The sequence below is a fragment of the Dromaius novaehollandiae genome, chromosome Z (genome assembly GCF_036370855.1).
Source record: "Dromaius novaehollandiae isolate bDroNov1 chromosome Z, bDroNov1.hap1, whole genome shotgun sequence".
NCBI classification, from domain to species: Eukaryota; Metazoa; Chordata; class Aves; order Casuariiformes; family Dromaiidae; genus Dromaius; species Dromaius novaehollandiae.
The window spans coordinates 79,453,628-79,525,716 of NC_088132.1; positions in this window are offsets into that span (position 1 = coordinate 79,453,628).

Below are 72,089 nucleotides of genomic sequence, written 5' to 3' on the forward strand. Positions count from 1 at the left end.
TCTGAGTTGTTTTTGCTAATCATAGGAGTCAATCAGCATGTTTCAAGTGTTCCTTAGTAGTTACTAGAGGGAAACTGTGAAAATACACAGTTGGCCTTGAAAACAATATTTCAGGGGCCAGAAGGCATTTAATTCACATCATATTGCAAGGGCACCACATGTTTTGACAGGCCCTGAGAGAGGTAATTCAATGAGCATCACTTTAATGATATATGATTTAGACAGCTATTTTTTTTCCTTTTGTCCTCTCTGTGACCCTGCTCCTTCCCCCTTTCTTTTCAGTGCTGCCACAGACTCACTGTCACAAAGATGTCAAGTCTGGAGCCAATTGTGTCCTTGCTCAGGAAATAATATGCAAAGGATAGAATTAAATGTGCAGATGAGTGTGCAGTTTGCAAATGAAGGCAAAGACAATTAATTCAGTTCCCTCATTCCATTTGCTTGTCCAAGGTACAGGTTAGACATGCAGGGCCAAGTTCATTCCTGGTTGCCCGTTGGTACCAATGGATTTTAACAAGGAGAAGTTTAACTCAAGACAAGCAACTGCTTATAAGGGCTTGGCTAACACATACGAGGTAGCGTAACATGGCCCATAACTTTAACATTGTTTAGAGCAGTGGAAGCAGGTGGACAGGTAAATTATGTATTAAAATACAAGAATAAATTCTATTGCCATTTGTTATTCCTGCCTGAACTCAGAGCTGTTGCTGAAGACCTGAATGGCACTGTGAGAGGCGCTGTGCAATACAGAGCAAAAGGGGCACCATCCCAGCCTAGAAAGCTTAAAATCTGACTAACCGTATAAATGGGAGTGATTCACTTTGGCACGCCAAAATGGGGTCCTCTCTCTCCACACATGATATCATTTAAGTCATACAAAATTCAAAAGGGGGAAGTTCGGTGGCAAAAAGAGAAGGAGATTTTGAGTCCCTTACACAGATCCGTAAACTCTGCAGTTAAAGGAACTGCATTTCCTGTGCAACTCAGTCACGATCTCAAAGGCACTGCTCAACTTGAGCAAAAAGGCTGAATCAGGCCTCAGAGCTGGTCAGGATCCAATGCCTTCACAGAAGTCTGCAGAGAATCAGCTCTGCTATGAAAGAAAATCAATAGGCTTGGGAATACCACGCTAAATAATACCGATATTATTTACTGCTTCAATGGAGGGAAGGTGAAGAGCTTCTGGGAGGGACAGGCCACAACCACTTCTACTAGATCTATTGAAAAGCTAAACCAAAGAAATTTATGGATTTAATATCCTCAAAACTCTGACTGCTATTTTCCCTCTTCTCTCAAATACATATATTGAAATGAAGGATGAAGTGCTTGTGCAAACTTGCACTTTTCAGCATCAAGATTAAGGAAAGGGTCTGGGTAATTTAATGCTGTTTTCATCTTTGCAACGTATGTCTCCAAATGACTTAACTCATACTTCTCATTTGGTCCTGGATGAAGACTGTTGGGAGTCTGGTTTTTTTGGTTGCAATTTCTCTCTCTGCATCTCTCACTTATCTTAGCTGGTTATCTACATAGACAATTGGAAAGCATCTAAGTGCTTCTTGAATATCTACAACCTGAAAATATTTTTGTTTTGTTTTTGCTTAACCTTATCACCAGTTGGATAAATAGATTTGCTAGTTATTATGGCGTTGGCTGATTCATGTAGGTGTTAGTAAAACAGTGGGAGGTCAGTATAGGAATCTGTGTAAAGAGCTTGCTGAAGGACAGTCAAAAAATGAGTTCTGCAATGAGATATGCTCCATAGCTCTGCTTCTAGCTCTTGTAATGTTTTCTTCTCTGTATGTCCAGTGCTGCCCCTGCTAATCAAGGGTGGTAAATAGCTGCAGTAGAGCAGGGCTATGACAGGCAGGAGACAGAATGTTTGGGAAAGCAGACATATCATGGAAAATTTGGAGATCACACAGAAAAACCTCAGCTGAACTTAATCGTCAACAACAGCCCTGACTTCTAAGACAGATGTTTCAGTGCCTGGTAGGACCTGTTGAAAAATTTGCCTTTTGTATCAGGAGGTCATATGTTGATTTCTCTCTCTTCACTTCTGGGTATAGCAATGACAATGCTGTAGCTGGGAGTTATCTCACCTCTCCCTACCCAATTGCAAGTCAGATATCTAAAATCCATTGACCGTACCAACTAGATGTTCTTTAACAACAAACAGCTTGAACTGACCTGCACAAACCAAAGACGCCTGCATCAGAGACACACATATTTATTTAGATGAATCTAATTTCTAATCAAATGGTTTCTAAGTACTAGTTATTGGATAGAGATATCTTCAGAGAGCAATTCTTCTGATGTCTTTGTATCTATATAACCTTAGCTAAGGATGGCATGAATTGCCACCTGGCATGTTGCCAGCTAATTGGCACTGGAGTAGTAGCTAAGTACTCTGGAGGTGCCTACTTCTCTCCCTTCAGTATAAAGAGGCCTAAACTCTAAAAGACCACTAACCACTCAGCTGTATAATCTCTAACATTAGGTGACATGAATGTCATTCTTACATTTTCAGAAATAATTGCACCGAGAGCTACTCCTACACTTGTGTCCAGCAGTATGAAGAACAAGTTTCCAGCTATGAAGGGATAGAAGTAAAGATTGCTGTTACATATTCTTTTTGGGCAGGGATCACTTCCTCCTCTTTCTATCGAAGTTCATGGTCTACAAAATCAGAAATAGGTATCTGAAAGACACAATCTCACTGCAGACTGCAAGAGGCCAGTCAAGCAATGATTTAAAAATCTGTAGATTGGTTTGTCTGGTCACAGAGAGTGAGAATCTGAGGAGTTGAGACCTTCTTCTTCATTTCAATTCTTTCTTCTCCAGCCAAAGCAATAGAGGCTATATCTGTGCTCTGTTAGATACCCTGCTACAACTGTGCTGTTTTCAGAATTATTTATCATTTTCACAGGAAAAAAAAATAGAAGAGAATTAAGGCCAGTTAATATCACTATAAAATTTTAAGTATTATCCTTGTTATTTACTGTGCTTTGTATGTAACCTTCTCAGCCTTGATTACAATTTTAAATCTTTTCTCTCTGATACTCATATCTTCACTGACCTCTAAAAATATGATATGCTAATCCACACTTAAAATAAGCTTCCAGGTATCTGGGGACCACTGGGACATTATACTCAAGCACTTCTGCTGGGCTAGATTATGATTTTGATGGCATCAAGGCAATTAATAGTTTCAATATCTAGATACAAAATGCTCTTGCCTTGTATATCAGTCCACAAGATAATCACTGTAGGGACCCATAAAACCTTATTGTTTGTAGAAGTCAAATTAATGATGCAAAAGCTACTGGAACACATGATAGCATCACTGTTGGTACAGTTCAGTACAGCTGGACTAAGATCAAACAAAAAGCACCTCATATATGCCAATTTTCACAAGGTTGGATTTTTATTAACATCTGTGTTTGTTTATATGAAGAATAAATATTTAAACTGTGGGGGCAGGATCTCAAAATTTGCTTCTTTTCCCCTTATTGCTTAAAACAAATTCACAGAACTTTCCTTTTTGTATAAATGACAGTTTTGTGCTAATTGCCTGGACAGGGTAGTAGTAGCTACTTTTGAGCTTCAAATTTAATCAAAGATATAACATTGCCAATTATAATATACTTTTTTGATACACAAAACTAGGCAGAAAACATTAAGAATCATAAGATTTTGATGTGATTAAGAATCATAAGACATTTGATTAGGAAAAAGACTGAAAAGATAATTATTTATTGTTGCTATTATCAGTATTATTATATTACTACAGTGGACAGAGGCACAACCAACCTCAGGATGCTGGTGTGTACTAAGCCTTGCCCAGGTCTAGAAAGAGGCATAGCCCCTCAGAGAGGCTCAAAGGGATTTCTGTCTAAAGGAAGAATACAGGTAATGGAGACAGGAAGGTGCTTTTAACATTATTTTACATATATGTGGGGGAGGAACAAACTGCAAGAGAAAACCAAGGCCACAATAGTAACACATCCCTGGTTTTATAATGTCTTGAAAAGATCTCATGGTATTAATTTAAAATTAATTTTTAACTGTCATGAGATTTTGATAATTTGATTTTGCTCTTTCTATGCTCGTTGTATCTGTGTGCATGGGAATAAAGGAAAAATCTGACACGCGTTTGCAGTTCCTTGGATATATCCAGATCAACCAGTGGTATACTTCTACTGTACATAAGCACTTGCAAGAATATGAAATGTCTATCAGATACTATGGTCAAAGTTTGGCTTTAAATGGCTAACTTTTAAAAACTTAATTTCTTCAGGAAATAAAGCTATATGAAATTCTGATACCACAATTTTTGCTACCTTTGTCCTTTTGCCATATATTTTTCAACATAACGCAGCCCTCCTTATGAGCTCTTCCTAACTGTATTTGTAGTATTTACATGTTGCAAAAGTTTGCAAATGTCGTTTTGGTACCTGCCAGGACTTCAGTGCAGCACAATTAATTAATAGCAACCTAAGCAAATTTAAGAGTACAATCATTCAGCAATCTTAAGACATACAAGCTTCCTACAGTGAAGAAAATTATACCAGCAGAGACTCTTGTTGTTCTCATGATATAAATTATGTAAAAGTCAAGAGTGCATTTGAGGCTAGGCAGGATGGGATTTTGAATGCTCCTAAATCAAAACAATAATGATTCACATGTTTATGAAGGGGATAATAAAAGTGATTCACTTGCCTGCAATAACAGGGAGCTAGACTTGGTGACCCATGTCCCCTCCAGTCCTATGCTGATATGAATTGGAAAGCAAGACAAAGGAGTGAATTGACCCTGGGTCTCCAGCGTCAGTGGAGAGCAGACTAACCCTTGAGCTGCTGGGTAAAAGGTAGGACCAAGCTTCCACCTCATCCTCTTCTGTGATTTTTCCCTGACAAGGAGTATTATTCAGGTGGCTCTGGTCATTCGGGGTGCGGTGGGTAAAGGAGCAAGAGGAATAAATATATGGCCAAAGCCCAAAACTGTTCGAGTAGATGCCACATCTATCAAACCCACATGAAAGGATACTGAACTGAGCTAGCCAGTAGCTAAGATGTGGAGTTAGTGAAGAGCACAAGTCCAAACCTAGTATTGGTCAGGATCAGAAAGAAGCAAAGAGAGGTGCTAATCCTGGGTTGAAAACAATACTTCAGAAAACAAGAAGGATAGTCTGGGCTAGTGTGGAAGTCATGGGAAATGGGAGGACCCACACTGCAGGAAAAGCTACTATCTTGTACTCTTATGGCACTCATACCACGTAGTTTCATTTTGGGGTCTTTTCTTCTGAATTTAAACCTGCTACTGCTAGAGGTTCCACTCCCAGACAGAATAAAATATTACTGACAGGGAAAGAGTGAAATCTGCATTCTCCATTATTTTATTCCTACTCTCTTTGTTTACACCTGTGTAGAGTGGAATTAAAAGCTCAAACACTAAACTTTATATGACTTTAAAATGATGGAAATGAGAATACAACGTGAGCAACATAAAATCAAGAATTGAACATTTCTAACCTGATCAGAGGATGCTTTTCAAATCAGGGAACAGCCATATGTGCATGCTGGTTATTTCCTTAGCTATGAATCTGCTGTTGCATGTTGTTTAAAATCTCTGTAAACTTCCTTTTCTCACTATATGTTCTAATTCCCAAATGATAAAATAGCAGGACTGCTTCCAAACTAAAAATAAACCTTATTCATGCAGTATTACAGCTTACGATAATGAAATGTATCAGTTTAGTTGGTCCTTTGTCCCATTCTTATATGGAAGAGAGACAGATGAATTCTAAAGGTGGCTGATGAGATGCAAAACTGTGGGGCTGTGACCACAGTGAGTGATGGAGAAACAGGCACAAATGAGGGTCAGAATCTACACTGACACCCATTTCCCATGCTACTGCAACGTAGCAATACACCAAAATGGATATTTCTGTCCCTATATTTCTTATCATCTAGACTGATGACCTACTGGTTTGCCTGCTGGCACTCTTCCTACATGCACATCCAAGTTTCCTTCCAAAAGAGACAAGGGCACATGGAAGAAAGTTTACACTCAAAATCACATCCTGACATGTATCACTGATGGTGTGCCAGGTGAGCTACCTGGAATTAGTATTGAAATGGGAAACAGGGAGCAAACCTAACCTGAGTGTAGAAACAATTATAAAGTACTCAGCTGTGGATTCATTTTATGCTGACAATACTTCTCTCCTCTCCTCTCCTCTCCTCTCCTCTCCTCTCCTCTCCTCTCCTCTCCTCTCCTCTCCTCTCCTCTCCTCTCCTCTCCTCTCCTCTCCTCTCCTCTCCTCTCCTCTCCTCTCCTTTCTTCTTCCTGTAAAGATATATCTTGCAACAGTTAAAGGGGGGGGGGGGAACAAGTAATTTTTCTGACTCTTCATAAACATGGCAAACCTTAATGAAACATTCTTCATTTGCACTTCATCATAGCATGGATGGAAAATATCATATGCAGTAAAATAACAGTGACCAATATGATGCAGCTTCAGAAGCCTGGCAACATATTTGTTCAAACTGTTTTCCCCTCTCTTAAAGGAATGATACTTGCTGGTACTTCAAATCAATGAATCTGAGCTGAATTTAGGAAACATTATAGATTTGGGGGAAAAAATGTAAGCCCATTCTTTATTGGCTTGCTGTGTTTAAACATTTTAAATAAACAACTTTAGTTAAAACCTCAGCCAGGAAAATCTAAACGTTTCTGAGACTAATTATAGTTCAGCCCAAACCTTGAGTTCTAGAGCAGGACATAGTCATCTACTGAAACCATAACTGTCCTCAAATGAAAGAAAACTTTGCTCTATTTTGAATATCATTGACTTTTAAAGTAAATTCCTAGGGCATAAGTTCCTTCTATAGGTTTGCTTCTTACAAAAAAAGAGAAAAAAAGTGGCAGGTGGAAACAGGCTGGCTGAGGAAGATGCTCTAATAATAAACCCCAAGTTTTATTACTTCATGGCCTGGTTCCTCAGCTAGTACCAATTGCTGTTACACCATCAAAATAAATGGAGCTATGCCAATTTCCTCCATCAGAAGAGCTGGTCCAGTATGCCTTAGCATCCTCATTCTGTTCTCCTGGACTGTGAAATTTTCTTCTTTTAATAGCTACAGCTATTAAAAGTCAAGAAATTAAAAATTAAATTAAAAATCAAGCATTAATGCTTGAACTACTGCAAGACTCTGTTGTGTTAGAAGGTGTCAGAGCTACGATTTCCACAGTAATATGGTCCATGAAGGGGAATACAGACTTGCCTACAAGAGAGAATGTGAAAAAATGTGGGGTTTTTTGTTTTTTTGTTTTTGTTTTTATTTTACCTTCAGTGGATCTGCTGAAGTCACTGTGGACTCACTGCAAGCTTTCCAAAGTGAACACTGGTCCAGGAGCTTGTAGGACTATAAGTTCTAGGGTGCATAAACCATCACAAAGCTGTTGTAGTTTAATTTGCTGTACATCTACCTGGTGAATAACCACTTTGTATTTAAAAATAGTAAATGGTATATTTAGCATTATTTTTAATAAAGGTGCCATAGGGAGGATGTTGACCTAATCATCTTTATCACTACCATTACTCTGGATAGAATACTTTCTATCTAACTCTAGCTGTTTGCAAGTTAAGTCACCTGGTTAAGTTTTCTAGTATCTGACTTCTAATATCTAGTATCTAGTATCAAATAGTTCGTGGACGGTGAAAAAGATCTTTACAGGAGCAAGGGGGAAGACGTATCCTATTCCTAAAATAAGTACCTAAAGATGGGGTTAATTGTTCCTAAATGTTCTCTCCACTGGCCAGAAGAATGAGATTTGTCTGAATACTTTCAGGAATCACTAGTTACTGAACTTTCAGACAAAGTCCACTTTTCTCATCAATAATGACAAAAACAATAATAGATATTTGGATGGTGACATAAAAACACCAAAAACAAAAATTTGGGTGGCTTGGCACAATGAAACTTAAATATCTTGGGGCTCCATAAAACCAATTTCTCTGAATGAGAGCAGAAATGATTAGTCCTATGCTAGTTTTAAAGATAATGGTCCCATGGTTTCCCTTCTACCTCAGGAGCTATAAGGAATAAATACAAATGTTGGAGTATAAAATGTGCCAAGGAGCTTCCATCCATGCCACTGAGTGTCACCTGTACCATGCTTTTGCCAAATGGGGTGTCCTAAGTGCACTTCATACAAGACTGAGCAGTCTGGTGGCTTGGGCAACAAGGCTGACTCCTTGGCTTAGAAAGAAACTACAGTGGGGATCATGCAGAGCACAGGTAGCACATCTTATTCACAGCTTATGCATTTGTAACTCCAGAAGACTAACATCAAAATTTCTGTCTGAAAATACTGAAGTGTTTCAGCAGGAGGACAAGAAATGAATTTCTGAATCTTCACTGTCTTTCAGGAAAATTTTGTAAAGTTGATTATTCATCTTGATTAGAGAAGGAAATGAGAAAGAACATGCTGGGATCTTCTGTGAGCTGAAAAGCCCAGAAACTACTCAGATCTACAATAAGTCCTACATGATCTTGCACATAAAACTGTGTGAAAATCTCTGAGAGCTTCAAGACTCTAGATTAAGTTCCATGTTTCTTTTGGTGTAAAATAGCCTCAATTTTAGTGGTAGTTACCACTAAAAGAGACTTCTGCATGAAATTTTTTGGGAAAAGACAGTCCTCCTGTAGCAATAAGTCAGCTGAAATGACTTTCTGTTCTTTATAGCCAGGTTCTTGTTGAAATGATTCTTTCAATGTCATCAGTGTTTCATTGTGTTATACAGTTAGTGAAGATGCTGAGTTATCTAAACCTTTGGTTAGGAAACATTTTTAGTATGCTATATTCCAGGAATCCTTACTATACCATTTTGAATTAAGAAAACAGAAAGCTGTCATTTGCTGACAGCTACCTCCTATTATTAGTTCTTATTCTCCAGAAAATTTTAATGTCCCATTCCACCCATTACATCAGGTTACTCGGTCCAAATTCTGCTCACTGTGATACTCGAGCAAATTCAGGAGAACTCTGTTGGTGTCAGGGGAAAATTTTTGGATCTTCTAGGAAAGGATTTGGCAGTTTAAGCACGGTTGCTTTGTTCTGAAGCAGAAAGTCATGCAAGTAAGCAGAGAGACAGAAGGGTAGTTAAATTGTAAAGTCACTCTTTTTCGATCTGGGACAAGCATAAAGGCTATAGTACAAGATGAAGATGGTCTTTCCTATCAAACCATTGCGTTACTAGAATCATATTTGTATCTGTAAGACTTAGCTGATTTTAGTCAGATGTGCTTTACTGTATTTTAAGTTGCCCACTGCATATTGCAAATTTTATCTAATTACCACTGAGACATTCTTTCCATAGAACTGGAGAAGTTAGGGATTGTAATTAGAGAAGAAGACCTAGTTCAGTCCTCTGTAAGTATACCATTGCTCCCTGGAGGACAGTTCCTAGTGATGTATATTGGCTGCTATTAAAAGCCTTGAGTGAGGGTCTTTAGTTGCTTCTTCAGATAATTATTCACATCTAATAGAGCTTACCAAAAGCAAGATTTCCTCTCTGATATTCAGCATAATGTAGCTTTTCTTAACTACAGATCCTCTGAGAATTAGAAGTTCTGTTATAATCTTATATATAAGAAAGTTCGCTTTTTTCCTTAAAGCTCAATAAATGAAAGATGAATGAAAAAGGGGGGGAAAGAGCATATGCCAAACACATATGTTTAATTATTACGTTGTTATTTTGTGCTGGGACAATGAAAGCCCCAATATTCTACCTCATTAACAGAAAGATACTTTAGCCATTTGATTGCAGAATAAAGTCAGTGAAATGTTGTGAAGGAGTGTTTAGTTAGAGTGACCCAATGCAGTTGCAGAGTAGCTAGAGTGCATCTGTCAAACGGTATCACATATCATGAAATTTTAACTTATGTCATTTATTTATCTATATTGTTGTTCATGAGCAGAAGATGAGTTAGTGTTATTTGTGCTGCAAAACTCCATGGTGGAATATCCAAGGTAATAATTTGGACAGTCAGTGTTCTCTGGGGAGTTATTTCTGGGAACCACAGTGCAGTTCATGTAAGGTAAAATGTCGCTCTTCACTTTGCGCTGAGTTAGAAAGTTGTTACTTTGGAAGGCAGTGTGATAAAATTTAAATATCATGGGCTTCCTTGACTTTGTGATTCATGAGGCAAATAACAGTACCATTAAAAGAGAGTGGAGTAGTTAGCCCATTCGAATGCAAAGTCAAAGATTAGGGATACTTGAAATATTACCAAGAGACATCAGTGAAAATGCCTCTGACTCCAGCAGAATGAGAATGGAGGGCAGAGGAGACGGGACCCTGTTAGCACTGTTACGGCGCTGCAGTTATTGGGAGTTATTGGGAGGTTAACGCAACGAGAGGTGATGTGATGCCTAACATGGCAGGATCAAGCAAGCTAATGTGATACTTCCAAATTCTGAGTATATCATGAAAAATCACAGAGACCTATTCTGCTGTTGCCTGCGGCAATATGTGCAGCAGACATTTCATCAGGCTAAAACCTTTCTGCTGGGGTCACCATGTAAACAGTTAATGAAGCAGAAACGCTCTGGGGATTCATTGACTGAGCACATTTAGATGTGTTCTATATACATGTTCAATTGGCAGTAGTGAAATTACCTCACTGATGCTTTAAAGAAACTGTGGACGTTGTATCCTTCCAGCATTAAATGAGGTGTTCATAATTAATTTCTTATTTTCTAAGCCAATGTAACAGTTTGACTATAACTTTTATTAAGCGTTGCAAAGTTAAAAGGGGAGGGAAGAATCTAGAGGTCATAAACTACTTCATACAATTTATAGTGCAGCAAGGAGTTATTGCAGCACTAGAGCCTGTTAATGTAACTCCAATTTTCTAAGGAGTTAACTTTTTTGTCACAGGAATTGCTTCGTAACTGGTTACCACCAAATGCTATATCACTGTGATACAACTTAATACAAAGACAGTTTCAGATGTAATTCATGAGCACAGGCATGGATGTTGTCTTGCACTATTCTGCAAAGCCCCAAATAGTACTGAAGCTAATGCAGTATTTCATGAGCCGCAGGAACATCTTACAGTGCCTTAACAATGTCATGTCCTTAACACTTCTTTGAGCATGTTAGTATTTCCTGGGACGTCGAAGGGTGAGACATCCTCTACCACATTTCCTCCTATTCTTAGAAAAGCCCTAATAAATGGAGCACTGCTATGAACAGCTAGAGAGTGAATCTGTTAAAGCCTCCACGGTACTGATTTGTATTATACAAATTACTCTGTGAACCCTCAGATTGGCAATGAACCATTTTCTTTCACCATCTTCTCTCCATTACATCAATAGAAACATACATCCCACAAGAACAGTTATCTGGGAATAAATCCCAGATGCAGAGATTTTAAGACCAGGAGGAACTATTACGACTTCTGCATAACAGGCCATCGAATTTTTACAAAGTGTCAAGCCCTTAACTTGACTGTGCTAAAATCACACATTAAATATGTAATCCATCTTACAGTACAGAACATATGAACTGTTTCAGTGCTTTTATCAGTTCTATTGCTCTTCCTAAGAATGTACCAAGGGATAAATCCTCACTTAGCTTTATCTATCACATTCGTCTTAGAGATTGGCAGTATTATGTGGATATCCTCTTCTACCCAAGATCTTGATGATGGCATTGCTTCTGGATTGTGTATTATTGGCATCAACAGCTTCTCTGAGCTTCTCCCATTTCAGTTAGAGCAAAATTCTTAATGCGCTTTTTCGTGAATAACTAACAGTTCCTCATACATGCCAGATATATTTTATGTGCAAAAAGTGCAAAAATTTAAACACATTCTTTAGCTTTAGGCCCTACAAACAGTGTCTTTGAAATTAGTGAGACATATTCAAACTGATAATGTTTCCTACACTCACGGACAATAGTGAAGAGTGTCACTCCCATGACCATGTAAAGATATCTATTAGGTGAAGTACTGCATAACTCTTAGTAGGACAGAGACTGCAATGACTCATATGCAATTTGTTTAAAGAAATTCTACTATTCCAGCTCTAGTCTATGTGAGTGCACTTCTCCATATATTTTACAAAAGCTACTGTACCATAATAGGTGTTTCAAGAACCGACAAATTCTGTTTTGGAAAGACGACACCAGCAGCTTGGTTATTAAGTCTCTAAGTCTTTAATGGTTAGCACTTTATATTCATTTAGAAAATATAATTTATTCATAGATATATTGACTGTGTATACTTTAATACAGATTAAAGGCAACTTTAACATAGATTATGAATTATTTCTATTGCGGACATTAAAGTATAAAGTGAGCTACAATGATAGTCTACTGCATATGCTTATATATATGTAATGTATATGTATATACATATATATATATACACACACACACAATCTCTCCCACACACCATATCCATATTGCTAAGATGTAAAATATGATATGGAAAAATAATCTGATACATAAGTCTCTTATGAACATTCAGAGCCAAGGGGCAGAAGATTCAGTTAGGTCTAGTTAATCAGCATCTTGCAATCCAGCTAGTGCTATAAGAGAAGTGTGTCTCATCTGTTGGTTTTCAAGAACTGGAAGGTTTTGATCCATCTGTCACGCAATTCCTCCCATTTCTATTTGGAGAAATATGCAATCTGTTCCATTAATAAAATGTCGCAAGCAGTTTCCTCCTTCCATGCAGTTCTAAACCCACTTGACAGGTGGATATTTTGACCTGTACATGGTGGAAAGCAATGAGTCATTTTAGTAAGTGTATGTCTCCACAAAGAAAAGAAAGATAGACACTAATTAAAACCTGGGTAAGTCATCTGGAAGACTGGTAGCACACTCTGGCATTTGTTAACACAATACAAAAGTCACTAATTATAGTAGTATTGTTAGTGCCATTGAAGTTATAACAGCCTGTCAGAGGTGCCATTATAAACCACTATATTCAGGTGTTCATAACGACAACCATAAAAATTAAAATAAAGCTAAAACTTGGCATACATGATCTCGGTTTGGAGCAATTTTTTCCTTAACAAACTGGGTGGCGGATGCTTGCGGCTGCACTCATTTACATCTAACTTCAGTGATTTAGAAATCTTACTTGGAAAACCACTTATAAAATACATAGTTTGGGATTAAAAAGATGCCAGTTCAAATTCTGGTTCATCTGTTTACTGTGGACCAAGTCTTGTATCTTCTTTTTCAGTCAGGTACTTAAATATACACGTATCTCTAAACAGCTGAGGAATTTAACAGTTGTAATCAACCGCAGAAGGTAGCAGTTTAAATACTTTAGTGCATCAGGTTCTTAATTTCTCAGTGCTCCTGTTCTCTTCTTCAGGATACAACATATAAGAACGAGGAAGAAAATAATGTTCCCTTTTCTTTGCCCTTTTACACTGTCAGCTCCTTGGGGTGGGCGTTGTTCTTTGCCACTGTTTATACAGCTCATGGCCCAGTGGGATTTCAAGCCTCAGTCAGATAAAGCGCAATGGGAATGCAAATACCATATAATGGAATGTTTGCAAATATTCCTTGCAGTGGTGGCTGCTTTTAGGGTTTTACAGGAAATCAATTACTCCTGTATCTTTGCTAAAATGGGCCAATTCAACAACAGCTGGCGAAATTAAAGATCCCAGCCCTTAATTTCTCACGGCATGTTAGTTCATAGACTTAATGAAAGAAAACTGTTTACATGTTATACTTATACCTACATTAGAATGATTAGATCCCATAAATTATGCAGGACACCATTAATAAGTTTCATTATGCATCAGATTACAATGTCCTCATTCCAGCAGCAGTCTCCGATTAATTACATAGCAATCACTGCAGAGCTGACATTGCGAGAGATGGGGGATTACCCTGAGTGCCCCTTGGTGCAAGCAGTCATTAATATGATGGCACAAGGATTTGGGATAACAAATCGCCCTTGGTTAGAACAGACCTGAACTCATTAAAGTTTAAACATTGTACGGATTTAATCTTTTATTTAAAAAAAAGTAAACACAGGAGGGATTTGCCTGAAAATAGTACCTTGGGTTTTCCTTTATGCAAATAAATCTGCTTGTGGCGACAATGTGGGAAAATAACAAGGTGACTTAATAAGATGCATCAGGTATGTATTAAATAATTGACTTCAGGACGTTTTGTTCTTCCAGTGCTTTCTTCACTGATTGCTTTTTTCCCTTCCTCCCTTCATACAAATAGAGAGAAGAGCAACTCTTCCTCATGCATGACCCCCAAAACGGAGAATCGATAAGGAGTCATGGGCCAGGTTGGTTATGCCTATGCCATCTTTGTTATCCATGCCATATAGAGCATCCTGGTTGTCCCCACTGTATTATAACAGTTAGCTCTCACGGGGAAGCAAGTGATCACCTTACCTATATGTATATGAACTATGCATATGGATTCAGCTATAAATATATTCAGTCTTATGATTCCTGGGACCCAGGTTTGTGATATTTCAAACCATTGAGCCTGTAGACAGCAAACTCAGCTAGTGATCCTGCATTAGAAAAACATATTGATTTAGGTTTGATCCTGTGCAAAGTCTCACCACCTCCAGAGAGAGGAACTGAAAGTCTGCAGGACCAGCTTCCAGGCCAGAACCCCTACTTCCCACCTAAATGCTTTAGAAAGGAAAAATGCCACATCAAACTAAAACTAGACACTGAGGTTGAAATTGCCAGGGAAACAGACATATTTCAGGACATTGAAATGCTGCCAGGACATTTACTCCAACACATTTATTGCTCAGAGTATGTTTAAATAACCCCTTAGTGGCCAGAAGCTTTGTCTCCATACATCTCAAGCACATCATTGCCTTCCCACATCAAGCAGGAGCCATGAGTTAATACAAACTGAGAAGGATCAGAGGAACATGTGGACTCTAACCCTTATTCCTTCAGAGCCCTTCTATTCTTCAGGATGTGGTTTATTTAATGAAACTCAACTGCTATCTTAAACTTCACTGTCTTTAAATGTGTTGCTATGATGACCCCACAAGGTATGTCTGAGGTGTTAGTGTCTGTTGCTTTATTTTGCCAGAATTCAAGAGGTCTATTTTAAACATTCATCAGACATTGATCTTTACAAATTTATCTCTTTTTTTAACAAAAAGCTTCTTAAAACTCAGGGTGTCCCTGGTGTTGCTCTTGTTGTTGGCCTGAGATTTTTTTCTTTTTCTAGATGCACATATTTGTGAGCTTTAAACATCCCTTAGCTGTTTTAAAAAGCATGGCTATCTCAATATGCTTGGGGTGGGAACGAATAAGGAAGAGAACCCAAACAAGAAGTTATTGGAAGCTTTATATAGCTCCATCTCAAAAAAGAAAAAAAAAACAACGTAATTTTTACAGCATTTGTGTGGACACAGAGACAATCTGAGGTACAGCCTGGTTCGCATTCCCCCAGGATGCCTGTGGCAAAGACAGAAATTGAAGCCTGGCCCACCACACAGGTTTGAGCAATACCCATTTTCAAGCTGTCTCCTCCATAAAACACAAATAATTGCATGAAGCAGCCTTCATAAGCCCTGCCTGATGTTCCAGAGAAGTAGCCGGCAGCATGGACTTTCTTTCCTCCAAAGCCTTAATTGAAAACAAAGTCGCATACAAACAAACCAGACAACAAAAAAAACTGAAAAGCCTCAGGACTAAAACCTCCTAGGTTATCAGTAACATTTGACAAGGATACCGGCGCTGTTGACAAGCAAGGATCAGCTCTACATAAAAGCTCCTGGTCCAACGTACCCTGCTGTCCCAGCATGAAGTACCAGCTTGCTTCTGTTTCTTCTATATTCCTTTTTTTTTTTGCTTCCACCTTCACACTTTTCCTTTGTCTTTCACATTATCACAGCTAAATCAGAAACATTTTTCTTCCTAATACAACCCTCCAATGCTGTCCATACACTCCTTTTAAATATTTGCAAATTTTCCACTCTGCCTTTCTTTGATATTACTCAGATATTCTCACTGTCACATGAAAATCCCACATTCTTGTATGGGCTAGTGCTTTGCACCCAATCTGCAGCTCCCGCTCCTTCCCCTGGGCAGCTGGGAAGGGGTGAGTGCCGCGGCTGTGGGGACATGCCATGTGCTCTGTGAACACCCTTCTTCTGCCTGCTCGTGGCCAGTTCACATTCATGGCTGTTCTTCATAGCCATGCAAGAGAAGCAGCATCAGCCACTTCGTCACACCGACATGGAGCTGAGTTAAAAAAAAAAAAGAGATCTTGCTATTTCTACTATCTGCTGCCACCAGCCCCATGGGTTGTTACAGTGCTTGGAGCTTAGTGGCAATTATGCTTCTGAGACAAATGGCCTTACTATCTATATTTCTATATGCCCATACTGAAAAAGCTCTCAAATCCAGCTTTTAATACCTGCATTTTCATATCTCCATTGGGCAGGTGTAATTGCGGACTTCACTACATGCCTCTATCTTGCAGTGTCTGTTAAGATTTCTGCTTTATTTCTTGAAAAAGTTTCCCCCTGCTGCTTGCGCTTCTTACTCCAGCTCTCAAGCCTGTATCAAAACTGCTTTCAGACCCCCTTTTTTTAATTCATTTTTGACAGTTCCTGGCTTCCGAGCATTTTTATTATGTCTCCTATAAATCGGCCTCTCAACAAAATAATGAGGAAGGCCACAGATTAAGTCCTAGCAAAAAGGAATTGAATAGTACCCCAGCACATACAAGAAAAGATATAAACCACTGAGAGGGCACTCGGAGCTCATTCATAAATTGAAATTTGTCCTTTGATAGTAGTATGTGGCCACTGTGAGAAAGATTTTCAAAGGTAAAAGGTGACCTGGGAACCTGACAGCCTTTATATTTTGCGATAAGAAAGCCCAAAGGAAGACTCAAAATGGCCTTGTGGTTATGGTGTTAGTCAGGTCTGGAGTTGCATCCTTTCACTACTCAAACAACTCTGATATTGTTAAGCAGCTCATCCCATTAATACGTATGTGCCTATACAGATAGATAGATAGATAGATTTTTCCCTATCTGGAAAAGAAAGCATAAGCTTTACTCCAAAAAGAAAGAAAAAATATTTCCCCAACAAAGATAGAGCGATACAAAATCTGTTTCTAGAGTAGATCTTACTGTCTTAGTTCTTCAAGCATAAACCAGGGATAACAGGAGTCCCCTGCCTCTCAAGGGTGTTGTGGGGATAAACGCATTAAAGACTGTGAGATGCTCACCTCCTAGATGGATACTTCAGGCAGTGCCTGCAGAAATCCCAGATGTTTGCTTTCTTAAGCTTGGTAAAATGACTGGGCCCAATGCTTGCTGCTGTACGGTGTCTTTACATTTGCCCCTATGCAGGCGAAATGGGTGTAAGATGCTGTTGGTTGGACAGTGTCCATGGTTTTACACCCATGTGTAAGTGTCCCCCTGAGATGCAAGGATCAGACTCTCAGTGTCCGTGGCAGGGCATGATACAATAGTGAGGGAAAAGCCATGATAATGTAAGCATGCCCGGGAGAAAAGGGCTTATCACTGCTTCTGACTCGGACAGAGAAATCGCTAACAGATTCCTCCAGAGAAGCGATATAGGATTTAAAGGCATTTGTGTGATGTAAGCTTGAAAGGATCAGAGATGACATCTTCATTGCTTCGATTTTCATTAGCTGCAGGTCATTAAACAGGCATTTGCGGGTGTAATTCTGTATGCATAAAATAACTGAAATATTCATTACACACAAAATGAGTGAAAATGCACTCCCATCGTTTCTGCATGTGATATTTGAAGTATAAAGATACAGATGACTGGAGGTCTTGCTTTCACCCCCTTCTCCCATTAAAATACTGACGTACACTAGTATCTAAAACCAAACTAAACTATCTTTTTGTCTTTTGTGGTGCAAGAGCCTTTCCAAAGAATGGATGTACCTCACACAGAGGAAACTATGCCTAGACAACAGTAAGGTTTGAAAATCAATCTCTGAGCCATCAGGAAATACCTGTTCATGAATCCCTGTGCAACCTAAATTCGATTTCCTTGTGCATTTACACTACAGCTACTCACTAAATAATCCTTTTCTTTCCACATGACCTTTGTCTCAGTCAGTCAAGGTGTAAGCAAGTGAAAGCAAAACCTTCTAACGCTTAAACATTTGGCAGCGGTGCTACAGCTGCCTTCCCGCTTGCATAATGACATAGGAGAAAACGTGAATGGTGCTAAAGCATTGAGAAATGCTGTCCCCAAAATGTCAAATTTATGATATTTAGTTATCTAGTTATCATAATTCTGTTCTGTATAGTGGCTGAAAGATGGAATATGGGATGTAAGTCTTTTCAGTGGGAAAAGGGGTTGAAACTATTTTTCAGTGACAGAAAACCAGTGGATTACAGAGATGTGTTGGGTAGACAGCGCTCCCTGGCCGGCGGGACTTGACTGGGCTTCAGCAAACTGTCTTTCCAAGGACTTTCTGTGTGGGCCTGGAACAAGTCACCTAACCTTTCTGGGACTTGGTTTCCCACCTACAAAACAGAAATAATAATTCCATCCCCATCATTATAGATTTACCAGGGATCAATGCACTGAGATGCTTGAGGCCACCAGCCACGGGCAGCATAAAACAATAAAAGCTGGAGGGAACAATTTTCTGGTGGGGCAACACTGGTATTCTGCCAAAGAGATGTTACACAAAGGCTTTGCTGGTGATCTTGGTAAACCTCATATAACATTAGGTACCACTGAGAAGACAGTTATCACCAAATGTGTTGTTATTTATTCAAAGGTAGGCTTTAAATCTCAGGAACTTGGGCAACATGAATCATATTCATTCAGTGCTTAGAACTGAATTTTCAAGACCAATAATATTTTCAGATTCCTGCCTACTAAGTCTTTTTGAAGCCTAACATTGTGATTCTAAAAGCAGTTTGGTTACAATTTGTCGCTTGCTGTTTAGAAAAAGAGAGAAAGGGAAAAGTAATATATTTTGCAAGTGTTTATTTTTAAATATTTTGGATAAAGTAACATGGAAGAAACCACGCAATCTCTCCCTCTCCACCCAGGAATACAAAACAAAACAAAACACACTCAGAAGCTTAAAACAAAACCCAATCTAAATTAAAATGGAAAAGGAGAAGACAAATGAGCAGGAAAAAAAAAATAGTCATGCTCCCAGGAAGTATTGCATTAGGAAAACATCAGGAAGGAAAGGACACACATTTGCATCCCGCATAGTGCATGGCTGTGATTTTGCTGTGAAGCACAAAGGATTTGGAGCCTGTACAGAACATGTAAAGACATCAAAGTATATTTCAGCATCCAAATCAGAAGTGATCCCTCTCAGTGTCAGCTGGCATTTGGGTAAGCATCAACAAGCCAAGGAGGTGAAAAAAGAGCAGCCGTGGCAGAAAGAGCACTAGTGGAATATAACACACCCATTCTAGCTGGGGTGCTGGCCGAACAAGGGCATTTTTTCGCCCATAGGAAATGTTTCCTGTGTATTCCTTAAGCATTAAAAATAAATAAAACCTCATATAACAGTATTGCCTTACACAACAGAAGTACCAAAATTGCAATTACTAACAATGCCTCGGTTCCATTTGGAAAGCTGGAGGAAAACCAGAAGTTTATTCTGGTGACAGAGAGCAGTAATAACAAAGTGTTGTAATAACTAAGTGAATGCACACGCTTCACCCTGTCTAGCAGCACTTCCAGCCGCAGCTTATTCTGGTGCAGGGAAGTTTTCAGAGAGCAGTCCCTCAAATGCCTAAGATGAAGCTCAGTGTATCCATTTAGGGATGATGAAAACAACAAAAAACAACCAAAATCCCTTGGCAGGTTGCTATTAGCTCAAGGGCTCTGTCTTTAATTGGTATAAATAATTAACCAGCACTGTGCATGGACGACTAAGCATGATAATAGAGATGTTTCCTTTTGAGGTCGAGATTATATCCTTTATAATACTGAATAAATCAGGCAGCATGCAGCAAGTTGCCTTTTGCTAGATTGGACTGGAAATGTTCGCAAACCTTATTCTGCTAACCAAGACCCTCAGAGCAAATTTAAAAGAACAGAAAAGGGCTGTGGTTTCCAGAGGAGGAAAGTATAAGTCTTCTCAGCCTGGGGTTTTAGGACAGGTTATCAGCATAGTATATAAATGCTTCTGTTCTAAGCATTCCCTGGATGCCTAATGTGGACTTTACTGGTCATCTGCCAGTAGACACTGCATCTATTATGATTTAAAAAAAAGGGAGGAAGTAGTAACTAAGATGAGCAGACAGACACAAAATCTGCCTCACATTATGTGTAGCTCAGCTGGATGACATTGTATGGTTCTTGTATCAAAGAAAAATCTGGTCAGGAGGATTTCCTGTGGAAATCAGTATTAAAAATAAATCAAGACTGATTTGTGAAATACAGATAGAGCAGGGAACTCAGGCTCTGCAAGTTGTTCCAGCAGCCCATGTCTACATCACTAGGCCAGTGTCCACGTCCCTAGACTGTAATTCTTAATGCTGCATGTACAGGACTGGAGGCTACAGCTGAAACCTTTATTGTTCTGTAACCAATAGCAATAACATTGGGCTTCTAACATGTCCGTACATTCAGAAAACACTGTTTTGTTAAAATTTTTATCTCATTGTACCGGTTACATCCTTTTGCATTTGAGCCACCAGTCAATACTGGGAACTGTCTGAATTGTCTCCTGCGGAAGTCGAATTTAATGACATATTCAGGTAATTCTTTGATGCAATCCTACTTCCACAGAATAATGTGTACAGATATTTGCCCCTCTGAACACAGTAGGACTCAAAAAAACAGTTTCTGGTTTACAGTTCTGAGCCTGCTTTAGATAATAGCTTCTGCGTATTTTTTCCAGCTGTCTTACTCCAAAAATATTCTCACCCTTCCTTACATTTATGCTGGAAGTTGGGCAGCTGTTGCACCCAGCAGACTCCTTAGGGACATACCATCTTCAGCCATAATCCTCTTATCTAGTACAATGCAGCAGCAGGTGGAGACACCAAGCTCGCCTCGAATGAGGTGGTATGCCTAAGCAGGATATTATAGTGCTACGAAGAGGTGCTTGCTTAATTTCTGAAGGAATAATAGCTGCATCAATCCTTGTTTTCAGCTAATATTTTCTGTTTTCCAACAGGATGACTTTGCCAGGTAGGACACATGGCTAATTGCAGCCTAGGTTTGATGTACCCACAGGGTGGGATTCTGAGTCGGTCCTATGCAGCTCTGAACAGAGCATGTGTGTGTGCACATGAACATGCATGCACACATGTATTTCCACATGTGATGGCTTCTTTGTTCTTCCAGGGAAGAAAAGACATTGAATCAATGGTATTTAACTTGCAGACTTAACAGTTCCAAGGGCAGTGCATGAGGTTTTGCTTCAATGAGGCTTGAAGTCATACCTCTTTTCAAAGAAGGAGGAAAGGTGTGGGCAATCTCTGCATTATTTATGAGACAGAATTTCATCTTACTTTAACAGGATCTGTAGCTGTTGAAAACTGATTAAATGCTCTTCATGCAAGAGAGTATAAAAAAAAAAGCCAGATTTTGTGCAGCATCCAACTTACCCTGGATGATGAGAGGCTTTTGCAAAGTCAAATACTGCCCCTCACATTTCTGTGCTGTCTCCACGGTAGCTCTGAGATGCCTGATGGCTGCTCCAGATTGCACTTTGTGGCTTCACCCTCTGTGTGGAGCTATATCTTTATAAGCTTTGGTGGCCTGAGCCCACTGGAAGCCGAAAAGAGGTCTAAGAGCTGATCAGTGACTCTCCTGCACTCCTTAGCTCCAGGTGTCTCCTGGCCTATGCCATTAAAAGCTTTATGAGAATTAGAGATTCCACTGTGATTTGATTGCTCATGTGTTCTCCCCTCACCCATTGTTTTACACATATTCACCACTGAAGACCGTGGGTTTAAATACTAAAAGTTGGCTCTACTCATTGTGTTGTTCATCCCTCATGCTATGCACATCCCCAGTGGTGGAAGCTGGGGCAGAAAGTCTAGTATATTGGCTTATTTGTTCCAATTTTTTCCAGGGTAGAAGGAAATGCCTCATGCCTTTTTATTGAAAGCTCAGATCATTCTTATCTATCCAGATCTCCTTTCCTTTACTTAATGAACAAAATGTCAGTGGCTCTTTCACTGGCACTCCGCAGCTGTATAAGTTAGCATGAATTTCTTCTGTTCAGCACCTTTGCTCACAGCTTTACCTCTATAACTAGAAGTTCTGGTTCTTTTCCAGTTTAGCTGGGTTTCTGCAGTAGAGCACGTAACTGCAGTTTTTCAGGCATTACATGGAAATCAATTCTTCACTGTTTTGCGGAGTTGTAAGGGACACACAGCTTCATCCTTTTTTTTCTTTAAGGAGCCCCTACAGCTCTCCCTTGTAGCTATTGTTTCTTTTCCATTTACATCCTTTTCCTGGGCTATTTGTAATGTTCACCAAGAATGCACTTTATAATCAAGAACTGTAGATCTCCTCCTCCACTTCTAATTTGTCTCTCTCGACTCCACATTTTTCAGTGGTCTTTCTGACACCTCCTTCTATGGTTCTCCATTAATAATACTAAAAAAAAAAAAAAAAAAAAAAAAAAAAAAAAAAAAGATCCACTTTACAGAGCATGTGATTCCCCTGTAGTCTCACCAGCATAATGCTTTAATCATGTAGTGACAAAAAAGCTGATACATGCTCCTTGGGTTTCTGTCTCTCCTTTTTTTTTTATTCTTCTTTCTATCAATACTGCTCCTTTCACCAGGCCCAGGATCTGAACTTTACCTTTGATGTTTCTCCATTGCTCGTGCTGCAGAGATCCTGGCACTTTTCCTCCAGGCTGTATAAGCTGAGCTGCTAAGTAACAGCTAGAAGTGCAGTGTCACAGGAGCATGGAACTTCCCAGAAGAAACCAACTTACTCAGTCTCCCATCAGGGTGACAGGATCAAGTGTATGTCTCCAAAGGGCTTACTCAGTCTCCCATCAGGGTGACAGGATCAAGTGTATGTCTCCAAAGGGCTTTTGCTAGGCCTGTTCTAAAAACCCTCCAGAAACAGAGACTCCACAGGAGCCTGTGGCCTGTTCCTATGCCTCACCACTCAAAGAGGTAAAAATTTTACTTCACATTATTTTCTTCCCTGTTGTTCAATCCTATGTTGTCTTTGCTGACAATCTGATCATTTTTAACCTTCCCTAAGTGGCTAGAAAGAAAAATATGTATCATATTTCTTTTTCATATTGAAAAAATACCTTGCATATCCTCAGCTTTCTCATCTTCAGACTTAAAAACCCTAGTTTGCCTACCTTTGCCCTATCAGTTATGTTTTCTAAATTCAGATCATCTTTTCAGCTTCTTAAAACCATCTTGAGTTCTGATCCCATCATGCATAGTACTTGCTGTCTGTTTTTCCACAGAGCTTCTTGGTAGCACTTATATAGACATTTGTCACTGAAGACATTCGTAAAGATATAGAATATTCCCCTGGAAGAGACTCCAATTAGACCCCTAGATGAAATGCCTTCACAATCTGGCATTACCCTATTGATAGCTGCACAGAAGAACATGACTTTTTAAGAACAGTTGTGTACCTAAATTACACTTTATATAGGCCATATGTTCTTACTTGCTCATGAGAATGCTATGATGGATCAAGTATAAAGCCTTATTAAAATCGATATCTATCACATCTATCACCCTATTTACCCATACACCATAAGACAAAGATTATTTGATCTGTTTTGCCAAATCTGTGCTGACTATTTTTATCATCTTCTACTTCATAGGAATGTAAATTTAGATTGTTTACAAAATGTTCCACAATTTCTTTGGCAAATCAATGTTGATATTCCCCCAAATCCTTTTTTTTCTCCTTTCCTTTTTAAGGATAGGCAGTATGTTTGACTTTCTTTAGTCATCTGGCCTTCCATTTTCTGTAAGTTATTGCAAATAAATAACTTTAGTTCAGAGATTGCTCTAATTTCTTAAACATTCCTTAAGTATTCTAGAAATCACGATAGTACACCAAACTATTATATTCAATCTTGAATATCATGCTGACAAAAATTATTGATTACTGAATCCTTCCATTAATGCCTGCTTTCTCAGGAAGATTTCAAAACTGTTGTCCTCATCTCTGCCCTTCATCTCTTCTTCTAACAGATTCATCTTCCCATTCATCACCCTCTCACACTGATGTCCTACGCCTTCCTCCCTGATGCCCTTATACTCAGAGCCCTCTCTCCAGATTGATTCATGATGCTGTTACCTCCCTTCAGGTTTCCCTCTGAGATGTGTTTTTGGGATGATTCATATGAAAAACTGACCAGTGAATATTCACTTAGGGAAAAGATGGGCAGAAATGATACTTATCAGTATGAATAGCAGCTTTTTATCATCTTACCTAATAACGTATATTACATTTGTTGTGGATGCAGCATATATCACAATGATATTCACAGGGAATTCAGTTCCTGAAGAGGATATCTGAAGTTGCCAATGCAACTTTAAAAGCTTCATTTTTTGTTTATGAGACCTATAGTCACTTGTCTTTCATGATGGATTTTTAGAATGAGATTATTAAGCAGCTAAACTGACTTTCATCTTACAGTACAGCATACAAATTGCGGCTTGTTTACAATAACTCTCATTGCACTTGAAATGATATTTTATCCACTGCTGACAAGACAACAAAGTATGTCTATTTCTGTAGCTTAGCTTCCCTCTTAGGGAAAGAAAACCTAAATTCTCTGCTATTTTTTCCCTTCTGCTAGGTGATCCTGAGAGGCAAGTCCCCAAAGGGGTTTCTGTGTGGCAACGCTCAGCAGAGTTATACCTGGGCACTTGACTCTTGAAGCAAGATGTCCAATCAAGGAAAAGGAAATCCCAAATTAGGTGTGTAAATTCCCCATTAATGCATAAGCCTAGTTAATGCCTCAGGAGCAGAGTTTTGAGCATATGTGCATGTGCATGTTTTGGGGTGGAATGACACAGGAGGAGGGGTATCTCCACCAAGCAGAAATCAAGGAGAAGGCTTATGGCTGAAATGTTGCTCTTCTCTTCAACTCAGGTTCCTACCTGCAGCTATGTCAGTCACCGGGCAAGGCTGAGATTCACAAATAAAATCTGTGCCCTGGATTTCATCATCAAAGTCTGCTTGCACTGAAGGGTGTAGGAACTATTTTCTATGAGCATGAATAGCTTATTCTTACCCTGTCTTTCTGGCTGCATCCAAGGTGCCCGCAACAGCACTTGACAGGTCACACTCCTTTGTGTGTTTTCTTCATGTTCTTCTCTGTAAAGTGGTCCAGTTTCAGCCAAAATCCCCTTTCCTCAGGCCTCATGAACTGGCAAATCAGAGGGCTCACAAGTATTATCATTACTAATATACAGCGACAACACTGCCAAGGTTCAATTAACTATCAAGTCTAATTTCCTGAGAAATTAAAGGCTAAGTGCTGCTGTGCTGCTTAGCATGAGCTGAGTTGACTTTATTTATACAATCTCTTGTCGTTCTCCTTCTTCTAACCTCTGTCCCCCTGTCTGCTTACGGTTAAATGTCAAGCTCGTTGGTCCACAGACCTCCCTGCCTCGAATCTTAAGGAAGTGAATTGAAGCATGGCTGTAAATAAAAGAATAATAAATATATACAGCTGTTCATAAAGATGTAGGCCTAATAATCCTCTAGGAGATAGTCTGCAAATGTCTGCCAGATGCAATGAATTGTCCATGATAATCCTTCCTAGTTATTAAAAGCGATTTCATCTAGTTATTTATTTTTCTCCAGGGTAAACGAACCATTACAAGGGTAACTTGTTTTTGTGGTTTAATGTTTTCATCATTGACGTTACTTACAACCTGAAGCCATTATGATGACTCACATGCTCTCAGACTTCAGAGACAAACACATGCTACATGCAGTAAAACTTTATACATATCAGCCTCATCATCCTAAGTTGCACACCTCACAAAAAAGACAAAAAAAAAAAAGGAAAAAAAAAAAAGAGAGTGTGAATGGTCCCTTATGCCTGCAGCAATTGAATTCATGGGATCAAAACCTGAAATGCTTTATGGCAATGTAATTGCTCTTTTATAGGCCTGGCTAAGCTTGTTATGGAAACCTGGAAAGCAAGCACAGCAATCCTGTGTTGCTGTGGAAGAAACTGGGGAGCAAAAGAGGAATTGGGGTTACTCTACAGGTACTGAGCACCACTGCTGGCCAGCTGTTTTCTGCCAAAAGGATAGGAGCTTTTTTTTGAAACCGTCTGTTTGCTAAAGATCAGTTTCCCCCTCTACCCCCCACCCCACATACACCTGCAGCAAAGGGTTTCTGGTCCTGATGAGCAAGAACAAGAAATCCCTCAGGAAAAACAATAGCCAAATGTTTCGGTTGGTAACCTCAGGAAGATATTCTCAGATGTGGATATGGTCTACTTCAAGGGATTCAGGAATATTACATATATGAATGGTACAATTCCTAGCACCCACACTCAAAACCTAAAAAGAGATGACACAGCCGTCTTACTCACTCAGGCTCATATAGATACCCTCACTCTGTTCCTCAAGTTGTAGTACCTTGGTCTGAAGCACTCCGGTGTGAAACCAAATGGCTTCTGTAACTTGGCAGATAGCAGGCCATTTCTTCAGTGAACAACTGTATTTTATGATAAAAATGCTAGTGGTTTACCACCATATTCATCACAAATTAGATAGTTTCAGACAGAAAACAAACAAACAAAAGATCATAGTGTTACTGGAGACAGAATTGCTCATCCATCACGCAGCAGCGCGCTGAGAAGATCAGCCCCTGGGCAAGCGGGAGAGGTAGGTTCACTTCAGTCCTACCTGTAAGGTCTGAGTGTGGGTATCCCGTACCTTCTGTGATCCCTCCATTAAGGCAAAAGGACATCACCACCGTGATAACTCTTTTATATTCATCTCTTTTGTATGTTGTAATCGGAAAAGGGTTTATTTACAAATAAGAGTGGACTAGTCAAGCAAGAGTGCTAATGCTAGCTTGCTAGCATCCTGAGGAAATCAAAAGATGTTATGGTCTCAAAAGCAAGAGTAAACTTTGTTGTTCGTTGTGGTAATGTGCCTGTTTTAAAAGGGGAAGCTGGTGCAAAACACATGTACTGATTATCACTTCTTTTGTAGGAAAGAGGAAACTATTGACAAAAGGACTATATGAGAGGCCTTTAACTCTATTACTATTTTTATTACCATTATTTTTTCTTATTATCTGATGCCAATCATATGAACATTTTCTTATTAAAGGAAAGGTTTTAATATATGAATGTTACACCTGCTACTAATAACATTACTACAGCTGAAAGAACTGTGAATATCTGGAGTGAAATCCTGTATCCTTTAAATCTGCATGAGCTTTTTAAATTGCCTTAAATGAAGTCAGGCTATCTTTCTTGCTTTGTACCAATCTTGTAATGTATTTACTTTTGGATTATTAGGTGTAGGGTAATGCCTGGCAGCTGTGAATACATTTAAACATATATTTAGAGATGCTCTGGTGAGCTTATGAAGGAAGGAGACAAATAAGAGAAAAAACAGGCTGGGCAGAATGAGAATCCTGAAGTCCTCTATCCCACACCCAAACCACACTGAGTAGTTTGTACACAATCAATGCGCTCCCATTCCTTTTCTGAGTTTTCATAGGTTATTATCGAGTATGCCATATTGCCATTTGGAGTTATAAATACTGCATCAAATCTGTTGCCTTTAAAAATGAGAGAAAAATCAAACAAAAATGAGGAAGAGAGATTGCTACTAACGTCATGCTTTGAAAAGATTATTTTTACAAAATATGAATTTAAGATCTAAATTAACCTGGCCTAGTCCCTTCAAATGCTATGCGTGGAAACTGATGTAAAAGGCATTCACGCTGATGCACTTCTGTATTTGCTTTCAGTCAAAGGAGCAGGCAAGATGTTCCCCATAAGGGAACAGACCTCCTGGATGTCTTTCTGGCAGGTTAATTCACTCAAATCCCTTCTTCTGAAAGGACAAGTGGTTTAATGGTCTGTTCAGTTCAGTACCAGAGGGGCAACAGCAGGAGTAAAATGAAGAGAGGGAATGAATAGGAATACCAGATTCCTCCCCCTCTTTAAGGAGGGCTTACTCCCTGGAGACAGATATGCCTTACATGAAAGCACAAGAAGGACACTTCAGAGACACCAAACACCTGTAAAACTGCTGATTTCAGTCCCCAGCAGACTTTTCCAGTGGAGGAGGATCCCTGAGCAGCATCCTGCACCCGCAGCAGTTTCTGTACCAGCTGTTCCCAGCTCCCTCGTCTGCAGCACAGTGCTTACTCAAAGCATGGCTCATCCAGGGTTATCTTAAATCCCGGCCTACCTGGACCACCAGCAGCAAATAGTGAGCCATAATGTCCTGAAAAATGTTGCATCTTGTCCTGGAGGTATGCCAGGTGCTAGGGGCAGAAGGACATACAGGTAACTGCGCAGACAGAGGGATTTCTTGCTGTCACTGGCTAGGCAAAGCAACATCCTTTATTATTTTCTCCTGTATTTTTTCAGCACTGTGTAAGTTAGCTCAAATAGCACATGCATAATCTTACCTGGCTTCTGGAAATCAGGCAGAACCATATTTGTTGTCAGGTAAAGACAAAGATAAGCATTTAACCCTCCCTCCTTCTCCCCCAGCACACAGCACGCTTCATCATTTGTTTCAAAAATTACAGCTGTGAATGTTTTTCAGTTGGGTTTATGTTTTGTAGAAGCTCAAAACCTTATTTACTCAAAATGATAGGATTACATTGATTTCAGATGGCATGATATTCATCTTTGTTGTCTGCTTTCAAGTTATAGCCCTAGGGATAATTACTATACTCCTGTGTTTCAGAAAACTGGCCTCATTTTTTTTCTCTGTCTGCTACCGTCTCATCTCAGTCCCCGTTGTCTTACCCTCCACTCTGAAATTTGAGTTTCTTATCTATTCACCTTCCCGTCAAGAGCTGGGGGTTGTCTCCTAACTGGCATTTTAGCACGAAAATCCCCTCAATGTCTGGATTACCTCCATGCTCTGACGCATGTCTTAGAGAGCGAAAGAGAAAGGAGTTTGGCACGTAGCATGAGAACAAGAATTTACCAATTGCCATGCAGCTGTAGTGGATTTTCTTTTGTTGTGCCCTTGGGCCCCAGGAGATGTTTAGAAAGAATGACATTGCCTGACTTTTTCCTTTTTTTAAGACTGCATTGACTTGACAGTTCTTGACTTCTAGGCAACTTTGGTGGCATCTTTCCTGTCCCTTCAGCTTTTCAGAAGGTTTTTTGTGTTTTCTGCAGCATTTTTTTCTTAAACTGATTTGAGACATTTGTCCTGAATTCTTTCCTCATTCAGTTCTCTCCCACTTGTATCTCTCTTGCTTATGAATAGGGCTATTTTTATTCTGATCTTTAGGCCTTTACACTATAAAAATCCTCCTCTTTTCCTCAGTTGTTGCAAGCAATACCATCTTCTTCCCTATAAAGGAAACTACTAGCAATTTGACCTACCAATCTGGCTCTTTTGTAGTGTGATTTTATTCCCCATCAGCACCTGAAACACTCATGCAGGTGTTTGTCATCTTTTCTCTTAATTACAGGCCCAGCAAGTCACATTTTATTCCACTTTCCTCTCAAATTGAGTTGAAAACAGTTTCCCTATCCTGCAAGAGATTTCAGAATTTTGATATTTTCCATGAGATGAATGTACATAAAAGTCAAGACTACACTTATCACAGTGTGCACATGTGTGTTTGTGAACTGAATATTTGATGTACTTTTTACCAAAATGAATCAAAACATTTTCTCTTGATCACTTCAACATTTTTCTTGGAATTTTTCTTTTTTAGTACAAATTAGTGCAATCAAACTATTTTTGTGGGTTTGTTGTCAGCTGGATCATTCTTCTGGGCTGATTTAGTGTGAAAATGCTAGTGTTGATACCAGCAAAGGGGGTGCAGGCAATGTGGACAGGAGCTGGGAGGAGAGTTCTTCTGGGAGCAATGCACGTCTGGGAAGTAGCGTGGATTACATTGATCAAGGATGGCTGAGTGGAGGACTGAACTGAGACTCTGTTCATGAATATAAATTCAGTAAATTGCAATCACTATTTACGTGTCTGTTCAGAGCAGGTGTATGTGACTAGTCCATCAAGTACACTCTGGTTGCATCTTTGCAGTATTTTGGGTAAGATTTACAGTGCAACATCTTCCCCTACACCACCTTTTCCTCTGTTTTACCTTAAGTCTGAATAATTGAGGAATCAAGACAGCAAAACAGAGCTCATTGTCATGTCTCTGTGTCTGCGACATGGTTAGCGTTGGCCCCTGGAGTTAGATCTGCAGGTATGCCAGGGAATGCACACTGTAAGGACACCCTTAGGCTGGGATAAACTGGCATCAAAAAAGAGGCATGAGCACAAGCAGAAGAGTAAATTAATAAAAGATGTCATTTAGCAAGAATCTAGTTTGCAACAAAGAGTGAAATACAAGTAACCCCCCCCCACCTCCCCAAAAAAACCCCAACCCACAGCTCACCTGAAGTTTGGATTTTCCAGTTCGCTATCTTAAAGCTTATTAGAACACCAAGCAATTTCAAAAGGCAAGGTGGATGCTTCCTCGCTGAAGTCACGTAATGCTAGCCTCAGATGACAATAAAGTGTTAGACTGAGAATAATGAGGACTCAGCAGGAGAAGAAAGGTAACAAATTAGTGTGGATTGTTTCTTTACAAGCTCCTTGACCACAAAATAAGTGAAATGCAGAATCAGTCAGAACATAATTTTCTGTCCTGTGGAAAGCGTAAATTTTTAGAAGCCACTAGTTAGTGAAGGAAGTGTGTGGGACAAAGGATTTTGTGATCCCAAGTATTACGGGAAATATAGTTTGGGCAAAGAAAAAAAAAAAACATGTGGAAGAATGCAAGCAAAATGCTTCTGAATTATAACTTCCATGAACCACTGTGGAGAGAAATATACTGGGCTATGACTTCAGTATTTCAGTTCTGGGCCAGGATGTTCTTGTTTTCAATCAAAGGCTGGAAGATTTCCATTCTCCTGGGTTCATAAAGTTTTTTTGTTTGTTTTTTTGTTTGTCTGTTTTTTGTTTTAATATTAAAAATTTCCACTGAAAGCAGACTTTTGTTAAAAAAAGAAAGCCAGACTTTACAAACACCTCCATAAGCTCTACTCTCTTAAAAAATGGTGAACTCTCTTTTATTCTCTCCTATCCTGCAGTTTTGTTGCTGTTGTTGCTCATTTGTTCAGTTGGCTTCCTTTGGCTGCTTTTATTTTGTCTGGTTTTGTTTTCTTTTGTTGCTATGGGTTTTTTTGGAGGTGTTATTGTATTTGACTTGCTAGGCCTGTTTTGCATTTGTCTTAAAGATAAACTCCAGAAAATGTGTGTTCATGACATACATACACACTCACACATGTATATTTGTGTTTGTATATACATATATGTATCTATATGTACACATTTCAGCTCGTACTACTCAATCTGTTCCAGGGACAAATATGTTCAAATGCTTCTCCTGGTGATGTGTCATCAAGAAGAGTGGTTTTCTAAACAGAACTGTTGTAAATGTCTTAAAATTAAAGGATGAGCTTCGGGCAAATGGATGAATGTGCAGCAAAAAGCTATTACTTACAAGACCGTAGGTGCCAGAAGGCAAATACTCCCATGTTCAGAGATGGAATAGAGCAGACAACACATTCCAGTTCTGAACCCTTTTAACGTATCTCCCTTACACACACAATAAAGATTTTTGGATCAAGCTGACTGCTTTCTTTCTAGCGGAGTAATCAAGCTCTACATCATTAACCTTTCTGTTTGCCTGGCAGATAATCTGGGAGAGCAGCAAGTGACTACTCCTCCGGGCTTTGGAGGCAAGCCAACACAATTACTCTCACCCTGTTCTCTGAGGTGGCAGCTGCAGCGAGATCAGGATGCAGAAAACAGCCATGAAACCAAAGGGTTACAGACTTTGGAGCCAAGTCTTCATTCATCTGCCGATCAGCCAGAGCTCCTAACTTGGATGGCAAAACGTCGCAGCTCACTGTTTGTGTTGAATGGTTATGAACTACCAGTCAAGCACAGAGTGCCCTCACGAAGGTCTAATGTTAGCCCCACTGTCCTTCCACCTGTCTTTAGTTGCTGATGGTAGTAGTAGCATGAATATGTAACTGAGCCAAGAGTATGTTGTCTTGCAGATTCTGTTCTCCTAATATGTCTAATTGGACAGTGTTACATATAAAGTCTACTGATATTCTGCCAAATGCCAGCTTAGATTTTTTATTGCGTTCAGAAACCTATACACACAGAGAAAAACACTTCCCCACTGAAACGCCTTAGCTCCTGGACTGCAGATATGGCAGCTGTTTTGTGTAGGTGATGAAGGTTAAGGACAAGATAGTAACCTGTGAGGGACAGGTTGTGAGAGGGGATAATGCCTAAATCCCATTTCTAGGATTTGCAGCTTTGTAGGAGAGGAATAATTTCATTATTCGAACTACGTGACATCTTCAAAGAAGTTGCTGAAACATTTGGTAAGAGACAGAATAAATAAAAGTACAAAGGAAAAGAGAAATGCAGAAAGGTGAAGTAATTTATCCAAGTCAGGCTAATCATGCTGGGCAGAGAAAAGATCCCAGACTTTCTGAGTCCTAAGCCTGTATCCTAGTTGCTAAGCAACTGTCCTGAATGTAAGGGTGCCCAAAGCACACTATATCAAATATTATAACACTGGTGTACTGACACCTTCTGTTTTGATTCATGCCGTATCTGAGGTATAATAAGGGAAAGAAATGGGCCGCTTTGTCTAGCTGCAACTTCCGCTCTTCTGTATGTAGTCCCTTAAACGAAACCCCTAAGTTTGGAGCCCAGTTGTTTAAGATTCCTTACCAGCAGAAATAAAAGAGCAGCACCAGCAGGTGAGTCATACAACCTAAGACTGGAATGATTTCATGAAGGTATCTCACTCTGATGTCCAAGAGAAGTGGCAGGGAGGAACTTAGGTTAGAGTCTCAGCAAAGGTGTGTCATCCATAGACATAATATTGGGTGAAACAAATCTTGGCTTTCATGACTTAAAAGGCTGCTGGAATACATCTTTCATCACTGTAAAAAATGGCTAAAAATCTTAATATCGAGTAAAAATGGGAATTTTCTAATAAGTAGAAAAGGATTCTTAGAATTAGCAAGCCAATGTCTGGAATCCTTCAGTGGCACTGTAATTACATGTCACATCTGCTATAGCCGACTTTTGGATGATTTTCAGTTGGCAGGGTGGAGACATCCATCAACCAGCAAATATAGCTCATAGGTCTAAAATGACAGCCCAGCCTTTTCTGAAAGAAATCAAGACCAAGGGGCTCAGTTCCAGCAATGGGAGCCAAAGGTTTTCTTCTAAAGGTGTTGAAGGGCACCCAGGAGGTGGGCTGGGCAGCCCTGCTCCCACCGAGTGTTCACCAAACAGCTTTTGTTTGCTCTGCTCTCATGTGCTATGCTGTTGAAGTAAAAAAACACAAAGCTTTCCAGGGCACCATGCATGGAATGGAGGGAAGTGAGAGACCTAGGCTGGAAATCACAAGAGCAGAACACTGACTAGAAAATTAAAACTAAGAAATAAGAAGTTACAAAGAGAAGATTTATCAAAGTCTGGATGAAATCTGGTCTGCCTAATCCATACAGCAATAGACTTCACCTATAGGTACCTAAATGCATTAGGTATTTTCATACTCAGCCTAAGCTTCCTAAAAAGCATATATGTCTATGTATACTTGGCTATACACCAGAAGTGCCTGTCCTAGAGAAATTAATTCCTGTCTCCCACCAGTCGTTCTCCAAAGGTTGTGGTGGGTTCTGCCATTCATGTTTGACTTGATCCAGCCTGATGGTTCAGCTGAGGCTGAGCAAAATCTAAACTTTATTCCCTGCTCCCAGAGTTATGCGCATGCATATACATAGACATACCATATATATAATTATTATTAAATGAACATTGAACAGAAAATTTAGACATTGTATTTATTACCTTGAGGCTGTAATCCTGCTTTACTGCTTCCCAGACAAATGCTCTAACTATTGAGCTGCAGGCAGGTTTTTTCATGACTGTCTTTCCTTGCCCTTTTTATGTCTTCAGAGATGTCAGCCTGCACACTAACTGTACAGAGGACTTGGGCAGTCCTGTGAGGTGGATATATAGGATTATATTCAGCCAGGATCAGGTACTCAGAAGTCTGGAGGTACTTAAAAGACTCGAGGGGTAGCATTTAAGTTGAGTTATGTCACATTCAGTGACACAGATTCCTCCTCTGTCTCTCTCTTTTCTGTAAAATGTCTTCTCCATTCACCATGAGAATTTTTTAATGGTAGGGTTAAAGGGCAATTAAATATTGGAACAACTTAGCTAGGGTCTCTATCTACTCAAATTTCTAAGTAGAAACTGGGTAGCTTTCTCAAAGATAAGCTCATGAAGATGTTAATGGCTTGATGTAAGAATCACCTTGTAGGAGGCTACAGCCTTTGTCATGCAAAAAGCACAACAGATGCTCAGAGTAGTTCTATTTGACTTCCAATCTACTTACATACTTGACTGTAGCAATGAAAGAATTAATTGTCAGCTTTGGTGAAGGTGTACTGCATTCGTCAGCTGAGAAACCCATCCATGTGCTGTATATATTAAAAAAAAAAAAAAAAAAAAAAAAAAAGACCGAGGGTAAGAAAAAGCCTGCAAACAGAATCCTGGAAGTTTGCATTTAAAACATAATCTGTAACAATCTTTGTAGAACAAAACCAGTAAATTGCCAATTACCAGTGAGCTCTATCATTAATGAAATTTAAAGTGTGCTACAGTGGGGTTTGTTTTGTTTAAATTTGTTTTTATACACTTGTCTTCTATCCTGTTCCTTGTTTTCCTCTGCCTGTTACTTCCATCATGATGCAGCAACAATATAACAATGTTGGCTGAAAGCCAGCTTGAGAATAGACCAAGGCTTCAATGGCTTTTGATGCATGAATATTTTGAGGGGGCATTTAAATGATGTTTGTGCTTCTCACAGTATGAAAAAACAACACTGCTGGGTTTTTTTGATCTCCTGGAAACAGGCTATCATAATACAGAAATAGTTAGCTGAAATAAGTACATTCAGGTAGCTTCTTTCTACTTAACTGCGTATCATTTGCTTCTGTGCTCACAAAGGAGGTTTTCATTCAGCTGGGGCAAAGTGCATGCAGTTATTGATGGTTCAAGTATTTATTCCTTAAAATGACAGCTCTGAAAATACATTTCTCTCCCCACACAGAGAGTGGGAGGGCAGTAGAAAGGAGGGGATAATTGGGGAAGCTGGAAGTGAAATGATGTTCATGGCTGTCAGATGCCATTTCCATTTTAATGACCGTGAAAAGGAGTCTCAGAGACTCCAGGCACTGCAGGTCTGGGTGACCAGTCACCATATCAGGTGTTGGGGAACACCGAGCTTTCATTCACGACTGGAGGAAAGGAATATGTCTGCTTTCCTCCTTCCCTAAGTAAGCAGGATGGGCTGATATTGTGGAAAGTTTTCAACATTTCACTGTTTTCTCAACAGCACAAGCTCAGGCTTCAGCAGGGTGGAAGCTCTGTTGTATTTGACAGCCCACAAGCATAAAGACATTCATCATACCTCTACTCCAGAAACCTGCGGTCTGAAAGATAAATATTGATGGTTTGGTGAACCACGCGGTCCAGGAGAGAGGGAGGACAAGTAATAATAGACTGTGTTGGTATGGATAGCCTGGCTGTGTACACAATTATAGGAACATGCCTGGTGTCACACTGGGTCAGATCTGTAATCCATCTAGCCAAGCATCTTGTCTCTGCGACTTGCCAGCACCATGTCTTCAAGAATTTGGGGCCTTAAACACAGGACATCACAAGGATCCTTAGTGCCCCTGCTAAATGACGATACGTATGCCCAGAAACTGTAGGCCCTGTGAGGTAGGCTCAGTGTCGAACTACATTTCATGAGCAGATTTATCTGTACATACACATCTCCAGATACATAGCACCCCAGGCTGCTGAGCATCTGGGGGAAAAAAAATGATGCATAAGTAAAGTAATATTCTGTGTAGAGGACCAAAAGACTGATGCTCAGCATGCATGACTCTATTACAGAAAGCACAATGCATGAATTAACCCTGACATGAGCTGCTTGGTCCTAAGAGTCTTTTGCCTTCCTGGGTTGTGGGATTTAGACCCAGGCCTAGGAAGGCTCTCCAAGGGCAAGTTCAAGAAATCTGACCTTAAAAAAGAGCTTTCCTGTATTTTCCAACAAATAATTGGCTTTTTTTATTTCAACTTTGGCAATTCTTGTTATCTGTTTAAATGTTTATTTGAAGTGTCCTTTAGTTTTCACTTTCAGTGTGTCAGAAGGTTCCCCAGCTTAATCACTCATTGTAAGAAAAAAAAGAGTACTATTGCCTTTTATCTGACTTGAACTTGCTACCCTCCTTAATTTTATTGCATTCTCTTGTCCTGCCACAAGCTGAAGAGAAGAGAAGCACCTAATCTATCTTCTCTAAGCCATTTATTTTATCCTTTCATGATGTCCTTTTGTCCCTCTCCTTTCAAAGGTAACTCTTTCCAATCATTCTATGTGACAGATTTTTTGTTTGTTTGTTTGACGTCTGGATCATTTGCATCAGCCACAGGTGAGACTTTTTTAATTTTGATAATTTTTTTTCTTATTTTTATCATTATTTTGTTTTTATGGTAGTGTAATAATACTTCACAAAATCCTCCAGATGAGAACACATTGTGATTTATAGAATGTCGATGTAGCATTTACTGCATCATTCCCAATCTCAGTTCTTACAAACACTCACATCTTGTTTGATTTTTTTTTTTTTTAACTACAGCTGCATATGGCATAGAAATCTGTCTTCATTGATACCCAGATCCCTTTCTTGGGTTGAGATAGTGAATGTATACCCCTGTCAGATGTACAAGCCGTTTAAGTTATTTTTTTCCATTCAGTATGCCTTACTTTGCATTTATTGGCATTGAACTTCATTTGCCCTCACTTTAGTCCTCACATGGTTTAGTTAAGTCTCTAAGTTCCTCATGGATCTCGCTGGTCCATGCTAGCTAAATAACCTTGTGTCATCTGCAAGTTTTGCTAACCTCAGTATTACCCTCTTTCAAGATCATTAATACAGATTTCAAAAGTGAGATCTAATGCAGAAGAATGAGGGGAGGCATCCCACTGTTCACCTTGTGCCACTGACTATTTATTCCTTTCCTTTGTTTCCCATCTTTCACCAATTTTCAGCCCATGTTTGATGTACTCCATGAGTACATCAAATAAGTGAAACCATAAGTGTGGTTAAGCATCAGCATGCTCTGTTTTTCTCACTGCTTTGAATACAGTTTGTGTGGTAAATACACTGTATTTCAGTCTCTCTCTGTAAGAGATCTCATTTTATTTATTTATTATATTTTACCAGTAAGACCGCTCTATAAATCCCTCTTGTAGGCCCAAACCTTGGAAATGTCTGAAAAATAAATAAAGTTACAACTATGTATATATTTCAAGATGTCAGAAATTTTCAGACTTCTACTTATGGACAAACCATACCATTTTTCTCTTTGAGTAGTCAAGGATGAGAGGACTGCATGCATTCCTCTACTAGTTCAATAATAGCACCTTGCTAGCACATTGCTACTATTTCTACCACGACCAACAGAAGAGGAATTAGCCCATTTTTGCAAAAAGAGTAACCTTGATTCTGGCCCCTATCCTAAACTCTGCTGATATATGAGAAATTCCCAGCTTTTCAGCCTACTTTCAGCTAGAAATAATACCTTGTGCATCCACACAGCATGGTCACTGCTGGAATTGATGCTGTGAGTGCTGGCTAGGGTAGACAACCTGGTATTGGGCCTAGGGGTCCCACATCATGTGCTGTCTTCGTGGAAGGACTCTTCAGCGTCTGAGGCTGCTGTTTTCCTTTCTCAGATACCTGTTGCCCATATGTCCAGCAGTTCAGCCCCAGTGAAAAAAAGTGAAAGAGACCTAAATGCAGCCAAACGCAGCCCAGGAAAATGTCATAGCCAGTAAAATAACTAGATTAAACTCAGTAGCCAAAGGGTGGGAATCCCAACTTTGGCAACACAGAGCAGGTGGATCATGGAAATCAATGCAAATAGCAAAGATGAGGCCCGCATCCCACCATCTCAGGCCTGTTCTTACCTTCTGGTTTATTACCTCTCTGCTGCCACACTATCTGAAAGCTCCTTCCACCACTCTGTTGTGTAAAGCAAGCTCATACAAGCAAGTCTCCTATGCTGTGGCTGTGAATACACACCATAAGGCATATGAAACTCTCTTGATTTCAAATACTATGCAATGTGATCTTCAAAATGAGCTAGTTCTGCAAATACTCTTGCCAGTTACCTAATTTGCCATATCAAGGGAAAATAAATATAAATGATGTACGAGCACCAGCAAATCAAATGTGTTTAGCACTTGGAAGGAACATTAGTAGAAAATTTTTAGTTGCATTCTAGCATCTCTGCTCAGAAGCCTTTATGATGTGCTAAAAAGAAAGAGAGATTTTATCACCTGAGTATCAGACTGCTGACACTAAGTCTGATCTTACTTCCTCCTTTTATCTTGCACGTCTTATTTTACAGTAGCATTTTGCATTCTGTGAGCATCAAAGCACTGGGTTCCTTTGACATTCCCTAGGAATGTGGTTACACATACAAGGCACTTTGACACAATAATGTTTGGTGGCAGAGAACTTAATTTGTAGGTTCTTAGTCACTGTAGCAGCATCCGCAGAAGATGTTTTGTACTAATGAGGAGGATAATTATTAAGTTACCTAAGGTAAACTGAGCAAAATACTGAGGAATATCCCTGTCATTTCAGGATTTTGCCATCCTAACCTTTCCTGCAAAGAGGCATTTACATCCAATTGGGATCTGCAGTCATAGTCCCTCTGTCTCTTCTTTAATGAAAACAAACAAACAAGCTCAAGCAAGAGTCTTTATTTTTAAAGCTGGAAGGAAGGGAATTAACTGTGTTCTTATGACTAATCAAGTCTTTGATCTGTCTTCCAGCATGTGGGGGATCTGAGTTCAGCTCCATCCTGTGCCTGAGGAGGTTCAAAAGTACACTTCTTATCTCCTGAAGCACAAAAATGTCAACTACAGTGATTCAGAAAGCCTCATTTTCAAATACCTAATGCATCTGTGATGTGAGCACTTTGCTGAAAAATAGGAGAACTGAATTTTAATCCCTGCTTCAAATTAGGCAGGCTGGGCTTTCAGTAACAGATCTCTTCTCTCATTTGAGTGCACTAACATTTTTTTCATATCTACGATAGGGTATGAGCATCTCTGGTTCCTTTTCAATTGGGCTCACTTGTCTTACATGTTTAGCCTTAGGAGAAGGTTGGCTGTTTATTTAACTGTTGGCAGTGGGATTTAATTTCTGATCTTTCCTCAGAATTGCCTACCGGAAAGTTTAGGGGGCTCCTAAGTAGCATGGTTTCCCTGAACTTCGCTCATTTTAGTCACTTGACCCTCTCCGTGCCTTCTTAAGCTCTCAATCCTGGGTGAAGTATAAAGACTTCTCTAAAACTCAGGCAATGAAATCTGATGTCCCTTGGAAACTTGGCACTGGGCTCCTGTGTATTTCAGTCATTTGGGGCTGAATTACCAAGTCACTTACAGCTTGAATCACAAAGCGATGTTGGGACTTCTGAGACTGACTTCAGTTTTAGTGCTAAAACACTCGTGTGCTTATCTCATACTTTGGACTATATGAGAAACTAATGGTGAATCTCCATTCAGTTTGGATTAAGACTGTACTTTTGAGGCATATCTCATGATTATCCTCAGTTATTATGTTTGGCTTCTGTCACAGAAGGGTTCTTGAAAACTTTCAAATGAAACTAACCTGAAATATGCTTTTCAAGAGCACACTTGAAGCACTGCAGCCGCTATTGGGTCCTAGCCCATAGGCCTATGCTAAAGACAGTCTGAAGTAAACTATCTTAAATGTAAATAGAAGTGGCTGTCAGCACCAAGTGTTTCACTCTACAGCTTACTCCTGTTGCAGCGCACTCCTTGCTAATATAGACATAACCTTCACGAATTAGAGTAGCTACCTAAGTTTATATGAGACATATTCCATCTTTGTCCTGATTCTGTTAAAAGCAGGGCAATTTTCTTCTTTCAGGAAGTCATGAGCATGTCTTCCTGAGCGAAAACCTGATTGCACATCACTTCATCAGAAAAGAAAAAGCTCCTTGTGCACCACAGAATACAACAAATCTATTCACCTCTTTACTGGGGAAAGAAAAGTGTTAATCAAGTCCCAGAGGTGAACTATTAATCAGTTAGTTAACTAATTCTAGTTCCTCTTCTTTAGATTGAGAGTCACTTGATAAAGAATGAATAGAATCAATAAGATTTGCAAAACTGGAAGGAATCATATTTGACAACCTTTGGAAATATTCTTTTTTTTTTTTTTTCCCCCCTCAGGTACTCTTTTTATCACAGACTTCTTCCCCAAGCCACAATCCCAAAATTAAGAACTCTAGTGAAACATATGTAATCATTTCTCTTTTTGCTTTTAGGAGGGAGACAAACCTCTGTGGGACTTTTTTTCTTTTTCTTTTTCTTCCTTTTGGAGAGAGAGAAATTAGACTGAACTAATCAGCATGAATTGTATGGGGAATGTTATGAGTCATCAGGAGGAAATTCTGCTTCATCTTTGTTTAAAAAGAAATAAAAAAATGAGGATTTTTAAAATTACTGAAAGAAAAGGAAGATTAACTGTGCTCTGAATGCAAGAGCTTTCCAGGAGACCAAATAAGTCTTCTATAAACTGATTTGCCTTTCTGACTGCGATTTAGTAGAGTGACACCTAATTTGTTCTGAGAGTCATTGATGCCTCCAACACAATGGAGGATGACAGCTTGCATAACCTCTCTTTCAGCTCTCATCTCATTTATTCCGTTTGAAGTCAAGTTCCGACAAGAGAGAGGCACAGAATTAATATTACCTTAGATCAGCTCAGTCTCCAGAGGGAGCAGCAAAAGCTTTTCTGGAAACAATAAACCCTTTAAACATGACAGGAGGAATAGGACCTTAGGAGGTATCTGAAAGTATCCATTATTAAAGAAAGAAAAAAATATATATCTATGTGGGTCACTTTGATTGTTTTTGTTTTTTTTTCCTTAACAACAAAAGATGAACTACTGTCAGTTTTACATACAAATTTAAAGATTTCGGACACTTTGTGGTTAACATCTGTATTATACATACGTTCTACACACACACACACACACATATAAATATATATATATACACACACACATTTTCCTTTTTGTTGCTATAGCAGAGTCCCTAGCCATGAATGGTATTTGTTTTGACTTTGAAATTCCCTGCTTGTTTGATCTGATTCCTTTCCAATTTAAGAAAAAAAAAATCAGGAAGGGAAATTCCCATCACATCTGATAGTTTATAAGGTCAAATTTAATTATTGCAATTTGCATTTAAAATTAATGTAACACTTTTAAAGTAAATCAGAGGAAGCCAAAGAGATAATTTGTGCAGACAGCTTTCTAGAAGCAGCAAAAATAAAGAAGCATGACAGTTTCTGTGTAGCTGTATGTACTTTAATCTGTGGTTTACAGAACATCAGCATGGGTAACCTGGCATAATTCCATTCAAGCTAGAAAGTTGGAGTGAATTATACCAGCTAGTGGTCAGACCTTATTTTTATATATATATGTATATACGTGTCTGTGTCTGTGTGTGTGTGTATATATGTATGTATGATGTATATTATATATATATATGATTGACAGATTAAATACTTGAGGGGAAAACATACACAGGTAGAACAAAAATGTTGCTGTTTGTCCAAAACCTTCACATCAAACCACAACTAAAGGGAAAAAAAATCCCTCTGGGGTTTTAACAGCTATCAGTGGACAGACTTAATACAAGGGCTATTCATTAATAAATAATCTACCTGATGGATAAACCTTGCAGCATTTTCTTTTTGTGAATTCTCAGTGGACTTCGGATTTCTATCAGCAGACATCCAATTTACATGTGAATCGTGATTTCATCATATCATATCCTGTCATTCCACTAGGAATAATTTCCTGTCATTCCACTGTGAATCATTTCAGGAAAGTACAGATGACTTAATAATTTACAATTAAATAGTTTGTGTCATGCTGGAGCAAACCATGCAAAAAGAATCAGTGTACTTGCCACACAAATGCAAATACCTCTGGGACATTCAGGGTGGAGCAGAAAAGAAAGGAATGGGGAAGGAGAAAGAGGAGAGGAAAGGACTGTAATTTAACAGTGGACAGTAGAATGGCAGAATTTATCAGAACTGTAGAAAACCATCACCATTTTAATAGAATTCAGAAAAGCAGAATATAAATGAGGGTGTTAAGTAGATTGGAGAGAAGGCAGCCCAAATATCACTTTGTTGGGAAGGGTGATGTAAACCTTTTCTGTTCTGCTGAATACAGGCAAACACTTAACAACCCCGAGGGACTAGCTATAGGCCTGAGATTACACTTGCCTTCTCACTGAACAATTTACTAAATGAATGTCTCTTGTCTTTCCTCCACCCCCATCTCCTCTGTCCCCCCACCCTCATTCATGAAATGTTTTTCGAATAGACTTTGATTTTCCGCATTTTGTTAGAAGTTCAACATTATTTGTCAGCAGCTTTGAGCAGCTCTACATATGGCTTTGTACTAAACTATTCACTTTGGCTGTGCCTTTTATCTTGTTTGTGATGTGTGGCCAGCTTCACTGTATTCCTCCCCAGCTGGAAGAGCAGAGAGAGGAAACATGTTCCTGTGGTCTTAGATATGCCACCACTACTTCTCATTTCTGGATGAGATTCATCTTCCCTAACTTTAGGCAGTTACAGTACAGATGTCTCCATCTCAACTACTCATCACTGGTTCTTTATAGTCTATGAAAAGAGATAGGTGCTTTAAAGCAGGACTTTTCTGACCTACATTAAACTCTGTAATTCAGGATGAGATTAATGTCACCCTAAAACTGCCTATTTCTTTCCTTAGTCTTTAAAAAAACCCTAGAATGACAGCTGAGAAGGAAACATCTACAATTTAGAGGTTTTAAAATTAGCTGTAATTAACGCTACCCTACAAGTTGGCTTATTTTGGTAATCCAGATAATGGAAAAGGATATTGAATAGGGTTTTTGAACACAAAGATGAAGATACCTCTCCAAAGCAATGTAAACAGACAAAAGGTAACTTTCTAACTGAGATCTGAAATAAAATAAGTTGCCTACTAGACAAACATCCCTTGGGAAAACATTCTACCAGAGTGAGTCATTGTGAAGAAGGTCAATACTTTGAACACTAAATCAGAGGAGGACAGATAGGAAAAATTAGTCCTTTGATGGCATGTAACAGTCTGGGAAACTCGATTCCTTTCGTGCTATTAATTTACTTATATATGATGAAGTGAAGGCAAAGTGTCATACATGTCTGCAATTGTATTTTAAACTTATTCTTTAAATAAGCATGGAGTGAAGGAAGATAAAAAATGAAGAGTCAATGAAAAATGTAAGGTTTCACTATAATAAGCTTTATTATAAGATTTGTCCAGATAATAAGAAAACTAGAGCTATTCTGTGCATAAATTCACAATCAATTTTAAGAACAAAAATCATATGAAAAAGTGGTATCTGGTCCAATATCTCTCTGAATGCAAGGTGTGTTGGATATTATAAAGGTAAATTAATTGGTATGAGAGTTAACTTCCAATTTACTCCATGAACTGTCTGAAAGTAGCCAAACAAGCTGTATCAATAAAAGATCTTATGTATTTTATGTATTTCTATCAAAGCTCACGTAAAAATTAACAAATATCAATTATTCTCACAATATCACCCTGATAAAAAAATTGATAAAACCTATTTAATTTGTGAATGAACTCATGGCCCAGACAGGATGCAAGAAAAAAATAACAGAACTTGGCTCTCACGGCTGCATTTCAGAGGAGTATGTACAGTGAATCTAAGTTACATTCTGCAAGTCTTTCATCTAGTTCCCTCCAGAGAATGAGATTGAAAAAGTAACGATAGAATCTGCCTTTATAACAGTAACTCCATGGTTATAGCAGCCCTCCAAGACTGACAAAGCTACGTTCAATTCCTCCCTGCAGGAATTTAGTCTCTATTTCCTTCTTACATCCAAAGAATCATCAAAATTTTCCCACAGAATGACACAGCTTCAACAGGACACCAGAAGACTGCTCCTGCCCTCCTCAGCTTGTGATAGAAAAGCATCCTAACCACTATGTTACAAACTAGAGTAGGGTGGAAGTATTTTCTGCCCATTCTCTGGGGTCATTGTCATTTTGCAGGAAGGAATACAAGATTAATCACTTGGGCCCAAGGGAAGGAATAAACCTGAAAGGAGGGTAGGTTCTAGGATGTCCATCTAGAAATAGGCGCTCTGTCTTCTAGTACCTGCTTTCAATTTTCTATCTCGTCCAATATTCAGCCAATAGAATATCAAGTTTATCCTGTTTATTAATGGAACCCCCCCCCCCCCCCCCCGAGAGCTGAAGATGGCATGTGAACCATTTCAGGAAAAACAGGAGATTAAAGTTGAGCCACCCACTTTCTGGGATTTCTATAATCATCAAGCTATTACACAAATGTCAAGACACTCATTGATTTGGGAAAAAAAGACATAAACATGTATGTTCAACAGAGAATTTGGGCTGTGATTTTGATGTTGCATGGTACATCCTTAGCACAGTGACTTAGATTCAGAAAAGAACAAGATCTGGAAAGCATTCTTGTCCTTTGTGCTTCTTCTGAGGTAGTTCTCAACGAAGTGTGTTGGTTGCTTCTGCTGTGATACTGATCCAAATGCACTGTGCAGGGAGCCCAGGTACCAGCATAACAATTGTAACTTTTACTACTTTTATAAGGCCTACTTTTGAAATGTGTAGGTCGTTTGATGCATCTTTCCTTTGCAGATATGCAGCTCTATTGCCAAAGCTTCACTCCCGTTTTTTTTTTTTTTAAACACACATTGGGAGGGAAGATTTATATTTGCAAACGAGAATTTGAGGTACAGAGAGACAGCAACTTCTGCCTTAGGTTCAGCACTATTGCTCACTTTTTCTGCGATATGTCATCTCTTTTTGTTGCACCTATATCACCAAGCTCAGTTCTTAATATCTCTAGCCAGAGTGCTAACTCAGTACCACCGCATGTTATACGCAGGCTGAATAATTGTATTTCCTTCTCTTGGCAAAGCCTTGGACATACTATTTGTCTAATAAAATACATGTTGTATTAATTATTAGTAGTATTTCATGTCACTGTTCATTTCCTCATTACTGGTGAAATACTTAAGTGCATGTAGCCACATTAATTTTCATTACTGATGCCAATTAGCAAGTGGTTATAAACTTTTAATGATATTGTAACTATATAAATCCATATTGGGGTATTTTCATTAATTTTTATCAGCACATAATCCGCTAAATAACTGAATTCTTCTGCTGTAAATTTGTCATTTCCGCCACGAGTTCATTAAACAGTGGTTAGGGTCTTAGGTAATTTTCTCCCAAGCTGTAGTATTAATAACAATCTCAACCCCTCCCATTTGCCCCAGACTGTGTATACTCTTCAGAAAAATCCTACCTCTAGAAACCCAGAACTAGAAGGCAATGCCTGTATGGCCGCTTTTCATTTCACCTCATTTTAGGCAGCTGAGTTTTAGGCATCCAACCAAAGCTTTTCGTCTAGGCTCTCTTTATATCCATGCAGAGATGGGCAGCTCTAACCCAGGGTACTTTGCTAATTCCTGTTTTGGAGTTAGGTGATTTATATCCAGGTAAACCTGAAGTATTTGGAGGTGTGGGGGGAGAATAAATCAAAAGAGTTGGTTTGTTTTTTTAGAGGACAGGAAGAGATGGGACTGTTTTGTCTGCTGAACCCAAAATATTTCTTTGGGTAGAGTAGAATTTTTCAGTGAACCCAAATGTGGTGTCTTATTTCACTTTTGGTATTTGTATGTAGTTGTGTTTGCTGGTACAGAAAAACCCACAGATGCTGAAATAAAATGGCATTTTGAAAACAACAGCTCTGAGTGGGATTCAACTCGCTAAACTTAGGTGTTGTCGTATTACACATTCTGGATTCCCTACCAGACCTCCAGCTGTCACTCCGCCATCGTGTAGGTCTTCGAGTGGCCCTTGGGTTACATCCATTAAGCCCATGTAGAAGTTTCAGACATGCTAAGGTGTTTAAATGGCATTACACATCTGTGTTTAGGTATCTGAATTGTTGCTATGAAATGAAACCTTCCAACTTTCTCAATAAAGCATTTTTTTTCTTTGTTAAGGATTTTTATTTTTAAATCAGACTTGTCTTTTCACCTGATCCAAATTTGCATTTTTGGAGGGGCTGGTGGCAGAATTCATCCCTGAGATTTCACCTATTGAGAACAACAGATTCTCCTGCAATGTCTGAATTCAGGTGTCTCTGCCTAAAAGGTATGCCACTCACCCAATAAAAGTGGCAGGATAGATACAGAATTTACTAAGGTGGTGCTACACAGGAGAACAGATTAGATAATTGCTCTAGTCTCTTTGAACCTAAAAATCTATTAATCATCCCTAAGAATTTTAAAAATGCTTTTCCTTAAAAGCAAAACTTAGTGAAAATTACTCATTAGCTAAGAAGCCAGAGAGATAAGAATGAAAGGAGTTCTAGAAATGAAGAAAAAGATTCTTCTCCAAAAAGAATGTGAGACCAAAACTGGTGTTCAACAACTGCAGAAGACAGCTCTGTTTTATCTAATAAGCATTCAGGCAGTAGGTTAGTAAGCACAGCCATTTATGTCAGGATGAGTGTGAGGAGACTTCTGGAAACATGTGATACATGAGGAATTTTCCGTGAGACTCCACACATAGCATCACCATGCCCATGCTAATATGTTCTAGACTAATCCTCTCACCATGAAAGGAGCACGCAGACATCATTTTGTCATTATTTTTTAACCATGACCACATTTTCTCCATTAATGAAGTTTCTTCTTTTTTCTCCCTCCAGAGTAGCTTTGTGTCCTGCCACTCTCAACTCAAAAAGCTAATAATCAAAATTATTCAACTGTTGACTCTGTTTTACATTCACTGAGCCCATCCGTTTAACACCTGTAATATGTTTTCACCCTGTGGCACTGTTACATCCTTATTTGTTAATGGTACAGATATCAGCTTTCAAATGCCTCTGGCTCAGCAAAGAGAAATGGAGCTATCACAATTAGCATGAATCAGTGCATCCAGCACTGTTTGGTGTGCTTCATTTTAACCCAATAGTAATTTTAATAATAGGGTTATGTCTGCCTAGAGCAATCAAAGATCCCTGAGTTAGTGTCAACTGAGCTGATATATCCACTCAGATCAGTGAAAAGCCATGCACGAGCACTCATTTATGCCCCCAAAGTGGAAAAGCTTGATTAGTAAAGGTTTTCCATCGAGTATCTCATCGGGGGTTAGTAAGATTTTGGATGGAGTGCATCATCCTGGTGATGCTGAAGCAACCCTCTCTCTCCCTCTTCATCACTTTAAAGGAAGCCTAGGGTGAACACGAGCAGAAACTGAGGACTTAAAATCGGGTAGCTGAATGCAGGCAGAAGTGACTGAAAGAGCTGCCGACACTCAGACTGTTACTGATTTCTTTATGTGTCTGGGTTCTTTTTTATTTATTTTTATTTGTTTGTGGGTCACCTGGCATTAATTCAAGTTTAGTAGTTTAATATTCAATGAAAGGACATGTAAGATGCCTTTTCCTGCACCCTCACATTCTGCAACAGGGCACTGACTGTTTATTTACCTCATTAGGAAGCTATATGCATATTTTTTAAGCACCATCAATTACAAATCACAAACGACTAGCACATAATTGTGTGTATTTTCAGATCAAGTCAGATGCGGGTGTGCCAGTACCTGTTAGATTTGATTGGACAAGGTCACATAGAGGAACATTAAGAAATTGAGACAGAGATGTCAAAGCATTTCCAACGGCAACAACAACCACCCCACTCGTATCAACAGGGGAAAAGGAAGCATAAACCAAATTGCATCCAAATGATTGCAATTGGAGCACATGTGTTATGGGAAAGGTTTGAAGTTAGCACATGTGCTGATATAGCAATATGACGATGAAGGGAAAAAAATTCCAGCATTCAGTGTCTTTGCAGCACAGATGGTTGGGTTTGCTTTTCTGGCCTAGTTGTTCATTAAAATGAATCAGATGAATCTGGCTATCCCAAACTGTTAGTAGAAGTCTCTGCCTTATTATTCTGTGCTTTGCAACAATGATGATACTATACTGCCCATGGGCCAAATAACACTTTGGTATGGACCACATGATTTACTGGCGGTGGGCTGTCAGTGTCTGAACTAACCATCCCATCAGCAGTGAAATCTCAGGAAGGGTACAAAGCACCAACTGGATCACATCTGTGGTCTAACCATGTTTTACAAAATTGCTTAGTAGGTACTACACAGACTGCAAGCAATTATGTATGATTAATTACAACCTCACAAATGACACTGACTTTTGGACACTTCTTTACCTTCCACATTTTGACGGTATTGAGCGGTAAACACTAGCAGAAACATTTTTTATTTTTATGTTCTTTTGTTATGTGGCAAAGGCTCTGTATAATGCAAATAACACCAGAGCTTTCCTTTTTTTTTTCCCCCTATTTTCGTTCCGGAGAATGAATAACAGTTATGAAGAGTATGGTGATATATGGCTCTACTAGACAGCCATAAAGTGTAAATTTCCAACATGAGATGCCTGTGGGGAGGGCAGATTTTCCTTTAGTCTCACAAGTCCCACTGACGTTAATGAAGGAGGCATGTCTACAACACCCCTCACTGGATAATTTACATTTGCGTGGACAGAGAGTCAGAAGGCAAAGCTGGAGACACATCAGAGAGCTGGCTTTAAATCAAGTCAAAAGTTTGTCTGTGTTTGTGGGTGGTTTATTATTATAAAAGGAAAGCAATGCAAAGTGAAATTAAAACTTTACCTTTGGCTTTGAGGCATTCAATATATGAGGATGGTACGAGGTTCCCTGGGAGGGGTGGAAAGCTAGAAAATATGCAATGACTGAAAGATAAAGAGTTGTTTAAGGAAGCTAATTAATTGTAGTTTGAATGAATAGAAAATAGGATCATGAACTGAAGAGTAAAAATCGGAGTAGATGTTTTTGAACTTCTTTCATAAATACATTATTTTATTAGACAATGCAGGGCAAAAAAAAAAAAAAATCCAAGAAGGTAATTGGAAACCACAGAGGCTTGAGAGTCAAGTATTTATTTGGAATTAGGGGCCATGATTTAGAGCAGAGATTAGCAATAAGTTTTCAGAGGAATTTAGATGTGAAGAGATGAAGACAGACAGGCAGAGGCACCTGTCGGAATGCGTCTTAGCAGATTAGGTTCCCAAAGGCATACAACTAAACATATATTCACTTGATAGTACCTGCACCAGCCCTGGGTGGGTTTGCTGAGGCACAAAAGCAGTATAGGGCTGTTGGCACAGCACGGTATCTTCTTAGTGAGCCTAAGACATACTATCACCAAGTACTTGACATTTTCACCCAAACCTGAACCAATTTCACATAGGTGACTTCAAGTGAGTATGAAGCACTCTGGATATGAACTTAGCTCTTGTAGGTATTTGAGGTCCAGATGCCCATAAAGTGGCAAATTCTAAATGATAGGATCTCTACTGATTTTCTAAATAAAGAACAACTGCTTCCTTTGTGAGCAGGTTTCAATGATCATATCATTTAGCTCTTTAAGTGGTGAGTGATCTTGGATTTGCATTTTCTCGGAAGAGAAGAGATCCATCCCTTATACAATATTTCCTTCTCAGAGTGTTCAGGGGAAACTAAAAGTCTGGCTTTTATAAATTAACTGATCATGTAGTCACATAACAGTTTCATTTAGACCTGTTTTCTGGGTTAGACCCATTTTATCTGATAGAGGAGTCTCAATGTGATATGCCAAATTCATAGCTAGTTTTGCTCTTTGAGAGAGCATGTTGTTTGGCTCATCTTTGATGTCTATCCTTAAATAAGATGAATCATTCTCTGGCTATTTTTCACCACTGATTATAAAAGGAGTTTAGGGCAACTAGTTTGAACTTGGACATCAAATCTTCAGATATGTTTGTATCTATTGCTGCTAGACTACTGGGTCAAGACAGAGTTTAGTTATATTCATAGATCTGGGACTTTGTGCTGTTGTCCAGTGTTCAGATCTCCTTCCATTAACTGGGGACAAGGGGTCCTCCTATTCCACCACTGTGTCCCCTGAGTGATCAGCAATGCTGTCTGGTAAATCATGCGGCCCTCTGCACTTCTCTGCACTTCTGTGGTCTCCTCTGCACTTCCAACTCCAGGACTGGCTCTAATGTGGCCGTAGAAAGATATCTGTAATGGTGATGTAGACTTGCTCCGAGGCTGCAATCAGTACTTCACAGAGCACCTTCTGATTTTTGTGTTTTAAAACAAGGAATGTGAATCTGGCAGATAAATTTCTTAACTTCATCAGGTTTGCTCTTAAAGCCTTGAGGAATTACACATTTCTGAAATAAAAAGTGCTAAGACAGCTTCCTTTGACTCCCACTTCACCTCCTTCCCCAAGGATGGACTCTTCTATTTATCTAACCTCCTCAGTAAAAGCCATCTCTGCTAAAAAATGATGGAAAGGGGAGAACATAGATAAGATGGAATTTATGCAAGACATCCAAGACGATATATTCCAAGCTTTGCTTCCACTACTCACCCAGCTCTGACAAAGCTATGTAAAAGTCACCACGGTCTTTAATTTCATCATAAAGAGGGGTGAGCTCTGTAACTTCAGATCTCATTCTACCTTGAGAAGCAGGAAAAAGTGCATTAATCCAAACCAATGTACGGACCACCATGTTGCAGACTGATACGTCCCACATAGTATTCACGTGTTAAATGAAGAGTTATCTGTTCCCCAGATAAGGTAGTCACAAAGTGGTGCTGTTTTTTTTCAATGCAACTTCTATTTTTACCTAAGCTACCAAGCTTGGTGATAGCTTAGTTGGAAAATGCACCATCTGAACAGATGGAGGAAAAATCTTCCACTGAAAATACATGCCTATCGCTTTAACGGATGTGTAAGGTGTTTTTTGCTAGGTAAAAACTTGCTGAATATGTAAAAAGGTTATTGTTCTGCCATATCACTATACTATTATGAAGGTATAGAGTGAGTTTCAATGAAAAAATGAACTTCACAAAAGGGTAGGGTGGATGTTTATGACAGCAAATTCTCTGACTGTTTTTAAACCAGCTGCTTTCAATAGGAAGTGGGCTGCCTTTCCTTGATGCACTCCTCTTTGGTTCTGAGCCAGGAATAAAAAAAAGTTTGCAATGGATTCAGGAAAATGGGGAGGGAGAACTGAAGTTAAAAGAAAATGAAAATACTATTTCTCTATTTCTTCCCAAGTTATTGTTTGATTTTGATCCCAGTGTCATGTGAGCAGATTTGTCTCCTAAGGGAGAAAAAAAAGAAAAAAAAGTAGAAAGGAACATGTGTATGTCCTGAGTGTAATTTGTTTTATTTACAAGCCTAGCATGAAACGGTCAAACAGCAGGCAAGATAATCTATTCTTCCTGGAATCGTAGCCCTGTGTTAAGTTCCTGGGAAGCAATTTTATGTCCAGAGATAAATCTAAGCAAAGGCCCAAGAGAAAGGGCAGTCTTTTCTGATGCTTTTATGTCTTCTTGCTCCTGAACACCCCTCTATGGCATCCCTGCATTATTCTAAGCTCACAACATTAGCATTCCCTCCAAAGTATTGAAGCTTTTGTTGACCAAGTGCAAGAATCCTTCTTACCTAAATCTTCAGTGTAGATAGCTACACATGAGGTAGTCACTCTGGATTACCTCTATAGTCTATGGAGGAAAATGCCTGCTTGTGCAATCAATCTGTCTTAAACCATTTAGTTGTCAGGATGGAGGACTGACCGGATAGAAAGCAGCTTTGCCGAAAAATACCTGGGGTTGTGGTGGACGGCAAGTTGACCAGGGTCACACTAGCAAAAGTGTAGCCAGCAGGACAGGGATCTTTCCCCTCTATTGCGCACTTGTGAGACCACATCTGGAGGAGTGGACTTAGTTTTGTGCTCCCCAGTACATGAAAGACATTGGCATACTGGAGCAAGTCCAGCAGAAGACCATCAAGATAATTAGAGGGCTGAAGCCCACGAGATACTGGAGGGGCTGAGAGACTGCATTTGGTTAGCTTTAAGAAGAGAAGACTAAGTTGGATCTTAAACTACCTGATGAGATAGTGTAGAAAAGATGGAGCCAGACTTCTTGAATGTGCACAGGGATAAGAATAGGGGTGACAGATGCAGGTTGGAATGTGGGAAATTGTTGTTAGATATAAGGGAGAAAATCTTGATGGTGATGAAGGTGGTCAAGCACTTAACACATTGCCCAGAAGGACGGAGAAATCTCCATCATTAGAGATATTCAAAGTATGACAGGACAATGCACTGAGCAACCTGATCCAACGGGATGTGCTTGGAGTACTGGGTTGGACTGGAAAATTCCAGAAGCCCCTTCCAACCTACATGAATCTATACTTTGTGCCCTAGAAGTGACTATGGTTTTCTATAAAGACTACGGTGACTATAAAGAGAGCAAATATACTATAAAGGACTATAAAGAAAATGACACAGTCCTATGCAAGTGTCTCTATTTTACGTCTAAATTGTTTGACAAATCCCACCTTTTAACAGTGGCTCCTGGTGCCACTTGTGTTTCAGTACCTTTCAAAGCCAAAAGCAATTTCCTCTTTTATTTCTATATTTATTGGTACGCTGTCTAACCATCTGTCAACATAAATGTTCGTAAAGTTATCAATGCGTCTACCATGTTACATCTCTCTGTTAGTGGTGCCTGTTGTACTTGGCAGTCAAACGTAGAGTCATAACAAAACTACAATTAGTGATATTCCATTGTGGTTGAGATTTAGCCATTTTTCTACCCAGGAAGAGAGAGAAAAAAAACAGCCTCTGAGGAAACAATTATGATATCCTGATCTGTCCTCCAACTCCAACAAAAAATACACATCTCTGAGTGAAAAGAAACAGTTCAGCCTCTGGTTCTTCCAGTGATGAAGAGATTAGGATATAATTACAAGTGAAATTTCTATTACACTTTGTATGTAAGTATTGTTTCTTTTTCCCCTCCACCTTCTCAGCTCTTCTTATTGAAGTGAAGCAAATTAAATTACAAGAATTTGGGGGAGAAAGTTCTAACGCAGGGGCGTATTTGTCTGTGAGATGGTTTTCCAGTGGGTATAACAAACCCTAAACTGAAAACATCTGTGATGAAAATCCTTTCAGCTGTCAGGAATGAACTTGCAGGGCTTGACTGGACTAGCGAGGCCCCCAGGAATTGCTGTGCTGGATTAGAGTCATTGCCTCTATGCCCTAAAATCTTATTACTCTCTGTGTCTCAATCAAGGAGGATCAGAGGACAATGGCCAGACAGGTGGAAAGTGGAGAATGACTTCATATATGGAATCACTGAGGGATCTGAGCATCTTCAGCCTGAAAAGAGGTAGCTGAGGGAGACCCTCCTGGATGTCTATAAAGCTGCGAGTAGCACAGAGAGGGTGAGCGAGGAAACAGTTTTCTGTGCTTTTTTTCCTGAATGTGAGAACAAAAGGTATTGAAGGAACCTGGCAGAGGGAGGGTTTAGAAGAAACAGAAGCTATTTGATTTTTGCACAATGTGCATTTTAGACACCGGACTCTTTGCCACGGGATGCTGTGGATGATAAATTTGATGTGAGCTCAAGGGGAGACTGGCCGAATTAATGGACAAAATTAGAGTTACTAAACACAAATATCTAGCTCAGGAATTCTGGGCACTGCAGATTCCTACAGTATTTGATGTGCTGAGGAAAGTCTCAGCACAGGTTTGCCTAGTATTATAGCTCTTCCATTGTCATCTGTTTTTTAGCCATTATTAGTGACAAAACCTGGGTTATATGGACCAGAGTGGCTATTTGTATGATTAATATTGGATACTTCAAAGCAAATAAGCTGATAGAAGAACAATTTTTACCTCAGAGACAAATAACTTAGCCTGATGTGGAATAGACCTTTGTCTTCAATGCTTTAGAGATTTGGTGCAACCTTGAAGCACAACTTCAGCTTTTGAAAATGGTTAATTTTAATTATTTCAAATTTAGACAACATTAATAGTTACTTGAAAAGTTTTAACAATGTGTTCTCTTTCATTCTCTAGCTACCCTGGTTTCTTTGTGTTTAACAAAACTATCATAGTGAAAAACTGTATTGGAAAATGAATATTGAAAGATGAAAATATGTACAGATCACGATGTACTCAACTGTTAACACAAATGGTAAAAAAATGAGACTGACTTTTGTCAGTTGTGGAAACAAAGTCGATATTATATCGGCATCCTGCTGATGCTTCAAAAAAGAGGACAAAATAAAAACCATCCCTAAAATTAAACTTGCAGATGCATATTTACCTGCAGCATATTTACAGTGTGTTACCCAAAAAGTGGTCATCACCACAGCGGTTCCCTGAGGAGCTGGCAATAGCATTCTGGAAACTGTTACAGTACAGGTTTGAGTGGGTTTCTTCTTTTCTGAGCTCACTGCACCCTTTCCAGACTCAGGTGAGTGGTTTGCTCTTCTATGATAGCTACCCTGAAGCTTATGCCCTTATAATCATTGAGTAATATAGATAACTTTTTTAGGAGCAGTATCTTAAAGAAAACCCACCAACACTTGAATTCTAAACAAGCATTTTTTTTTTTTTTTTTTGATCAGGCACAGCCTTTATCTATTTTATGTCATTCTAAAAAAAAAAAAAAAAAAAAGAAAGAAGAAAAAGACTATTTCTTCTTTCCTCCCTTAGCTGTTTCTGTTACTTATGGCTATTGTGAGAAACATCAAAACGTGAAATGTTTCTTTTTTTCTTGGACTCATTTTATAAAAAGTTTACACTTGAGACATATATGCCTGTGTTAGTCACCTAAGGCTCCCTTTATTGTTGGTTTAGAAAGACACAGGGTATGGTGCAGTTCATGTCATCCTTTCTGGTCACTGAAAATAGGTCAAATGAATCGCACTTTTCAAATGCTCGTTTCTCCCCATTGACTTTACAGGACACCAGAAGTCACTGTAGCAAACTGAAGCTGGCTGTGTTGAATCCTATTGTTGCCACCTTGTTCAGATCGTGAATGAAATCTTTCACTTTAGAAATATAAGCTCTAATTTATTCTGAGCGTTTCTTTAGGTGGCACTGTCGCTGGGAAAAATAATGTGAGACTTCATTTGGATTCTACTCCTAGAAAATCCCCAATCACTTGGAAGTATCATGGTTCAGTATTTTACTCCCCTTCAACAATAAAATAATGTGTCCTTGTCTCCTCACAGGCAGAAGTAGTGCAGAATTGAAAAGGTCCACAGAAGACAATTGCAGCACAGAAGCTGTCTAAGAGCACGTCCAAGTTAAAGGTAATATAAATAAATCCTCCAATATTTCTATTCAGCTGAAAAGCAATTTCTTTGCCAGAAAATATTCTTTAACACCTGCCGTCTGTTGGTTTCAATTTTTATTAATTTTGAATGAAAATCCCACTGACTGTAATGGACTGATGCTTGAACTTAGCAACACATAACAGACCAGACTTCTAAATGGTTCTTTAAAAGGGCTTTTCTTTTTGAGTCGCTGGATGCAAATATTGTAATGGAGTTATTAAAACAAAGTCAAACATTTCTAAGTAACATTTTCATGAGTCAGAGGTGTTGAGTTCATGAATGTGATTTTTACTTTAGCCAGAGCAGTAAGTGACCTGTGCTTCTGAAAGTCAAGCTCTCAAGTCTGGATTTAATTTAGCCTTTAGAAAATAAGTAGATGAATTGTTTTGGCATTTCGTAAGTATTAAAACAAACAAACAAACAGATGTTGTTTTGAATAAAAAATAAATAAAACATAGACTCCAAAGGAAACATTTCTGTGGGAATCCCAACTTCTTGTTGTTGTTTTTCAGCTCAGAATTCAAAAGACCCATTTACTTCCAAATGAGGGAGAGGAGGAAAAGGTTTTCTGAAAAAAGAACAAGAAAACCCACACCCTTTCCACTGAACAATTAACAACACTTAGAAAGAGGAAATAAAACTGCATGATACCAATTCCATTTCCTTCAACACTGTCACTCATCTGCTGACCACACAGGACTCCCCTTCAGCTGGGAAAGCCGTAATAGTCACAGCACAGACCAGAAGCACAACGGTGCAAAACTCACTAAAACTGGGCAAGAGGGAGAACACGTCTGCTCTTCCACTGTCGATTTTGCCACTGTAATGTCAGTGTGTCGAGCAAGTCACTTCATCTCTTTCTGTTTCACTGATAAAATGTCCTCTTTGCAGGGGAGGTCTAGTGGTTAGGTCTAATGTTTGTAGAAGGTATTTGGAAGAGATTTCCTCATAGATGTTGCCATATGAGTTATTGTTGTTATCGCCACGGATAACATACCCCTTTTATAGCTGCCTTTTGTTTCACCTGTTCCACACATCCTGTTTTTAATGAAGCCCCTTTTTCACATCCTATTTACTTGCAGCTCCTAAGAGCAGGTCTGATCCTTTTTTAATTTCTCTTCTATACTACAGAGAGTCTGTAGAAGCAAACAGTAAAAAGGATCTTGCATTACAGCCTCACTTAAAGGGATTATTTCAGGCACGGGAAGAGTTTGTAGGATCCCTCATGTAAAGGAATTACCTCAGTGGATTATCTGGCCCAAAATTCAGATCACTTTGTTTTTAATGAATATCTGTCCATCCCTTTTCTTGACCATCATAATCACAGTATTTGGCTACACCATGCTCGAGAATCAAGTTTTCTCCTATCACCATCTCTATGAGATAAGCACACACCATTATCTCCATTCCACAGTCAAATAAAATGTGGTTTTCTGGAACAAATGACTTGCCTATAGTCACACATGAGGGTTGTGTTTGGAAAAGGACACAGAAGGCCTAATCTGTTGTTATCACTATTAGATCACCCTGCCCAGTAGCCAGCCAAAAAAGAAATTGAGATTTACATGGCTTGTTCTTTAGATGTGTTTGTTAAAATAATGCCCCCAAAGTACTTCCAGTGTCAAGGTGTAAATAATGTTCCAGCATGAAGACTCCTGTTGGATGCCTAGCACTGATATTGCTACCAAGGGGGACGCAACCCCAGGGCTGAGGGCTGCCTTCTGTATAAAATGGGTCTTTCAGCACTAAAACAGAACAGTTTGCATCGGTGCAGTGTGGTATGTTTACATTAGGGATCTCAGGAAAGTAACTAGTGGCTTAATCATAGTGATACATATTTCCTTAGTCTAGGTAACACAGACAACCTTACACACGTTATTCAAATATTTGGGGAAAATTTTCAAATTGAGTAGTCAGCTACTATGAACCTATGTTCACATATATCAGATTTATATTTGCAAACAGATTATACATTTTGAGACAGTCTTTTCTAGGCACAAATCTAGTTTCCTTGGATGCTTTGGATATTTGTACAGACATATTAGAGGCTTTAAAGAGGATTTTCCCAGGTTGAAATTCCTCCTACCTAATTTGAGCTATTTTTGAAGTCAAGTATCTGGTCTAAATTAGTTCATAAGGCTCCTTCTTTCGTCCCCTTTGGAGAGCAATTCCTGCCATGCGAAGCTCTGTCCAAGACAGACAGAATAAACTGACCTGTCGAGGTCTTTTTCACAGTGGGAAACTATGCTTATCACATCATTTGGTAAGTAACTTTGAGATAGTTGATGCTATAGGAGATGAATGCCATCTTAAGTGACATTGCAAAGGTGCTCTTTGAAAATTTAGTCCTAAAAGTCATCTTGGAACTTGGAATCAACCTACAAGTTAAAAATAACCACTTCTGATATGTGCAGAGTGTTCAACAACACCCGCTCTGCCTCAAGGTAAATATAGATAGACAAAATGTTAAAGGGAAGAAGGAAAGAGAAAAGGAACAAGAGGCTATGTGTTTGCTTATTTGGTGTTTAAGCCAGTTTTATTTAACTGAAAAATCATTCAATGGCTTTGTATACCTCAAATGGCCTCTCTGAAAATTTGTTCCTAAAAGTTACCTCGGAAGCTGAAATCAATTTACGGAGTGGAGAGCACACAAAAATAACCTCTTTCTGAAACATGCAGCCTTTTAAATAACATCCTCTATGAGGCACTAAAGCTTTAATATCAACAATATCCCTGAAATGAAGGGAGTGAAAAAACAAAACACGAAGTGCAGAAACTGCTATCAATTCCATTCACAGTGGCAGAATAACTCTAATAGCAGAGACGTTTATGAGTCATAAATTACCATTTATAAATGCAGTGTTTAGCATTTGTTTCAATGGACAACATATGGTAGCAACATTTCTAAATAGCTTGAACTGATAAATAGGCCAGTGAAGTGGCTCAATTTGTTAAAATGCTAACACATTAACTACTGCATGTGGTAGTTGCATGTTTGCATCCCTAGCGCTGTCTGTCTGCTTGGGCCTTATGGAAATAGGCACTTGCCTTGAATTTATGAACTGGTATAGTCGGTCTATTTCTCATAATGATTTATGAGGAATCACCATTTGCAGACTAGGTGATCCATCTATGACTGCGTTAACCTCAGTCCTACCCAGTTGTACAGCATGACCACATCCCGCACATTTTAGCCGCTGCTACCTTGTCATGCAAGACTGGCTGATTTCTGGGTATTTTTGAATCTTACATTTGTTCCTACAAAGGAGTTACATAATGACTTAAACCTAATCATTATTACAGCAGTACTGATTAACAGAAACACTTCAGCCAAACGCTCACCTGAGGCTATCTCTGCTTCTGTCACCACAACTGTCGTGTTTCATACAAGTCATTTCCAGCTGCTGCTTCTTTTATCTTATGCAATGATAAAATAGTAATTTTCAGAGGGAAAAAAAATCAGTGCTATGTCTGAAGAAAACAGAATTACACTAGCAAGTATGACATTATAGTAACACAAACTTTGTCCGATTTTTATGGCTGATCTTTGGATCAGTTTGTTTCTACTCTATCTGTATTTTACTAGCTTTTTTTCTTTTCTTTTGACCTATTAATGATTTTTTTAAAACAGTCTTGACACTAGTATTCAACCAAAGCACACCTTAAGGCCTGCAAAATATAGCTCTGCTACTGACAGATGCAGAGGCTCTAATACAGTTGGATAAAAAGTATCAGGGAGGATCAACATATTTTAAAACATGAGCATGGTCCTTCATAGCTTCTTTTTCTCACAGATGATCATAGAACTATAAATTCACAGGGCTGAACTGTGGCATCCTATTGATGTATGTGGTGAAGGTTGTGAGGCCAGAAAGAGCAGAACAGGTTTCTGCATCCTGATCATTCCATAGGGAAGTTCTTTGGTGTGTTATGTGGGGGGATAAAAAGAGATATCTGAGTTTGGTTTGGAAAAACACTGTCTGGTATCCAAGTCATCTAGAATGGATAGATTGGATTCATGTCACCTAACAGAGCCATCCACAGTGGAGACCTCTGCCTCCAAACTTGGCATTTCTAGGAAAAATTTCATCTTATTCTAAAGCGGATTTCTAAAACAGGTCAGGTGAATTTCTCTTCATCGGCTATAAATGGAGTCTGAAAAATTAGGTCAGGCACCAGCTAAGCACTTATTCATCCTTTCCATAATGAGATTTCTATGCTGATAGCTCTTCTGTTTTGGGATGACGATGCTCTAAGGACAGTGGCAACAACAATAATAATAGTAGTAATGATGATGGTGATGATGAAGGTGATGATAGTGTTGAAGAGAAAAATGTACTGATACCTAAACCATAAGCAGACTGGATCTCCTTATGTTAGGTGTCATGGTAATTGTAGGGTTAATTTCAAACATAATGAATACAAAAATAAGCCAAATTAGACATGCAGAAAATAAAGTCACTAAAATGTGGGTTTATTCATCACATTCTAGGATGGGAACAGAAGTGGAGTATAGCCTTGCAATCATTTGGTAAAACATCTGGTTCTGCTTATATTTCTAATGGTGAAACACTTGATATTTAATTTCAAGATGGTGAATCAAAAGACCTCTGCCTAGCTCTGTAAAGCAGCTCTCATTAGGAAGAGCTACTCTGGTAAACTTGTCTTCTCAACTTCTTCCCAGAAGGAGCCGAAATGCCAGGATTTCAGTGTTTACAGTTTCAAAAATCTAGGAGTAGGCACAGATTGGAAGAGTGATTGATTTTGAAGCTATGACTGTCTGAGAAGAAATGCTACCCAATAGTTTAAGGAAATAGTTCAGATAACCATATCAGTCTCAACCACTAGAAGGAATCAAATGAGCAGAAATCATTCTCACTGCAATTAGTAAAGAAGGCAACGAGAACCTGAGTTTTGCACTGTGTGCGTCTGGTATGCATCACCACACCTGAGTACCTACTAGGTGTGTGATCTCCCCAGAGCAGGCCATGCCCATCAATGCATAGTGAGAAAAGTCCTGCATGAAGAGGAGAAGAATCCCAAGGGAAAAGTTCCCAAGGCTCCAGGATTAGTGACTCCCCTAGTTTTGTAGCTCACCTGCAGATTGCTCTTTGTGTTTTATGTTTAAAATAGTCTGTGTGTGTAGGTCCCTAACTTTTGTGAGTCCTTAAGATTAAGACAAGTGAATCAGCTGAGTTTTGAAGGAGCAAATTTCTAAGCAAGGAAGAGGAATCTGTGTCTGACCATGCCCAATTGCAAATATAATCTGAAAACCATCAGTCTATCCCAGCACCCTCCCAAGAAAATATTGCCTTTTGATACAAGCCTCTCAACAGGCCAGCTATCATCACTGGCTTGATTTCTGGAAAAGCTGAGAAAGTCTAGCTTTAAAATAAGTCTCTGAGGGCTGTAGTTGGTCAGGACCTCCAAAAATCAGGCACTGGAGAATTGATTCAAAATCCATCAATATGAAGGATTTGGAGTTGAACTTGTTATTTAAGCAATCTCTAGGTCTCTTCTTATTGTAGTTATGTTTTCCTTTATGGTCCCCAAACAGTCAAGATGGAAGTGTCTCTACTGATCACGTGTACCTCAAGGTGGTATAGAGCTAAGCTCAACCCAAATACGTGAGCAGGAACAGAAGCAAATAGCCATGGAAGGGGGGCTTCTCTGTCTTTTATGCTTCACAGATTGTCCCACTGAGTCCTTTCACATTGGCTTAACAGCTTTACCACTCTACAGCTCATTAGTTCTTGCTATTTCTTAACTGAACAGCCGGGTAAAACATGTTTAATTTATGTCCAGCTTAGCACTGAAATATATTCTCCATAAAACTTTAAAAAGGAAAAAAATAATATAAAAAATGTTCCCTCCAGCATAACCGTCACTAACAAATAATGAACTTGTTTATCATTCCTATTTTATGTCTGATACTTCAGGCATTTCTGAGCCCTTTTCAGACTATTATCTACTGCCCTTCAAACCCTTCATGTTGTTATCCTCTCTTTTATATCAGTAATAGGTTTTAAGACTCATAGTAATGAATGCAAATATATTACTGTTTTAGGGCAATAAAATTGTTCTTTAGCAGTTAACTGCACTCTTTGCAACAGCGAAAAGCTTTTTAAATTAGCAGTTGGAGAAAACTAGGACATTGGAACACAGAGACAATATAAGACTGCAGCAATCCATTAGCTGTTACCTAATGGAAAAGTTAGTTCATTAATGCTCAAGCCAGTTGTTGATTATTAAGGGCTGCAACATAAAGTTCGACTCCTGTTTAATGTATTGTTCTCAGCTGGAATGGTTTTCCGGAATCCCTGTCTAGAATCTTGAAACCACTTGTTAATGGGCCCTGGAAACGAATTTCCTTTGTAAAAGGCTTTGTAAGAATATGTCTGGACCCAAGGGAGGCACTCCCAATTTACAAGTCATTCACATGCTTTAAAGAAAGCAGAAGAGAAAATGCACCTTTTTTTTTTTCAGTGTCACTGAGAATGTCATTTCCCTGAAAATGCAGTGAAGATTTTTCTGTTTTCCCAGGAATCCCTGTCTTCAGTAACTTCTTGGTCTCAGTTATGGGAAGCACCTGGGAATGTGTTTCTGTCTGAGCAAATATATAGTCCTGATGAAGCCAAAGGAACTATCCACCTGCCTAGAGAAAAGATGGACCATCCATTATGGCATTAGTGTTGGATTCATGAAGCTGAGCTCAGCCTTACTGCCTGCCAGACAACTGATGGGTGACCAGTGTAAAGATATTTAAATCTCTACTGCTTAATGCAGCACAGCAATCTCAGAGCCAGCTTTATTCAGAGCTGGTGTGCCCATAGGAAAAACAACGCAGCACCATGCAGGAGCTCTGTTTCAGGGCTGGAAGCAGTGCCGCAGCGTTAGGATGGTGCTGTGCCCACACTAATAAGCCCTGCTTACAAGCAGGCTCAGCTGGCAGCGATTCAGGTCTCCCTGCACTGCGCTTCATTGCACAGCGCAGATCTATAGCCCCAGATCCTCAAAAGAACTGAGCTCAGTGGGAATTAGAAACCTACTCTAAATGCATTTAAGTTCTCTTCTGTAAATCAGGGGTAATAAATAGCGCTTTCAAGCTTCACGATGGTGAGAATAAATACATTAAAACTTGGGAGCTATTAAGTTACTATCATACTAAGGGTTATTTAGTTCTGAACGTGTGATGGATAGGTGAAGTTAAGCGTATGTTTAAATTCTTTCCTTGACCATAGTCAGTGCTGTCGGAAACTCTCTTCATAACTGATCTGTCAGCAAACGATCTGTTTCCCGGATTGTAATGTTCTGTAATTTTGTTAGTGGGAACATGCATATGAAGCAGCTTTTGCTTCATTTCCTTTTGAAGACACCATGCTGATGGATGGTTTAATTTGAAAGCCGGTTTGCTCTTAAGGAAGACCCCCATGTTCAGACTCTAAATCCAGTCACTATTGCCTATGTAATAACTCCTAAATGTGTCTTTTTTCCCCCCTCTACCTCTGTTGCTAGAAGTAAAACTAGCTTAGTCATCTCTTCCATTGATTACTGTTCTGCCTCCCTTGTTGGTCTTTCCGTTCTTCCCCTCACTCTACAAAAGCAATCATTCATCTTCCTGTGTGCTCAGACTTAACTCCACATAACACATCTATTCTGTGTATATTTTCATTTCAAATGTGGCTTTCAGTGAAAAATGTGTTTTTCATCAAGACAGACCTTTCTACAGAAAGAAAATATTTTAATTAAATATTGTTTTTATTGGAAACACAATTTTCCCTCTGTTTTGCTCAGAAACTTAACAAATAAGAGGGGAGAAAAGGTAGGTCTTGGCTGACCAACCCTCTCTGAAAGTGTTTAATGACCAAATATCTGAGAATGTTAGGCTTTGTAGGTTTGTTGGGTTTTCCAACAACCAACTCACAGAAAAAATGTCATCAAAGTGAAACACTATCCATGCTATTTTTTGGCACATTTTTTGACACATATTTATGGTACAATTAAAGATCAAGATATTTCAGAATAAAATGGATGGAGGAGATTTTGGCTATTGCCTATTCACAATTCAGTTTTCATTCTTGGGCACATTATTTGTCTGAGCAGTAACAGCTTCAGAAAGTATGGAGGAAAATAACCCCCACAGAGCAATTGTTGAGAACTGGAATTTATTGGATATGTGGGCAGGGGTATGTATTCCATATGAATTAGACTTTGTTGTAATCTGTTTTTTTTTCTTTACAAGTTTTTCATACAGTTTTTGCAGTTTCCTCACAAACCTGATAGAGATGGGGTGTAGTGAGAGAGGATTTGTAGGAACCAGATGAAGTTATCTGGGAATGGAGGTGGGACTTTGCTCTTGGATCAGTTCAGTGCACTCTGACCTTTCTGAGGGTTCAACAGAGCATTGCACAGTTTCAGCATCAAATGATGCACAAAGTAAATTGGAAAGGCCATTAGCCCATTAGTGGCAGCATGGGGAAAACAAGGCTATGGTCACTTGCAGCACATTTTGCAAGACTTTGGTACAGCTAGCAAGTCTGTGGACTGTAAGAAGAGATCAGATATGACTATTTTCAGGCATGATACAATCTCAGTAATTTTATTCCAAACATGAAGGGTTTACTTGAAGTCCTCTTGGGATAGATAGAGTAATATGCTTTTTGTGATGAACAGAATTACCCAGTGTTTCAGCAGCACATACAATCATATCTAACCAGTGAAATATCAATCTAATGTTAAGAAATAACCCCACTGATCAGGACTGGGAGATGATTTGCTTGTTTGTGAAAATGCCAGGAAACATTTAGTACTGTATCAACATTATTTTTCAACAGATAAGGTTAATATGAGTATGACTTAAAAAATGAGAAATTGCTTACACACAATGCTTAGCAGAAAAGAGAACTACTGAACAATTAACAAGATAATCACATAAAGATAAATTATTGTTGCATTTAAACATTGACACATGTTTCAGTAAGAAAAAAAGAAAAAAAAAAACTAGAGAGAGGGTTTATGCCTATCTCCGTCTTCATACACAGTGAGGCAGTCATAAAAATCGACCTTTCAGCCTAGCCAGACAGTTCCTCATTATCCAAATAATGGGGTTCAAGATAATGTAGATAGCAGAAAAAATCAATATTAAAAATGTTAATGCCTCCAGACCTAAGCTTGTTCCCAGAAAACCAGTTCCAGCAGCTCTCTGCAGATCTGAGAGGGGTAGAGTATCTCTGCTGCTTTAGAAACATGTACAGAAGACATGCATGAGAAGCTCTGCATGGAGCCAGTTCATGCACAGTGAGGTCAATGCTATGCCTGAACACGTAGGTCTTGTTAAACCAAAGTTACTATGTCCTTCCTCTGCACTGAACTCCCCAGAACTACTTATTTTAAGAGAGCCGTGCAGAGATGCCTACACTGTTTCTGTGTGGGGACAGTTCCAGTCTGCTCTGCTAATCATCTCAGGCCCTGCGCACCGGAAGAAGTGGCTATTCGGTCTTGAAATAGCTTTGGAAGCAATATGCTTTCATGTAGTGCTGTGCCAGTGCCAAAAAGCCCTGCTGGACCAGGCTGACTGTCGCTGTCTCTGTCAGACCTGAGCTGACACGGAGAGTGGGATTCATCTCACTTAATGTTAGATGTCTGCACCACAGACATCTATGTCTCCATTAGTCACCCTTGTCTCCCTTTATAGTCAATGGAAAGAAGCAGGCATGATTCACCTCATGCTAAAGCAGACATCTCAGATAAGTTAGGTGAATCATACCATCACAGGGGCTGTTTTGCTCAGGCAGCGAGAGGAAATGATGGAAACACAGGACAAGGGTCACTGGAGATGTTAGAGCTTAAAAGTTACAGACTGGCATCACATTATACAGGTAAATTGAGGCAAGAAACATATAAGCTACTTGTTCATGGTCATTTGGCAAGTGATCTGGAAAGCCAGCAGTAGAGTCCAAGAATTGCCTGGATAGATAACGGCATCACCTCCCAATCAGAAATGAAGATGGACACTGGTTTTGGTTTCATCATATATGGTTTTAGGCCACAGAATTTAATCAAAAAATTATGTGTATATGCCTCCTCCCAAGATAAGCTACTAAATGTGCTTTTCAATAGCACAATAATAGCTGAGGCAAATGAGATGAACAAAGAATTTTGTAGATTTTAGTGACTAAGCTTAACCCCATTTCTTCTTTGTTTCTTTTTCTTTCCTCTTTGGTGATTTATCCAAAACAGTGAAGCCTACCGGGTAGCAGGGTCCTATGGCTGCTATGACACAGGCAAGTTACTTCATCTCTGCATTCACTGATTTTCCAGCCTGTAAAAGTGAGATAACAATTCTCCTTTCCTTCTTTACAATGATGTGCCAATACACAAGTTTTAAAAGAGAAGGGTATTATCTAACTCTGTACTGCAGCTGGAGTTTCTCCCACAATGGTGGCAAAGTGCAGTTTTGTCCAATCCAAATGAGAAAACTTACTAGGTAATTAAATTTGGATGTTCACAAACTTCATGTTTTGGGCACCATTTGCTGCTGACCTGTGTAACATCTGCAAGAAACCTGGGGAATCCTGTGGTCCAAATATAATGAAAATCAATGTGTAATGAAAAAGCATCTAAATGCAGCATTCTTCTAAAGCTTGAAACATGAGCAGTTAGCCAGGGATACACAATGTGGTGCCCTCATTTTCTCAAACTGGAGCTCTTTTAAGCTTGCATCCCCTGCCTCTGCTGTTGACATTCAAATTGACTTTTTGCATTTCATAATGGTAGTTCCTGTCTTGCTTTCCACTTTATCTGCCAAGCCCACTGCTGGGTCTTTCTCAGATGCACAAGAGTCAGGGATAAAGCTGATGGAAAATGCATTACTTATTTTAGTCATTTTGCTAAAGTACACCCCAGTACCAGCAAAGCAAGACAGGAAATTATTAGAATTGGACTGCTGTCATCAATTGCTTTCTCATCAATGGCTCAATTTTCTGACAAGCCTCCGTTCTCCTTAGCTTTCAGCCATTAAAATAATAATAATAATAATAATAATAATAATAATAATAATAATAATGTGGTCTGGTAAGCACTCAGAGAAAAACAAGGCAACCCCCCAATCTGTTAGACAGAAATGTGCAATGTTTCTGTCAGTGAAGGCTCTTTTCTGCATACAGCCTACCAAGATGCCCCTACCCCACCAGTCCCAAGCTACCGTCCTGCCGGTGTCTACTCATCTCTGTGTGCTCCAGTTTCTTTGTTTCTGCAAGTCCGGTGTGATATGGTTTACCCTAGAATCTGCTTTCAAAATTCACTGCTGTCTGGTGGAGAAAGCATAAGACACTGGATGGAAACTGGATGAGGGTGGAAAGGCTGCAGTTTTGCTCCCTGGACACCAGTCCTGAAGGAGTAGATTTCTATTTTGTTGCTTCTCTTGAATCTTGTTGCTGCGAAGAAACACCCACCGGCATTCCACTGCCTGACTCTGCCTATCTATCTGTCTGTCCTTATGACTTAACTTCCTTATGGCATAAAGTGTTCCCTCTTGTGTTGCTGGAAAGTGTCTAGCTTGTGTGATGCTACAACAAATAATAAGTAGTTTGGAGCAGAAACTGCACATATTCTATTTTTGTGGATGAACCAGGCCATGCTGTACTGTCAACACCACCAGCCCGTATCCAGATAGTCCCATTGACCTCAGCAGAGTGTAAATGAGAGGTGAAATCAGCCTCAGCGCATATCCATTATTGCTGTTCCACAGTACATAATTATTGCTGTTTGTTATTTCTATTGCAGTAGAACCCACAGGATCAAATAAGGATCGGGATCCCCACTGTGCTAGGTGCAATGCAAACATATAAGCAGTCACGGTGCCTGCACTAAAGAGCTTACAGCCACGTCTCTTAGGAGAACATTTCTTAGTCTAATAGACTTCTCTATTAAGAGCAGTTAATTACTTAATTCAGTCTAATTTTTTTTTCTGCTCAGTTTCTTCTATTTCTCCTGCCGAGCCCCCCTAGACCATCCTTAATAATTCTCCTCCCTTTCCAAACTCTGCACGCAATTATTATTCCCCCTTTTGCTTCTTGATTGCTTCATCTTCTTCTTTAATCTTCACCCTCAGTCACTTCTTCCTCCTTTACAGGATTTTTTTTTTTTTTTGGAAATGACTGTTTCTCTTCATTTTTTTCATTGTAACAACAACTTTGGATCATTGTAACACCAGCAGGCTAAGTGTCACTAAAGTTATGCCTCCTCTCTGGACCATGATGTAATGTTTCCTTGCAGGACTCCCCAAAAGCACATTCATACTCTCTGTTACTCCCTTCCCTTTTGCTAGGAGAGAAATGGCTCATTGTCACCCCACAGGTTTCCTTCATTGTTATTGCAACCTAAATATCACGTCTTCCATTTACTGAATGTCTGGTTCAGATTACCTCTTTGCGCTCCTTTCTCTAGAGGCATTAGATGATGGGGGGGGGGGGGGAGGGGGAGTTCCGCTCTGTTCTAGATTGAATCTCATTTCACTGTTTCCTGCTCACATTTCAAAAGTCTCCAGGTCCCTTTGTGTAACTTCTCCAACTTTGCTGTAATTTGCATCCGAAAGGCCTTGCCTGGAAGCCTGTGCCCATGGGTTCCAGGGCCAAGTGCTCTCCTTCCAGTGCAGCTGCCCCATCAAGAAGTGGCAGGCTTGTAGGGGAGGACTGGACTTTTCTTCTGAGAGAAAGAAAATCCTATGAATGCAAGTTCTTTCTGGTCCCACACTTTCTTAGACTAGAACAGGGTAGAACAGGAATTATGCTTGTTTCTCTTCTTTCTATACATTTTGAAAGGGGAAAACTGATCAGACATCTTTCACATTGTTGGTTGTTATTCATACACTATCCAACATCTCCTGATAACTGATTTTTCAAGACGACCAAGAAAAGTTTAAAGCAAAGTTCACATGAAGCAATGTATCTTGGGACAGCTAGGCAGACATGCACACTGAAATCTCTTGTGCCAGCTTCAGGTGGAGCAGGAAGTTTTCTTACCTTTTCCCTGTAAGCTGGGACTCTCCTCAAAAGTCCATTCCAAGAACATTGGATAAGTCTCTTTCTCATACCTATTTGAAAATAGGGGATGGAAGGATTGGGCACCAGACACCCTCTTTAGACAAGGAAACTACAATAGCTGTCAGAGATAACGTTGGCTCAACTTGCCTCCCAAATCCGCTCTATTAAGAAAAGAGGAGATGACAGTATGACATTTGACAAGGTCTGAAATTAAGATAAGGACATGTTACCATACAAACACTTGTAAATGGGTGCCAAAAAAACACTAGAAAGAAATAAAAAATGAGTCTCACTTTGCTAACTTTAACCATTTAGAGGATCGTCATCTGAGTGCACTAAGTTGTCTTTACCATCACTGGGCAGAAATGGGTACATTATTGTGCAGCTGTGAAATTAAAAATCTACTATTTTTAGACATCTATTTTAGGAAGAGGAGAATCTTTTGTGATTTTAAAGGGACTCTAGACCAGAAAGTCTGACAGATACCACCTTTAATCAGAAGAATCCCATTCTTGCTTTCTGAGACAGTAAATAGATTTGAGGAATTCCCTAGTAGATGGACATGATTTTTACTTCAAGCTACCAGATTCCAATAGTTTATACCTTCCAAGAAACTGGTCAGCAGCATGTGGCCTTTTTCTCTTTGGGCAAGATAATGTACTTTCTTTTCTGTATGGTAAATTAATCAATTCTATATGTCATAAAGATAGTTTGTAATGATCAAAATAAACATTAACAGTGCTTAGAGATAGGTATCTTCTATTATTTCCAGACCCTTAAAACATTAGCTGCAATATCATGCTAGGATCAGTTTTGGACATAACGCCTCAAGCACGATACAGGCTGACTGAAGAAAATTCAGAAAAGATAAGTAAGAGAAGAGGTCAAAAGAGGTCTAGCGAAATGACCTAAGCAGAAATACTGAATAAATCCAGGTTGTTTGGTCTAGAGAAGATAGCATAAGGGTGCTGCTGATAGTAGTCTACAGATTTGTGAAATGCTACTTCTGAGAAAAAGGGAACAACCTGCTCCTGATATTCCTGACAGGTAGGACAACAGATAATTTCAGCAAGAAGTGGTTAGAATAGGCACTAGGAAAACCTCTGTCACTGAACGTAGCAAAGCACTGAAAAGGCTATCTTGGAAATTTTGGAGTTTCCCGTATTAAAAATCTTTAAGGGTGGGTTAATCAGACTGCACGAATAAAACATGAATAACTGATGTTACTTTGGATCCAGAAGAGACATGAAATGACCTCTTGAAATATCCTGCAGCCGGATGATGTTACCAGCAAGTATTTCAATCCATAAATAATCTCACAAAAATCAAGATCATTCACACAGTAAAGCACCATATATTGTAAAAAATGCACCAGAATCTATCCCTAAATTAGCTGACTGAACCTGTTTCTACCTCTTGGCATTGTTCCCTATTCATGAAAGTCTTTATGTTTGCTGCTTGTTCATTGAAATCCATTCACAATAGGCCTTTTGCTGCACTATTTCTTTACGATTTTTTAACCTCTTTTTCAAATCCTGCATAACTTTTAACTCAGTCACTGGATTTTAAATACTAGAAAATGCAAAACAATGCTTGTAAATGCTCCCTCTCCATACTCCAAGATTCACTCCTTCTTGCCCTGGCCCAGCACTACCTCTGGAAAACTCCCGCTTCCATCAGCCTGGTTGCCTGAATATGAAATGTGAAAGGGAGAAACAGCGTGCTGCTAGCTGAGGGAACGACACACAGAGCAGTTGAACCAACAGATCCCCCGGCAAGTTGTTTTCAGTTCAAGGTCAATCAGATATTTTCCAGTCAAATAAGATTCTGAGTCCCCATGTACAGCCGATCAAATTGCCCAGCTTTCTTATCTGCCTTCTGCCTCTGCTTTAAACAGTGCGTTTATGGATACCGCACTGGCCTTTCTGCAGGAAAGCTCTGGGGAAGAGTGTCCTTCATCACGATGTCTCCGGCTCATTTGTTTTGTCAACAAACCAGAGTGTTTTTGAAGTCACTGTGGGAACCGCAGGGAAGATGCTACAAGTACAATAATGTATTATCTGGGGAAGCATTTAAAGATAGCGAGGGAGTCAGATGTCACTGGGACACGATGCTTCTTGTTTCTATGGTGAGGGTGAGCAGAGGGAAATAATCCATGAAAAACACTCAGGTACACTCATTCCTTCCCTTTCATTATTCTGAGCATCAGTTATACCAAGACGGGATTTAAAATTATTGTTTAAACCTTGCGAGTTTTGAAATGGCTTGCCACTGACAAACAGTGTCATATTCTTATTGTCTGTCTGCCTGCGTTTCTAAAGCACATATTCGTACAATATCTATTTTGGCACCTGTATATTGACAGTAATGGAGAGTGATAGTTAGCTGTGGAGAATGCAGTGCCAGCACAATATTCCCCATTGTCTTGCAAACAAAGGTAGATCAGTCTCAAAATAGACTGATCACCTTTGGGTGAAGGGGGAGAGTGTATTGCTCTTCACAGGCTTTCTCTATTCGGCCACTTCCCTGATTCCTCTGATTTTTCACAAGTTATATCTCATTAATGGGCACAGTCAGGAAAAGAAGGTAGCATAAAAGACAGTTGCATTGTGCTTGCTATCATCTATCTTTTGGTATAAAATTTAGATTTTCAAGCAATGATGATGCTTTCTTATCTCTGCCAGGCTTTGCAACACCTCTGTCACTTTCCACTTGTGAAAATTCAGAATAATACTTATTTCCTATAATATCTGAACTTCAGCCCCCGAAACACTTCTTAGTGGACAAGTCTGTAGACAAAGAAATAATCTTTTCAGAGGAATGAAGAAAACCATCATGTGAAGTAAAGTTTGTAATAAAAATTACTTTGTTACTGGGGCAGATCCTCAGCTAAAGTCACCAAAGTTATTATAATTCAACAAGCTGAGCATCTGGTCCTGCGAAAAGTAGCATTGTGTGGGGTTTTATGTCTTCTGCATCAAATTACTTTTTTCCCCTAATTCTGTGTCAAGTCATTCTGTGATCTGAAAGTCACACTGGTTTTGTTTCTTTTCATCAGGAACATAGGTTTTACTTGCCCTTAAATCATATTCCAGATCATGTTCTGCGAGCCCAGTATTTTGATTTAGCTTGCACTGTATAATGAAGGACATACTACTCAAATTACCAACCACACAATTTTTTGATGATGCCAGAGCTAATAAAAGCCCCCATTATGACCTCTCACTTGTGCATGTTGGTGTGGCAGAGATGAAGAGAGCATCTTTCTTAGCTTTTGCCCTGAAGTACAAGGGTATTTCTGAACATACCTTGAAAAA